This window comes from Nicotiana tomentosiformis, chromosome 12, assembly GCF_000390325.3.
Source record: "Nicotiana tomentosiformis chromosome 12, ASM39032v3, whole genome shotgun sequence".
NCBI lineage: Eukaryota > Viridiplantae > Streptophyta > Magnoliopsida > Solanales > Solanaceae > Nicotiana > Nicotiana tomentosiformis.
Window position 1 is genome coordinate 127,229,456 of NC_090823.1, and position 72,089 is coordinate 127,301,544.

The 72,089-nt window shown below is 38.3% G+C and overlaps 4 protein-coding genes across 5 annotated transcripts; 2 read left to right on the top strand and 2 right to left on the bottom strand.

The window, feature by feature from the left end:
- The first annotated feature begins 42,986 nt into the window (after positions 1–42,986).
- Positions 42,987–45,244, top strand: LOC104108070 (polygalacturonase-like). Its single transcript, XM_009617041.3, has 4 exons — positions 42,987–43,489; positions 44,082–44,371; positions 44,470–44,698; positions 44,797–45,244. The coding sequence occupies exons 1-4, from the start codon at positions 43,055–43,057 to the stop codon at positions 45,013–45,015; spliced, it is 1,173 nt and encodes a 390-aa protein (XP_009615336.2). The 5' UTR covers positions 42,987–43,054; the 3' UTR covers positions 45,016–45,244.
- A 2,962-nt stretch (positions 45,245–48,206) lies between these two features.
- On the top strand, positions 48,207–50,297 carry LOC117279596 (probably inactive leucine-rich repeat receptor-like protein kinase At5g48380). The gene is made up of 3 exons (XM_070191343.1): positions 48,207–48,850; positions 48,894–48,987; positions 49,073–50,297. Exons 1-3 carry the CDS (start codon positions 48,207–48,209, stop codon positions 49,997–49,999), a joined length of 1,665 nt encoding a protein of 554 aa, XP_070047444.1. The 3' UTR covers positions 50,000–50,297.
- A 645-nt stretch (positions 50,298–50,942) lies between these two features.
- On the bottom strand, positions 50,943–55,423 carry LOC104108071 (polygalacturonase-like). 2 transcript variants are annotated; one of them, XM_009617043.4, is made up of 5 exons: positions 54,739–55,423; positions 53,079–53,407; positions 52,104–52,393; positions 51,482–51,710; positions 50,943–51,386 (listed from the first exon to the last, which is right to left on the bottom strand). In XM_009617043.4, the coding sequence occupies exons 1-5, from the start codon at positions 54,818–54,820 to the stop codon at positions 51,165–51,167; spliced, it is 1,152 nt and encodes a 383-aa protein (XP_009615338.1). In that variant the 5' UTR covers positions 54,821–55,423; the 3' UTR covers positions 50,943–51,164. The 2 variants fall into 2 exon arrangements, with proteins under 2 accessions (XP_009615338.1, XP_070048298.1); XM_070192197.1 differs by lacking the exon at positions 54,739–55,423 and having other exon boundaries at positions 53,079–54,253.
- A 13,367-nt stretch (positions 55,424–68,790) lies between these two features.
- On the bottom strand, positions 68,791–70,931 carry LOC104090438 (polygalacturonase-like). The gene is made up of 4 exons (XM_070191847.1): positions 70,428–70,931; positions 69,686–69,975; positions 69,359–69,587; positions 68,791–69,260 (listed from the first exon to the last, which is right to left on the bottom strand). The coding sequence occupies exons 1-4, from the start codon at positions 70,860–70,862 to the stop codon at positions 69,042–69,044; spliced, it is 1,173 nt and encodes a 390-aa protein (XP_070047948.1). The 5' UTR covers positions 70,863–70,931; the 3' UTR covers positions 68,791–69,041.
- Positions 70,932–72,089: the final 1,158 nt, after the last annotated feature.

Sequence of the window (72,089 nt, forward strand, 5' to 3'; positions counted from 1 at the left end):
GAGACTGTTTCCAATAGACCTTCGGCATCCTTCCCTCCAAGAACTCCCCACCTTGCTCTTGGGGTGACTCGAACTCACAATCTCTTAGTTGGAAGTGGAGGCTGCTTACCATCATAGCAACCCCTCAAGGAAGGACCAATATTATACCTTTATATATTTAGTTAGGGATATATATATATATATATATATATATATATATATATATATATATATATATATAGTTAGATTTCCAGGTAGAAGTCATGTCATGTCACAATCTTTGAACATATATAAGGGTACGGCTGAAAATGATTGCTTTTATTTTTTATTGAACATGTTGAAGCATTTAACTACTTAAAGAAAAACTAATAAGAACCCTAACAAAGTCATGAGTACTTTGAGACCTAAACATGTTGTATAGAGAATATATACTTATAATTCTAATTACGGATTCAGCAGAATTAGAAATTTTGGGCAAAACCTTATATGTGTATTAACAAATTCATTTAATATTGTGTAAATAATTTATTCAAAATTCAATATATAAGGTACCTTTTTAAAAATTCAGAACTTATAGACTCAAAATTCTGGATACGCATCTGAGTTCGGCAGCTGATAATAGTAAAGTTGCACTGCTCATTCACATCATCCATGTATTGACTTTTTAGATATTAATAAAAGCCAACCGGAAACATGGAATCCCAAAAACAAGAATACGTGCATGCATGAAATATGCAGCAATTAACCCCTTTTTGACGTCTCCTTTTTCCTTTTTCTTCCTGCAACTATCATGAGTAGAGGCGGACCCAGAATTTGAGCACAACGGGGACATTATTGTATGCTAATCACTAGTGATAAATTAAATTTGGCGTGCAACTCTTTGAAAACTTAATATTATGATGACTTATCATTCAAATATAAATAAAAAGAAGTGCTAAAGAAACAGAAAGTACTGAACATAGAGAGATTCCTTCGCAAAATGGATGCTATGGAAAGGGAAGGTGTTTGATTAAGCATGTTTCACACTTTAAATTTCTAGTATTTTAATTAAAAAAAAGGGTATGTTTAAATTATCAAAATTTACTAAAGAAATCAAGATTATGGGTATGTTAATAGTCAAAGAACTGAAGAAGAGTTTCAAACTCTTAGTTGCCATTGCCGAGTCGGAGTCAAAGTGATTGTTGAAGAAGGATTTATATATTTCTATTTGTGGAGCGATAAGTTACATTTTGAGGCTTTTAATTTTAAGGTAGGGATTTGAAAGAGAATAAAACCAATTAAGTTGACTATTATGTATTAGTATTAAGCTATAGTTGAATTCAAAAAGAAGATAAAAGTTAAAATTAAAATAATTTGCTATTAAGTCTAAAAACTGTTGTATTCCAAGAACTAAAATAAAAAGAAGAAAAGGCTGAAGAGGGGTTTCGAACCCACGTCATCTAGACAATAAGCGAACTTAAATGCCCAACGCAACCACTTCTCCTTCTGTCTTTTTGTGTTTGGGGGCACATCTTAAATATTTAAGGGGTCCCATATATATGGACAAATATATATAACATATATATACAGTATTTTTGCCGAGGCTAACGGGGTCCCGTGACCCCCTCAACCCACAATGTAGGTCTGCCTCTGATCATGAGATATATTAACATGAGTCGATCGGTGGTGTCAGCCCATGGTTGAAGAGATTAAGAAATTTAATCTTAACATAAAATCCAGCATAAAATAATCCATTGTTTGGCTACAGGAAGGGGCAGATGCACATATATCGAAGCGGTGTCACGTGACACCGCTTCGTCGAATATTTTTACTAAATATATGTATTAATAGTGAGGAAGTAGATAAGTAGAAAATAAGGACACTACTTGACATAAATTATCTCTTGGTGCATTGGTTATGTGATTGATTTTGCTCTAAGAGGTCAAAAGTTCGAACCTCAACTAGCGCATTGTTTTTGCAAATATTTGAGAGAATCTATGTGGTTAAAAATTATGATGAAGTAGAATTTAATTTAGGACTTTTTCTAACTTAAGAATCAACAAAACTAATAGATTAAAGCTATTTTTTATCTAGAAATATGATAATTAATGTTATAATTCTTGTTCTTCTATAAATTTTGACACCGCTTACAAACATTCCTGCGTACGTGTCACGACCTGAAATCCCCATCGTCGGGACCGTGATGGCGCCTAACATTACACTTGCTAGGCAAGCCAACGTTAGAGATTTATTAGCCAATTCTCTTACATTTAGGTAATTATCAGTAAACAAACTATAATAAGTTGAAATAAACGCGGAAATATAAAAATAACAACTTTGAATACATGTTATTACTACCCAGAATTTGGAGTCACAATTCACGAACATACTAAGATTTTACTACAAGTATTTCCCCGAAAGAAAAATACAATTGTTTGCGAGATAAGGAAAACAGTAAAGTATGGGGGTATAGGAGTGGACGCCAGGGCCTGCGGATGCCAACAGGACTATCTTGGTTCTCCTAGCAGTGAAGCCTACAGCCAACCTCTCGATCAGCCCGAACCTGCTCCAAAATCTGCACAGGAAGTGCAGAATGTAGTATCAGTACAACCGACCACATGTACAGGTAAGTGCCGAGCCTAACCTCGACGAAGGAGTGACGAGGCTACGGTGGGACACTCATAATGCAATCTACATACGGTATATAATAAAAGCAAAAAAGAAGACAAAATAAAGTAAAGCAGTAATTTGCAAGAAGTAAATACAGTACTCAAAGTATTTCATCAGTGTTCAGCTATTACCAATCCTTAAGTGCAAATTAAGACTACCGTACAGCTAACACAGTCAAGGAAAAATATAAACATATAGATTGTTGCGGCGCGCGACCCGATCCCACCGTACATATCATATTCCTCCCGTATTTCCTCTTAATAACATAAACATCAGAATATAAATAAAAGTGTTGCAACGTACAACCCGATCCCACCATATCACAATAATCACAATCACAGTTCACCCTAATTTCACCACAATCCACCCTTATTACACATGTTGCGGCGTGCAACCCAATTCCACCATATCACAATAATCATAATCACAGTTCACCCTTATTTCACCACAATCCACCCTTATTATACCTATTGCGGCGTGCAACCCGATCCCACCGTACAATATCAATTCACCCTTATTTCACCTGTTGCGTCGCGCAACCCGATCCCACCATATCAGTATCAATTACTTAGTAAGTACATAAATTTCACAATTCAACACAAAACCCTTCACGATACTTAACTTCAAACCAAAGCAAATGGAAAGCTTGTACACTATGAACTCCACACAAGTAATACTACTCAGCGAGACTAATCCAGAATATATCATAAAAGCACCAATGAAACAACTTAAGCAAATAATAGGAGACAATGAAGCTACGAGATAACTAATACCTTCAACAAGGAGAAACAATGTCTAACAAGTAGCAATTAGGCATGAAAATACAAGTAAAGCATGTAACATTTAAGGCAGGGAAAGAAACAATATAAGAATAACGGAAAAGAAATAGGCAAAACAGATAACTTGGCGACTCATAACTACCCGTCACCTCACATATATGCCGCTCACATGAATTTCATATAGCAAATAGGTCGAGGGTTCCTAATCCATCAAGTCAAAGTTAGACACAACACTTACCTCGCTCCACAGGCCACTCAATGCTCAATTAGCGCTTTTCATCAAGTATCCACCTCTAAACCACTCATATCTTACCAAAATTAACTCAATAGCATCAATTATTGCTAAAGGAATCAATTACAATGCATAAATTTTGATTTCCCAAACTTTTCCCCAAAAAGTCAATAATCGACCCCGGGCACGCTTGGTCAAAACTCGAGGTTCGGACCAAAACCCATTCACCCATTCACTCCCGAGCCCGATTATGCAATTCGTTTTGAAATCCGACCTCAATTTGAGGTCTAAATCCCAATTTCCCAAAAATTCCTAAATTCTACCCAAACCAGCAAATTCTATGGAAATCCTATATTTTGGGTTGCAAATTCATGAAATGCGATGGAAAATTGAAAGAAAGTGGGTTAGGATCACTTACCAAAGTTTTGGGGGAAGAATTGGTCTTGGAAGAATTGCCTCTAGGGTTCTAGGATTTGAAAAGTTGAGAAATGAATCAAAATCCCGTCCAAAAATTATTTTGATCAGTTGCAGGTGTCGCATTTGCGACCTGGGGTTCGCAAATGCGAGCCTCGCATGTCACGACCCCAAATTCCCTCTGTAGCATGTCGTGATGGCACATAGTCTCTAAGACTAGGTAAGCCTATCAATGCGGAATAACAATTGAAATATGAAATAAATAAATCTGTAATTCACATAGTTACAACTCCCAAAACCCGGTAGAAATAAGTCACAGCTTCTAAGAATTTATCCTCAATGTATCTATATATATCAGGGTCTAAGGAAAATAAGGAAGCAACATAATAATGATAGAAGGGGACTCCGGAGTCTGCGGACGCTGGCAGATATACCTCGAAGTCCCGTATACAGGTAGCTCACTGATGTCTGGACTGGTAGGATATACCTGGATCTGCACAAAAAGATGTGCAGAAGCGTAGTATGAGTACACCACATCAGTACCCAGTAAGTGCCAAGCCTAACCTTGGTAAAGTAGTGACGAGGTCAGGTCAGGCCCTACTGGAATAATAAAAGACAAGGTGAAATGTCTAACAATGTAATAAAAATAAAATGACAATGAAAATGAATCAAGTAGTATGTTCTCACGACCCCAAATTCCCTCGGTAGGATGTCGTGATGGCATCTAGTCTCTAAGACTAGGTAATCCTATCCATGCGGAATATAACTGAATACAAAACTGAAATTTAATCCTTAACAGTCGAATAAATAAAAACTGCAATTTAACAATTTCAACTCCCAAAACCCGGTAGGAATAAGTCACAAGCTTCTAAGAATTTATTCTCTATATCTCTATACATCAGAGTCTAAAGCAAATAAGGAAGATAGCATAATAAGATAGAAGGGGACTCCGGAGTCTGCGGACGCTGGCAGATATACCTCGAAGTCTCCGTACACAGGTGGCTCACTAACATCTGGGCTGGTAAGAAGTACCTGGATCTGCACAAAAAGATGTGCAGAAACGTAGTATGAGTACACCACAGGGGTACCCAGTAAGTACCAAGCGTAACCTCGGTAGAGTAGTGACGAGGTCAGTTCAGGCCCTACTGAAATAATAAAAGACACGGTGACATGTTTAACAATATAATAACAATAAATGACAATGAAAATAAATCAAATAAGTAGTATGTCACCATCAAATTTCACAGAATAAGGGCAAGTAATACCTTGCAGCAGGAAAACAAAAATTTACAACTTTAAGAAAATCACGACATTAATCAAAGGCAAATGCAGCCATAAAGAAATATCAACAAGGGCACTTCCGAGGTACTGCCTCGTAGGCCCAAATCATAAATAAATTCACAATATCTCATTTTCTTATATCATCGCGGGAGCCTTCACATTTAATTTTAAAGAAAATATTTTTCCCGAAATAGCATCCCACGTTTTAGCCACCCTTATCACACCGCATGACTTCTAGTAGTTCCTCTACTAGCCACGCGTATCAAGTCACCCTTATCTCACCGAATGCGTTTCAACACCAAGACCTTATACCACCGCATGCGTATCAATATCATAATTTATCATAATTTGCACCTCAAGTGTCCAAATATTTCAACTTGCCAAAATAAATCAATATCAGATTATTTTTCCATAATAAGGAGCTTACGGCTTAGTCACAGTAAATACAAAAGTCTTAACAAAATATTCAGCAAAATAATATCCATTATTTTCACAATATGGAGCTCACGGCTTAATCACAATGAATACAAAAATCTTCACAAAATATTCAGCAGAAATAATATTTCCACAAATTTAATATCTTGACTTAACATCCAATTATTAAATGTAAAATACTTTATTTTTAATAATAGTTAATTTAAGGAAATTCAACCTTCAAATAATTCACAGAATAAAAGAAAGCAAAGTTTCAACTAAACAGGTAAAAATAATTAGTAGAAAAAATGTTAGGCAAATTTAGGAATATAAAATAGATTGATGATGATGAATATAATCGGATAAAATAATTTAATTAATGTGTGACAAAGATATACACAATTTAAAAATCAAAGTGTTTTACATTTAGCCCGTGTACACACTCGTCACCTCGTATACACGACTTTCAATACATTACAATTATCACATCAATACCAATCCTAGGGGGAATTTCTCCCACACAAAGTTAGACAAGTCACTTGCCCCAAACCACACTCAACCAGTTAAGTAGTATGCCTTTTCCTCGATTTTCCAACTCCGATAGGCTCAAATCTAGTCATAATTAGTTCGATACAGTCAACAAAAATTATAGAATCAATTCCATAAAAAAATACTATATTTTTTAATAAAAATCCGAAATTAACTCAAAAATTGCCCCTGGGGCCCACGTCTCGGAATCCGACGAAACTCATAAAATCCGATAACCCATTCAATTACGAGTCCAACCATCCGAAATCTCAAAAATTCGTTTCTTTGAGATTTTTAAAATTTCCCCCAAATTTCAATTTCAAAACACTAATTAAATGGTGAAAATAATGATATTCGTGTATATTGACCAAATCCGAGTTAGAATCACTTACCCCCAAGGTTTTTCCTTGAAAATCTCTCAAAAATCGCCTCTCCCCAAGCTCCAAATTGTCAAAAATGGAAAATGGGACGAAGCCCCCGTTTTATAACTTAAAGTCTCTGTCCAGGCACTGCCCTCGATTTTCCTGCCTTCGATTTCCTTCCTCGATTTCCATCCTCGATTTATAACTTCGATTTACAGCCTCGATTTACAACCTCGATTTATAGCCTCGATTTACAACCTCGATTTACAGCCTTTTTTTTACCTCGATTTGGACAGATGAAGGAAAAACCAGATCAGCCAAAAACCAGCAAACTCATCTTCACCCAGTCTCTGTAACGACCCGATTTATCATTTTAAGAATTAACGCCTCGTTCAGTGACTTAAGGTCTCGATCAGTTTCGCAATATGTATTATGACCCGCGGGTGTGGTCGAGTTTGATTTACTAAAGATTCAGAATTAAATTAAAAGAACAATCCTTATTTAGAAGCTTAAATGGAAAGAGTTGGCTGGAGAGTTGACTTTTGAGTAAACGATTCCGGAATGGAATTTTGATGATGTCAATAGCTCCATATAGTGATTTTGGACTTAGGAGCGTGTCCGAAAAATTATTTGGAGGTCCTTAGTGGAAGTAAGCTTGAAATGGCGAAAAAATTGAATTTTGGAAAGTTTGACTGGGGGGTTGACTTTTTGTTATCGAGGTCAAAATATTATTCTAAAAATTTGAATAGATTCGTTATGTCATTTATGACTTGTGTGCAAAATTTGAAGTCATTCCGGATTGATTTGATATGTTTGTCACCAGATATAGAATTTGAAAGTTCAAAGTTCATAGATTTGGATTTGAAGTGTGATTCGTCGTTTTGATGTTGTTTGATATGATTTGAGGCCTCGAGTAGGTCCGTGTTATGTTATGGAACTTGTTGATATGTTCGGACGGGGTCCCGAGGGCCTCGGGTGAGTTTCGGATGCTTAACGGATCAAATTTGGATTTTGAGGAGGAGCTGAAGCAGCTGGGTTGCTGGTGTGATCGCACCTGCACGAAAAAGGGCCGCAGGTGCGAGCTCGCGAATGCGAGGAATGATTCGCAGAAGCGAAAATGCATGGGATGTCCAGGCACCGCGGGTGCGAAGACCGCGGGTGAGAAAACAGTCATCGCGGGTGCGAAGACAGCGGGTGCGAAAACAGTCATCGCATGTGCGAAGACCGCAGGTGCGAAGAAATCACCGCGGATGCGAAGACCGCAGGTGCAAAGAAATCACCGTGGATGCGAAGACCGCGGGTGCGAAGAAATCACCGCGGATGTGAAAATCCTGGACAGAATGTTAAAAACAGAGGGGGTTCCGAATTTTGCCATTTTTGGACCTTCAAGCATGGTTTTGGGGCGATTTTGAGAGATAATTCAAGGAAAACTTGAGGTAAGTCACTTGTGATCATTTCTACTCCATAATATTGAATTATCATCGACTAATCCGACTAGATTACATGTTTTTGAGGTATAAATCGGGGGTTTGAACTTAGGGATTTGAAAATAAGATTTGAAGATTTGGAGGTCGAGTTGAGGTCGGATTTTGGTAAAAATGGTATGGTTAGACTCGTGGCTGAATGGGCTTTCGGATTTTATAACTTTTGTCGGGTTCCGAGATATGGGCCCCACGATCGATTTTTGAACTAATTTCGGATTTTTTGTTGGAAAATTAGTATTTTCTTATGGAATTAATTCCAATAAATTTTATTGACTGAATCGAATTATTTGTGGCTAGATTCGAGGTATTTGGAGGTCAAATTCAAGCAAGAAGGAGATTATGGAATATTGGCATAACTTCAAAAAGGTAAGTGTCTTGCTTAACCTCGAGTGGGGGAAATTCCCCTTAGGCATTGAGTCTTATGTGCAACTTGGGTACTTGAAAACCATGTACGCGAGGTGACGAATACGTGCTTGGTTTATATGTACAAATTTTATCGGGTTAAAGTCTTGAGCTTATTGTGTAGTAAATTGGATAATTGTTGGCATATATTTAATCATCTACTTGTCGTGCCTAAACCCTTGTTGTTGACTCTGTTGTTATATGACAATGTGATGTGATTGTTATTTAATTATTTATGAAATTTTGTGAATTTGCTGGTTGATAATTATTGGAATTTAATTTAATTTTAGATTTTTCCTCTGCAAATAATTAATTAAATGAGCTTAAGAAGAGGTATTTATATAATTATTGAAAATTTGAATTTAATGAAGACTTTGCTTTATGTCGAGTAATTTCTATCTCTATTGATTGTTTTTGGGTGTTGTGCACCTTATGGCCGAGCCATGGGCTCCTTATTGTGGAAAATAATGTATTGTTGATTTCTGTGGCAAGTTGTAATATTTGAGCACTTGATGTGCAATTTATGATGTGTTGTAAGATTTGAGCACCTGATGTGCAATTTGTAATATGTTATAAGATTTGAGCACTTGATGTGCAATCTGTGATATGTTGTAAGATTGAGTACTTGATGTGCAATCTGTGATATGTTATAAGATTTGAGCACTTGATGTACAATTTCTGAAATGCTGTAATATTTGGCACTTGAGGTACAAGTTATATTATGCGGTGATATTTGGGCACTTGAGGTGCGATTTGTGAAATATTGTGATATTGATACACATGCGGTGAGATAAGGGTGGCTTGAAACGCGTGGCTAGCAAAGGAACTACTAGAAGTCATGCGGTGATATAAGGTCAGGGTGTTGAAACGCATGCGGTCAGATAAGGGTGGCTTGAAACACGTGGCTAGTAGGGGAACTACTAGAAGCCATGTGGTGTGATAAAGGTGGCCAAAAATGCGGGATGCTATTTCGGAAAAAAAATAATTTCTTTAAAATTAAATGTGAAGGCTCCTGGGGTGATATAAGAAAATGAGATATTGTGAATTTATTTATAATTTGGGACTACGAGGTGGTACATCGGGAGTGCCCTTTTGTTGATATTTCTCTATGGCTGCACTTGCCTTTGGTTATTCTATTTTTTCAAAATTTGTAAATTCTTGTATTTTTCCTGATGTATTATTTCACTTAATATTAAGTGTTTTGTATTTCTTGAGGTATTGTGTTGACCTCGACTTTTTCGTATGAGACTTTGTATTTTTGGGTTATACTTGTTTTGATGATTGAGTTGTTTTTAAATAAAAGAAAAAATTCTAATGTGTTTTAAATTTAATAAATTTTTTATCCAAATCAGTAGTTTATCTGATGTTTCATTTTATTTGAAATGTTATTTTCTCCAACCAAATGATTCTAAAATAAATTCATTCATTTATTGATTTCTTACTTGATTTAAAGATTTTCTAACCTTACTTTATTGTAAAATAAATTAATCATGTGGATCTTATATACATTGAGGTTATTGGCACGTGAGTTGTCCATGCAGTTGAGATATGAAATGAGGGCATGAGGTGCCGGGGAAATATAATGATTTAATTATGGGCACGAAGTACCGTGGAGATATGAAAAATGGGCTGAGACCTGTATTTTTTTTATGATTTTGAAATGAGGTGTCACATGGTGACTTTTTTAATCGAAAGAATTATATTCAAAATATTTATTTGAAAGGATTTTTATTCGTAAGAATTATATGTGAAAGATAATTAATTGATGAACTTGATTTAACTGGGTGTAATTGTATTTATTAATTGTTGAACGATATTAAATGGTAATCTTATTGTCTTACTGTGCATATCATTGGTTGTTTTATGTTGCCTTGTTGTGATATCACTGGTTGAGTTGTTGTTATCATTGCTAGTTATTTTTCAGTACTATTATATACTACTATATTGCACAGGGTATTAGACTAGTGAGTGTCTTGACTGTACCTCGTCTGTACTCCATTGAGGTTAGTCTTGATACTTACTGGGCACCGTTGTGGTGTGCTCACTCTACACTTCTGCACATTTTGTGCAGAGCCAGGTATTGAAGATAACGGACTTGAGCAGAGTTAAAGCGAGATCGTAAGGATTCAAGGTAGAGCTGCTTGGTCGTCGCAGTCCCTTGGAGTCCTTTCATTCCATTGTACTGTTAACTTGTAATCAAACAGTATTGTATATTCGGTCCTCGTGATCATTCTATGTATTCAGTTAGAGTTCGTGACTCAATACTACCAGTCTTGGGAGGTTGTATATTATAATTATTTCCGATGTTAGTTTTGATTATTTATTTAATTCAAAAAAAATGGCTTCAAAAATGCAATGAAAATCGGCTTACCTAGTCTTAGAGACTAGGTGCCATCACGACTCCTGTGGTGGGATTTTGGGTCGTGATAGTCTCCCAACTTCAATTCTTGATTCGTTAACCATCCGAAACTCACCCGAGACCCTCGGGACCTCAACCAAATATACTAACAAGTCCTAAAATATCATACGAACTTATTTGAAACCTCAAATCACATAAAATAGCGCTAAAACCACGAATAATACCCCAATTCAAGCTTAATGAAACTTAAATAATTTCCAACTTCTACATTCGATGCCGGAACCTATCAAATCAAGTCCAATTGACCTCAAAGTTTGAACACAAGTCATAAATGACATAACAGAGCTATGAAAATTTTCCGAACTGGATTCCAACCCCGATATCAAAAAGTCAACTCCCCGGTTAAACTTCCAAACTTAAATTCCTATTTTAGCCATTTCAAGCATAATTTAACTACGGACTTCCAAATATAATTTCGGACACACTCCTAAGTTCAAAATCACCATACGGAGCTGTTGGAATCATCAAATTTCTATTCCAAGGTCGTTTACACATAAGTGGACATCCGGTCACTATTTGAACTTAAGCTTTAGTGTTCCAATTCATTCCAAAACCTCACCGGACTCGAACCAATTACCCCGGCAAGTCACACAGCAACTGTAAAGCACAAATTGAGCAGTAAATGGGGGGGGGTTGTAATACTCAAAATGACCGGACGGGTCGTTACATTCTCCCCCTCTTAAACAAACGTTCGTCCTCGAACGGGTTTAGAATTATACTTGGAGTCTCAAATAGGTGTGGATATTTGCTCTACATCTCCCGCTCAAACTCCTAAGTAGCTTCTCCGTCTGGATGGCCTCTCCACTGCACCTTCACTGAAGCTATGTTCTTTGATCTTAGCTTTCTAACCTGTCTGTCCAAAATGGCCACTGGTTCCTCGACATAAGATAGATCCTTGTCCAACTGGACAGAGCTGAAGTCTAGCACATGAGATGGATCGTCGTGATACTTCTGGAGCATGGAACACTGGATGAACTGCAGAGAGGCTAGGTGGTAGTGCAAGTTTGTACGCCACCTATCCAACTCTCTCAAGAATTTCAAAAGGCCCAATATACCTAACTTGCCCTTCTTCCCGAACCTCATAACACCCTTCATAGGCAAAACCCGGAGCAAGACCCGCTCACCAACCATGAATGCAACATCACGAACCTTCCGATCCGCATAACTCTTCTGTCTATATTGGGATGTACAAAGTCGATCCTGAATTAATTTAACATTTTCCAGTGTATCCTGAACCAAGTCTGTACCAAATAGCCTAGCCTCGCCCGGTTCGAACCAACCCACTGGAGACCGGCACCGCCTACCATACAAGGCCTCATACGGAGCCATCTGAATGCTCGACCGGTAGTTGTTGTTGTAAGCAAACTCCGCAAGTGGCAAGAATCGATCCCAAGAACCCCCAAAATCTATCACACACGCACGAAGCATTCCTCCAGTATCTGGATAGTGCGCTCGGATTGTCCGTCCATCTGAGGGTGAAATGTTGTACTCAACTCAACACGAGTACCCAACTCTCATTGTACAACCCTCCAGAACCATGATGTAAAATGCGTACCCCGGTCAGAGATGATAGATATCGGTACGCCATAAAGTCTGACAATCTCGCGAATATAGACCTGAGCCAGCTATTCCGAAGAGTAAGTAGTAATTATAGGAATGAAATGGGCTGACTTGGTCAACCTATGCACAATAACCCAAGCTGCATCGAACTTCCTCTGAGTCCGTGGGAGCCCAACAATGAAATCCATAGTGATCTGCTCCCATTTCCATTCTGGAATCTCTAACTTCTGAAGCAATCCACCCTGTTGTTGATGCTCATACTTCACCTGCTGGCAATTTAGGCACCGAGCTACATATTCCACTATGTCTTTCTTCATCCACTTCCACCAATAGTGCTGTCTCAAGTCCTGATACATCTTTACAGCACCCGGATGAATGGAGTACCGCGAACTGTGAGCCTCATGGAGAATCAACTCACGCAAGCCATATACATTGGGTACACATAGCCTGCCATGCATCCATAATACACTGTCATCTCTAATAGTGAATTCTTTGGCATCAGCATGCTGAACTGTATCCTTAAGGACAAGCAGATGGGGTCATCATACTGACGCTCCCTGATACGATCATAAAGAGAAGACTGAGAAACCACACAGGCCAAAACTCGGCTCGGCTCGACTCAACACGGAAACATCCAGTCTAACAAACTGGTTGGCCAAGGCCTGAACATCCAAGGCTAAAGGCCTCTCTGCTACTGGTAAATATGTTAAGCTGCCCAAACTCTTCGCCTTACGACACAAGGCATCGGCTACTACATTGGCCTTCCCGGGATGATAGAGAATGGTGATATCATAATCCTTAAGCAACTCCAACCATCTCCGCTGCCGCAAATTAAGATCCTTCTATTTAAACAGATGTTGTAGACTCCAGTGATCGGTGTAGACCTCACAATGGACACCATACAAAAATGCCGCCAAATCTTCAAGGCATAAACAATGGCTGCTAACTCAAGGCCGTGGACCGGATAATTCTTCTCATATACCTTTAACTGTCTGGATGTGTAGGCAATCACCTTACCGTATTGCATCAACACTACGCCGAGACCAGTACGCGACGCATCACAATACACAGTATAAGACCCTGAACCTGTAGGTAATACCTATACTGGGGCTGTAGTCAAAGTTGTCTTGAGCTTTTGGAAGCTCTCCTCACATTCCTCGCTCCACTTGAACGGAGCACCCTTCTGGGTCAATTTGGTCATTGGTGCAGCAATAAAAGAGAAACCCTCTACAAATCGGCGATAATACCATGCCAAACCAAGAAAACTCTAAATCTCAGTAGCTGATGATGGTCTGGGCCAACTCTGCACTGCTTCAATCTTCTTCGGATCTACCTTGATCTCTTTGCACGAAACTATATGACCCAAAAATCCCACTGAATCAAGCCAGAATTCACACTTTGAAAATTATGCATATAACTTCTTTTCTCTCAAAGTCTGAAGCACAGTCCTTAGGTGCTGCTCATGATCTTCCCGACTCCGAGAATACACCAAAATGTCGTCAATAAACACAATGACGAAAGAATCAAGATAGGGCTGAAATATACTATTCATTAAGTGCATAAATGCTTCTATGGCATTGGTTAGCCTAAATGACATTACAAGGAACTCATAATGACCATACCGAGTCCTAAAAGCAGTCTTCGGGATATCGGATTCCTGAATTGTCAACTGATGATAGCCTGAACGTAAGTCAATTTTAAGAATACCTTGGCACTCTGAAGCTGATCAAATAGGTCATCAATACATGGCAATGGATACCTGTTCTTTACTGTAACCTTATTAATACACACGATCCATAATAATAGATTCACCCACGGGTGTAGATACATAAATAGAAGAACTCAAAGAATCATGGGATACGCCCAAATACGGGGCAAAATAAGATGACACATAAGAATAAGTGGAGCCTGGATCAAACAAGACTGATGCATCTCTATGACAGACCGGAATAATACATGTGATAACAGAATCGGATGCAACGGCCTATGTCCTAGCAGGAAGGGCATAATATAAGGCCTGGCCTTCTCCTCTAGGGTGACATCTACTTGTCCGACCTCCACCTCTACTGGCTGTGCAGGTGGAGTAGCAACTGGTGCAGTGATCATGGCCTGAGAAGCCTGAGGGCCCTGTGGAATAGGTGGGGCCTGAGAAATCTGTAGAGGTGCACCCCTCCTAAGTCTGGGGCAATCCCTCATGATATGACGAGTGTCGCCACACTCAAAACAAGCCCTCGGAGGACATGGCTGCAAGGACTGGCTCGGGCCTGATCGACTAGACTGTCCGCTGAAGGCACCCCATACAGGAGGTACAGAAGACACTGGCGGTGAATAATATGGAACCTGAGGTCTGGGAGTAGCCGGAATACCACTAGAAGCTGGAAGTGCTGAATGAATGGGATGACTCACATAACCTCTACCATGACGGGCTGTAGCTGGGGCACGAGAAATATTATATGTGCCAGAATCTTGGGGTCTCTTAGATTCCCTCTCTTCTCTCTCCCGAGTCCGCATACCTACCAATCTCCTAGCAATTGACACCACATGTTGGTATGTGATGTCCATCTCCAGTTCTCAGGCCATACTGAATCTGATACTAAGGTAGAGCCCCTCAATAAATCAGTAAACCCGCTCTCGAACAGTAGCAACTAAGGCTGGTGCATGTCTAGCCAAATCACTGAATCAAACCGCATATTCCAACACGGTCATAGAACCATGGCGCAGCTGCTCAAACTCTATGTGCCATGCATCTCTAAGACTCTGAGGAACATACTCCCTTAAGAACATATCTGAAAATTGAGTCCAAATGAGTGAAGCTGCCTCAACCGAACTATCCAACTCATATGCCAGCCACCACTGGTAGGCGGCTCCTCTAAGTTGAAATGCCGTGAAAGAAACCCCACTTGAATCCACAATACCCATATTACGGAGGATACAGTGACATTCCTCCAGAAAACCCTAAGCATCCTCTGAAGCTAAACCGCTGAATGTGAGAGGGTGATACTTTTTGTACCTCTCGAGCCTGAGCTGCTCCCCCTCTGAAACTGCTGCCCCAACCTCGGGCCGAACGGGAATAACTGGTTGCACTGGTATAACCTCTGGGGCATGGTCAACCCTGGCCTGTGGCTCTAGGGTATGGGCGGCGGGAGTTTGTGCTCCTCCCCCAGCCTGAGATGTGGCAGGATCAAGTGGAATTAACGATGCCTGAGCTAGAGTGCCAAACATGCTCAAAAGCTGGGCAAGAGTCTCCTGAAGTGCAGGAGTGGTAACAGGTGTCTCAGGTGCCTGTTCTCCAACTAGAGCTACTGGTGGTTCCTCTGCAGCAGCTCGTGCGGGTTCTCTGGCTATACCACATGGTCTTCCTCGGCCTCTGGCTCGGCCTCTGCCTGACCCCGGCCTCTTGCGGCTCCAACAGGGGGCACGGGTGTCTGATCATCGGATCCAGTTGTGCGTGTACTCACCATCTGTGAGAGAATAGAAAGACAATAGTTTCAAATTTTAAAGTCAACAAATGCGCACGATAAGGAATCAAAGATGTGAAACTTTTCCTAACAATTCCATAGCCTCCCGAAGATAAGTACAGACGTCTTCGTACCAGTCCGCGAGACTCATACTAAACCTGCTTGTGACTCATAACACCTATGAACCTAGAGCTCTAATACAAACTTGTCACGACCCCAAATTTCCTTTGTAGGATGTCGTGATGGCACCTAGTCTCTAAGACTAGGTAAGCCTATCAATCCGGAATATAACTGAATACAAAACAAAAATTTAATCCTTAACAGTCGAATAAATAAAAACTGCAATTTAACAATTTCAACTCCCAAAACCCTGTAGGAATAAGTCACAAGCTTCTAAGAATTTATTATCTATGTCTCTATACATTAGAGTTTAAAGCAAATAAGGAAGACATCATAATAAGATAGAAGGGGACTCCAGAGTCTGCGGACGCTGGCAGATATACCTCGAAGTATCCGTACACATGTGGCTCACTGACATCTGGGCTGGTAAGAAGTACCTGGATCAGCACAAAAAGATGTGTAGAAATATAGTATGAGTACACCACAGCGGTACCCAGTAAGTGCCAAGCCTAATCTCGGTAGAGTAGTGATGAGGTCAGGTCAGGCCGTACTGGAATAATAAAAGACACGGTGTCAAGTTTAACAATATAATAACAATAAATGACAATGAAAATGAATCAAATAAGTAGTATTCCACCATCAAATTTCACAGAATAAGGGCAAGTAATACCTTGCGGCAGGAAAACAGAAATTTACAACTTTAAGAAAATCACGACATCAATCAAAGGCAAATGCAGCCATAAAGAAATATCAACAAGGGCACTTCCGAGGTACCTCCTCGTAGTCCCAAATCATAAATAAATTCATAATATCTCATTTTCTTATATCACCACGGGAGCCTTCACATTTAATTTAAAAGAACATATTTTTCCCGAAATAGCATCCCGCGTTTGTAACGACCCGGCCGGTCGTTTCGAGAGTTATAGCCCCGTTTTCCCCATTTCTACTTCTTTTTATGTTATTCAGCTATATTATATTATATCGGGTTAGTTGGTTCGGGTCCGGAAGGAACTCGGAGTGAATTGAGACACTTAGTCTCTTAAGTAGAAACTTAAGTTGAAAAAGTCAACCGGATGTTGACATATGTGTAAACGATCTCGGATTTGAATTCTGATGATTCTGTTAGCTCCGTTAGGTGATTTTGGACTTAAGAGTGCATCCGAAATGTGATTTGAAGGTCCGTGGTAGAATTAGGCTTGAATTGGCGAAATTAGAAATTTAACGATTTCAGTCGGCAGTGGAAAATTTGATATCAGGGTCGAAATGGAATTCTAGAAGTTGGAGTAGGTTCGTATTGTCATTTATGATGTGTGTGCAAAATTTGAAGTCATTCGGACGTGGTTTGGTTGGTTTTGGCATCGGTTGCTGAATTTGGAAATTTAGAAGTTCTTAGGCTTGAATCCGATGGTAATTTGATGATTTGATGTTGTTTTGAGTGATTCGAAGGTTCGACTAAGTTGGTATGTTGATATATGACTTGTTGGTATTTTTGGATGAGGTCCCGAGGGCCTCGGGGTGATTCCGGGTGGTTAACGGATATGTTGAAGTTGGAAATTGCAGCTGGAGCTGCTGCTTCTGCTATTTCCGCACCTGCGGAAAAAAAAGGTCGCAGGTGCGAGGCCGCTGGTGCGCGTAGGGAATGCGCAGGTGTGGGAGATGCTGGGCCAAGGCTGGGAATGCGGGTGCGAAGAATTGGCCGCATCTGCGAGCCCGCAGGTGCGAGGCTTTGAGCGCAGATGTGGAGATGAGAAGTTTGGACTGGTTTCGCAGATGCGCACCTGGGACGGCAGATGCGAGTCCGCAGGTGCGAGGAAGGGGTCCGCAGGTGCAGAATCTGGGTGATTAACTGAGTTGCGCAGGTGCAGCTTCTTAGACCGCAGGTGCGGTCGTGCGGGTGCGAGAAAATGGCCGCAGGTGCGAAAAACCTGGGCAAAAACCATAAATAGAATCCTTCGCGAATTTTGGTCATTATTCACAATTTCAACTCGGTTTTTGGAGCTTTTGGGAGAGGTTTGAAGAGGGAATCAAGGGGATTTCATTGAGGTAAGTTACTTGAGCCCTAATACTTGTATATATGGTGATTTTCCGTTGTTTTAATCATGGTAATTTGTGGAAATGAGGGGTTAGGGCTTGGAATTTTTGGAGAGTAATTTAAGGATTTAAAGGACCAAACGATGTCGGATTTTGATGAATTTGGTATGGTTAGGCTCGTGAGTGAATGAGCTTTCTAGTTTTGTAAATTTATCGGATTTCGCGACATGGGCCCGGGGGCCGGGTTTGAGCCAATTTCAGGTTTAGGTCTAATTTTGTAGTTTTTCTTGTTGAATTCATTCCATTAGCGCGTATTGATGGTATTGTACTGATTGTGAATAGATTCGGAGCATTTGGAGGCCGAGTCCAGAGGCAAGATCATTGCGGATTAGAGATTTGATCGGTTTGAGGTAAGTAACGATTGTAAATCTGGTCCTGAGGGTATGAAACCCCAGATTTCGTATCATTCTACTATTTTTAGTGACGCACATGCTAGGTGACGGGCGTGTGGGCGTGCACTGTTGGAGAATTATTACTTGGTCCGTCCCGTAGCAACTGTAAAGTTGCATACTTTGTTGAAACCATTTGATACTTATATGTTTTGGAAAGAATTTCTGTAAATTGGGCTGAATGCCATCTTTGGGCCTTGCGCCAATGCTGTTTGGACCCTTAGGGGCTGTTTCTTACCATCCTCTCATTGTTTTCGATTGAAAATATATACTCAATCATGTTTATACTTGTTTACTGCATAACTCAGTTTTATGACTCTATTTTGATGCACATAAATGTTTTGGGTCGAATGCCCTATTTTACTGAAATGCCCGAGAGGCTTGAGATACTTATGACTGAGTGAGGCCGAGGGCCTAATTTGTGAGGATGAGTGTGGATCGGGGCTGCCCGCCTGCAGCATACTTATGACTGAGTGAGGCCGAGGGCCTGATTTGTGAGGATGAGTGTGGATCGAGGCTGCCCTCCTGCAGCATACTTTATTATTATCGCGCACGTGAGTTGTCCGTGCAGATTATAGCACTTGGGATGAAGGAGCCCCTCCGGAGTCTGTACACACCCCCAGTGAGCGCAGGTACCTACTGAGTGCGAGTGCCGAGTACTGAGTGACTGGGAGGCATGAGTGATTGTGAGGTATGCCCGAGTGTCACGAGTGACTGTGAGGTTTGCCCGAGGGGATGTATATGAGTGATGTTTTTCCCGAGGGGCTGTTTATGATTTCATTATTTTTGCTCACTTTTGCATTGAGCCTTCGTTTGAAAAACTGTTGGAAAAATATCTTTAAATGATTTTTACTGGAACTGGGTTTAAACGAGATGTTTGATTCAAATCCTGATTTTAAAAGCATATGGTATTTTACTGAGATTTCCTTATATGAACGTTATATGCTTTATTGCTCGTCACTACTGCTCAGTCTTTATTTATTGTTGTTACTTACTGAGTTGGCGTACTCACGTTACTCCCTGCACCTTATGTGCAGATTTAGGTATAGCTGGACACGGTAGCGGTTATTGAGTGTTCTGGTTGTAAATTTTCGTAGAGATAGCAAGGTAGTTGTTTAGTGATCGCAGCCCCTTCTCTTCTCCCTCTTATCTTCCTCTAGTTGTATTTAGCTATTTTCTAGGCTGAGTTAGCCTTGATATTGTTAGACAGATTGTAGCAGATGCTCATGACTAGTGACACCCCGAAGTCGGGCTTTTCTTTTCCACACTTCTGTTTTTCTTTGATTTGAACTCTTTAAATGGAGGTTTTATGTTAAATAACCTTGAAATTATCTTTAAAATAAAAATATCGGTTTGTTTTGGAAATGAGTCGGCTTGCCTAGTTCCACGATAGGTGCCATCATGACAGAGGTTAGTTTTGGGTCGTGACAGATTGGTATCAGAGCCTAGGTTACATAGGTCTCACGAGTCATGAGCGGGTTTAGTAGAGTCTTGCGGATCGGTACGGAGTCATCTGTACTTATCTTCGAGAGGCTGCAGAACCTTTAGGAAACTCCATATTCTTGAATTCTTGCCGTGCGAATCTATTGATTCTAGTAACTAAACATCTGTTGTTTCATTCTCTCACAGATGGTGAGGACTCGTACTACCGGTCAGGAGGGCCAGCCACCAGTACCACCAGTGAGGGCCGCGAGAGGTCGAGGCTGCGATAGATGCCGTGGTAGGGGCATAGGTGCAGCCCGTACAGCAGTTGGGGCAGTACCTACAGATCCACCGGTTGTCCCAGATCAGGACCAAGTTCCAGTTGTTGATGCACCAGCTCAGGCACCACCTGTGCCTATTGTGATTCCAGGCCTTCAGGAGGCCCTAGCTCAGATTCTGACAGCGTGTACTGGCCTTGCTCAGGCGGTCTCTATTTCGACGGCCGCAACCACTTCTCAGGCCAGGGGAGGCACTCAGACTCCCGTTGCACGCACACCTGAGCAGGTTATTCAGGGACTTCAGACACCGGAGGCACCACAAGCCCAGCCGGTTGCTGTTGCTCAGGATTATGTGGTTCCTGCTATGCCTGAGGATGATTAGCGTAGGTTGGAGAGGTTTGGGAGACTTCAGCCACCACCTTTCAGTGGTACAGAGAGAGAGGATGCTCAGGACTTTTTGGGCAGGTGTCAGAGGATACTCCATACTGCTAGTATTTTGGAGACTTGTGGGGTCACATTCACTACCTTTCAGTTTTCTGGGGCTGTACTCAGATGGTGGGAGACTTACGAGAGGCGTAGGCCTGTTGGTGCAGCACCCCTTACTTGGCAGCAGTTCTCCGTGGTCTATTTGGAGAAGTTCGTGCCTCGATCTCGCAGAGAGGATCTGCGCAGACAGTTTGAGTGGCTTCGCTAGGGTGATATGTCTGTGATGCAGTATGAGATGCGGTTCTCTGAGTTGGCCTGTCATGCTATCTGGTTGGTTCCCACAGACAGAGAGAGGATCATGAGGTATATTGATGGCCTCACTTATCAGCTACAGTTGCTCATGACCAGGGAATGGGTTTCGAGTGCTACCTTTGATGAGGTTGTCGACATTGCTCAGCAGATTGAGATGGTTCACGGTCAGGAGAGGGTTGAGTAGGAGGCCAAGAGGCCTCGTGGTCAGGGTGGATTCAGCGGTGCTCCTTTTGGGGGTCAGTTCCAGCACGGTAGAGGTCGTCATTTCAGACAGGCTCAATCAGCTCGGCCATTTCATCGGGGTGCATCATCTGGCCATGGTTCTCACAGTTCTCATCAGGGCCACTCATCACTTAGTTCCCTTCCAGTTCAGAGTTCATCCCGTGCTCCACCTGTTCAGGGATCTTCCATGCCAGGTTCTTCTACCAGTCATCCCGGTGCTAGGGGTTCCCTTCAGTTTCCTTCGCCAGCAGCAGGGAGTTGTTTTGAGTGTAGGGAGCTTGGGCATGTGTGGAGGCAGTGTCCTCGTCGTCATGGAGGTCCATCTCAGCAGAGGAGTCAGCCTCCGACTACAGCACCAGCTACCTCACCACCCGCCTAGTCAGCTCGGTGTGGAGGTCAGTCAGCTAAGGGTCGCCCTAGAGGGGGAGGCAGATCAGGGGGTGGTCAGGCTCGTTTCTATATTCTCTCTGCCAGACCAGATGCTATTGCTTCAGATCCTGTGATTACAGGTATTGTCTCAATTTGCCACAGAGATGCCTCAGTATTATTTGACCCTGGTTCCATGTATTCATATGTTTTCTCGTATTTTGCCCATTTTTTGGATATGCCCCGTGAGTCCTTAGTTTCATCTGTACATGTATCTATTCCTGTGGGCGATACTATTATTGTGGACCGCGTATATCGGTCATGTGTGGTGACTATTGGGGGTCTAGAGACCCGAGTAGATCTATTGTTGCTCAGTATGGTTGACTTTGATGTGATATTGGGTATGGATTGGTTATCTCCATGTCATGTTGTTCTAGATTTTCATGCTAAGACGGTGACGTTGGCTATGCTGGGAATTCCGAGGGTTGAGTGGAGCAGTTCTGTAGATTATGTACCAAGTAGGGTGATTTCATATTTGAAGGCTCAGCGAATGGTTGAGAAGGGTTGCCTATCTTATTTGGCTTTTGTGAGGGATGTTAGTGCAGATACTCCTGTCATTGATTCTGTTCCGGTGGTTCGTGATTTTTCGGATGTTTTTTCTTGCAGACCTATCAGGCATGCTACCTGACAGGGATATTGACTTTGGTAATGATTTGGTGCCAGGCACTCAGCCCATTTCTATTCCACCGTATCATATGGAACCGGCGAAGTTGAAGGAATTGAAAAAACAGCTTCAGGTACTCCTCGATAAGGGGTTTATTCGGCCTAGTGTGTCACCTTGGGGTGCACCCATTCTGTTTGTGAAGAAGAAGGATGGTTCCATGAGAATGTGTATTGATTACAAGCAGTTGAACAAGGTCACAGTCAAGAACAAGTATCCTTTGCCTCGTATTGATGATTTATTCGACCAGCTTCAGGGAGCGAGGGTGTTCTCCAAGATCGATTTGAGGTCCGGTTATCACCAGCTGAAGATTCGGGATTCAGATATTCTTAAAACAGCTTTCAGGACCCGATATGGCCATTATGAGTTCTTGGTGATGTCTTTTGGGCTGACCAATGCCCCAGCAGCATTCATGCATTTGATGAACAGTGTATTCCAGCCCTATGTGGACTCATTCGTCGTTGTATTCATTAATGACATCCTGGTGTACTCTCGTAGCCAGGAGGAGCACGTTCAGCATTTGAATATTGCATTTCAGAGATTGAGGGAGGAGAAACTTTATGCAAAGTTCTCCAAATGTGAGTTTTGGCTCAGTTCAGTAGCATTCTTGGGGCACGTGGTGTCCAGCGAGGGTATTCAAGTGGATCCGAAGAAGATAGAGGCGGTGCAGAGTTAGCCTAGACCGTCCTCAGCCACGGAGATTAGGATCTTTCTTGGTTTGGCGGGATATTACTGTCGCTTTGTGGAGGGATTTTCATCTATTGCATCGCCCTTGACCAAATTGACCCAAACGGGTGCTCCATTCAGGTGGTCGGATGAATGTGAGGAGAGCTTTCAGAAGCTCAAGACTGCTTTGACCACAGCTCCAGTGTTAGTTCTGCCATCAGCTTCAGGTTCTTACACCGTGTATTGTGATGCCTCGAGGATAGGCATTGGTTGTGTTTTGATGCAGGAGGGTAGGGTGATTGCCTATGCCTCGCGCCAGTTGAAGACCCATGAGAAGAACTATCTTGTCCATGATCTTGAGTTAGCAGCCATTGTTCATGCCTTGAAGATTTGGCGTCATTATTTGTATGGGGTTTGTTGTGAGATCTATATTGATCACCAGAGTCTGCAGTATCTGTTAAAGCAGAAGGATCTTAATTTGCATCAGCGGAGATGGTTGGAGCTTCTCAAGGACTATGATATCACTATTTTGTACCATCCGGGGAAGGCCAATGTGGTGGCCGATGCTTTGAGTCGCCGGGCAGAGAGTTTGGGGAGTTTAGCATATCTTCCAGCAATAGAGAGACCTTTGGCATTAGATGTTCAGACCTTAGCGGGCTAGCTTGTCAGATTAGATATTTCGGAGCCTAGCCGGGTATTGGCTTGTGTGGTCTCCAGGTCTTCTCTTTATGACCGTATCAGGGAGCGTCAGTATGATGACCCCCACTTGCTCGTTCTTCAGGACAGGGTTCGGAGAGGTGATGCTAGGGATGTGACTGTTGGTGATGACGGGGTGCTGAGAATGCAGGGCCGGATATGTGTGCCTAATGTAGATGGGCTTCGAGAGCTGATTCTTGAGGAGGCCCACATCTCGCGGTATTCCATCCATCCGGGTGCCGCGAAGATGTACCAGGATTTGAGGCAGCACTATTGGTGGAGGCGTATGAAGAAGGATATAGTTGGGTTTGTGGCTCGGTGTCTAAATGTTACAACCCAAATTCGCATACCATAGATCACGCCGTAAGTTAGTCGACGTAAATCCAAGAAGAGATTATCTTTGAGATGATAAGAAGTTAATCCTATTGGTCTTAAACGATACAAGGGTGTATAAGAGTGGTTAACAAGTATTAGAAGTTAAACGAATCAAGGATGTTGTAACCCATATTTTCGGGTAACACTAGAGGTGATTAACTGTCCCAAGAGGTCTTTTTTTAATGTATTTGAATCATATAATATCTGCATCATAAGTCTTGAAGTCAAGCGAGTTATGAAACAAAAGTCGATAAAAGTTGTTGCAACTTAGGTTTATAATTTTACTTAAACTTTAGGTCAAATGTTACTGCATTTTTCTCCCAATGTGCTTGGAATTATGGGGTGATCTACCTATCAAATTGAAGATCTATGAGTCTAGTTTCCAACGCATTAAACCGTTCGTCGATACGATCTCGGAATAGAGAGATATTCGGGTTTTCGCGAGAGTGCGCCAAGCTGCTCTCTATGGGGCCCACAAAGGCGGTTTAAGACGTATGGACATATATAAGATACCTCAACCCCTTTTTAAGTCATTATTTTTCAGTATATTCAGACCTTATAACCCTAAAAACAGTCTCTCAAGGTTCTCTCATGATCCAAGACCCAAACAAAGGGCAAACAACACAAATCAAATGTCGGGAATCCCGTGGCGCTAGTAAGTTTCTTGTTCTTCTTGTTGTTGCTGATTTTTGTGTTGTTCCAGCTCGTGTGGGAGGTTGTTTTAAGTGTTTTATGTCCTGTAAATACACCTTCAAGTTTTTAATATCAACCCTAGGTGATTTCAAGTCTTCTAAAGTAATTCTAGTGCCGAAAAACCCGAATTAATTGCTAGTTTCGCTTCCTTGTTCTTGTGGCAGAATTGAAGGGATATTTCGTGGAAAATTAAGGTCAAATTGGAGTTGTTCTTTCTGTTTAAAGGTAAGGAACCTCTTACTCTATATATATTTAAGATTATCCAAGTTGCAGCTAAGTCGTTGAAGCTAGAACTTGTGAAATATATATCGAAAGGCTTGGTAGTAATGTTGTTGGTTGGTGGACTATTTTGGAGGCTCAATATGATTATTAATGATGTTGTTTGGGCTGTTTGGTGATTGTATTTACTTGTGGGAAGTCATATAAATAGGGGAGGTGCTGTCCGTTTCATCGTAAAATAGGTTGCGGTCGATACATAATAGTTACGACGCTTAAACGATAATGATAGTGTCATTTGTCTTATTGTAGACTAAGGAGTCGTGACATTTGCATAGCTTGAGGTTGGGCAGTATATACAAGGTATGTGAGGCTATCCCATTCATTCTTTTGCACGACTCCGATTGTACATAATGTATTGAACGAGCTCCCAAAGATACTCTACTCTTGGAAGCTAGCAGTACTTACATTGCTACCCTTCTTATGAAACGATTGAGATTGATGTTACTTCTCTTATTCTTATATTATCAATGTTGTTGGTAGTTCCTGATTCTTATAAGATTCTTGATGAAGAGTTAATCCTAATAACGTGTACGAAGGATACCGACTTTATGTCACTCCGAAAGGTTCAAAATGTGATTCCAATGAGTCCAGCATGCATCATATATATGTATCTATTTTACTCTACCGAGCTGCGCTATAGTCAGCCGGGTATGGCACCTATTGTGCAACCACTGATCAGTTGGGTTTTACCGAGCTCCACGTGGCCGGGTACGATTATACCGAGCCCTATGATGGCCAGGTACATTTTACCGAGCCTATTACGGCCGGGTACGATATGATGATGGTGATGCCCACAAAGGCGTATGTTTCAAAAGTTTATGTATATATATGTATGTATCATGTATTTCATGTCAGTAGCCCTCAGAGGTACCCAGATGTCACAGGTTGTATATTCTCTATCCATGTTTACATTACTGTTCTCAATTATGCTTTCCTGCCTCACATACTCAGTACTTTATTCGTACTGATGTCTTTTTTATTTATGGACGCTGCATGTCGTGCTGCAGGTCCTGATAGATAGGTAGACGCAGCTCCCCCACCACAGTAGGCTGTCCAGTTCAGCGGTTATTGGCGAGATCCCTTCTCCGGATTTTCCATGGTCTTGGTATGCATTTTTGTTATAGACATTATGGGTATGTCGGGGCCCTGTTCCGGCAATGTTGTAGCACTTATGTTCCTTTAGAGGCTCATAGACAGGTGTCGACTCATGTATGGTTTGGAATGTCTTGTCGGCTGATTTTTGTTGTATAGTCTTTCATGACACCATAGTAGCTCATACCTTATATATAGTTTCTTGACAGTCTTGTCGTCCTATGTTACGTATGTTCATGACATTATCTTTCATTGTTGTATGTTCATGATCCATGTCTACCATTTATATTGGTCTTGTCGGCCCTTAAAGATAATAAGGAAGGTTAGATAAAATGTACGTTGGTGCTCGGCAAGTATGGCCCGGGTGCTAGTCATGACCCTCCAGTTGGGTCATGACACTAAACTATCAGCAGGCTAAGTATGAGCATCAGAGACCGGGTGGCTTGCTTTAGAGGTTAGAGATCCCAGAGTAGAAGTGGGAGCAGATCACTATGGACTTTGTAGTTGGGCTTCCACGGACTTCGAGGAAGTTTGACGCTATTTGGGTTATTGTGGATCGGCTGACCAAGTCCGCGCACTTTATTCCAGTTGGTACTACTTACTCTTCTGAGCGGTTGGCTGAGATTTACATTCGAGAGGTCGTTCGCCTGCATGGTGTCCCAGTTTCCATCATTTCAGATAGGGGTACCCAGTTCACATCACAGTTTTGGAGGGCCGTGCAGCGAAAGTTGGGTACTCAGGTTGAGTTAAGCACGGTTTTTCACCCTTAGATGGACGGGCAGTCCGAGCGCACTATTCAGATATTAGAGGACATGTTGCGTGCTTGTGTCATTGACTTTGGGGGTTCATGGGACCAGTTTCTGCCACTCGCGGAGTTTGTATATAACAACAGTTATCAATCGAGTATTCAGATGGCTCCGTACGAGGCTTTGTATGGGAGGAGGTGTAGATCTCCGGTTGGATGGTTTGAGCCGGGTGAGGCTAGGCTCTTAGGTACAGACTTGGTTCAGGACGCATTAGATAAGGTGAAATTAATTCAGGAGCGGCTTCGCACGGTGTAGTCTAGGCAGAAGAGCTACGCGGATAGGAAGGTCTATGATGTGTCTTTTATGGTTAGGGAGAAGGTTTTGCTAAAGGTATCACCCATGAAGGGTGTTATGAGGTTTGGGAAGAGAGGCAAGTTGAGCCCCCGGTTCATTGGGACTTTTGAGGTGCTTCAGAGAATAGGGGATGTGGCTTATAAGCTTGCCTTGCCACCCAGCTTGTCGAGTGTGCATCCAGTGTTTCATGTTTCCATGCTCCGGAAGTATATTGGAGATCCGTCCCATGTTTTGGATTTCAGCACGGTTCAGTTGGAGGGTGATATGACTTATGATGTGGAGCCGGTGGCTATTTTGGATCGGCAGGTACGAAGGTTGAGGTCAAAGGATATAGCTTCAGTGAAGGTGCAATGGAGAGGTCAGCCTGTGGAGGAGGCCACTTGGGAGACCGAACGGGAGATGTGGAGAAGATATCCACGCCTATTCGAGACTCCAGGTATGTTTCTAGACCCGTTCGAGGACGAACAGATGTTTAAGAGAGGGAGGATGTAACGACCCGGTCGTTTCGAGAGTTATAGCCCGTTTTTCCCATTTCTACTTTTTTTTGTGTTATTCAGCTATATTATGTTATATCGGGTTAGTTGGTTCGGGTCCAGAAGGAACTCGGAGTGAATTGAGACACTTAGTCTCTTAAGTAGAAACTTAAGTTGGAAAAGTTAACCGGATGTTGACATATGTGTAAACGATCTCAAATTTGAATTCGGATGGTTCCGTTAGCTCCGTTAGGTGATTTTGGACTTAGGAGTGCGTCAGGAATGTGATTTGGAGGTCCGTGGTAGAATTAGGCTTGAATTGGCGAAATTAGAAATTTGATGATTTCAGTCGGCAGTGGAAAATTTGATATCGGGGTCGGAATGGAATTCCAAAAGTTGGAGTAGGTTCGTAGTGTCATTTTTGACGTGTGTGCAAAATTTGAGGTCATTCGGACGTGGTTTGGTTGGTTTTGGCATCGGTTGACGAAATTAAAAATTTAGAAGTTCTTAGACTTGAATCCGACGGTAATTTGATGATTTGATGTTGTTTTGAGTGATTCGAAGGTTCGAATAAGTTGGTATGTTGATATATGAATTGTTGGTATTTTTGGTTGGGGTCCCGAGGGCCTCGGGGTGATTCCGGGTGGTTAACGGATTTGTTGAAGTTGGAAATTGCAGCTGGAGCTGCTGCTTCTGCTATTTCCGCACCTGCGAAAGAAAGGGTCGCAGGTGCGAGGCCGCTGGTACGCGTGGGGAATGCGCAGGTGCGGGAGACGCTGGGCCAAGGCTGGGAACGCAGGTGCGAAGAATTGGCCGCATCTGCGAGCCCGCAGGTGCGAGGCTTTGAGCACAGATGCGGAGATGAGAAGTTTGGACTGGTTTCGCAGATGCACACCTGGGACCGCAGATGCGAGTCCGTAGGTGTGAGGAAGGGGTCCGTAGGTACGGAATCTAGGTGATTGAGTGAGTTACGTAGGTGCGGCTTCTTAGACCACAGGTGCGGTCGCGCGGGTGCGAGAAAATGGCCGCAGGTGCAAAAAATCTGGGAAGAAACCATAAATAGAACCCTTCGCGAATTTTGGTCATTCTTCATAATTTCAACTCGGTTTTTGGAGCTTTTGGGAGAGGTTTGAAGAGGGAATCAAGGGGATTTCATTGAGGTAAGTTACTTGAGCCCTAATACTTGTATATATGGTGATTTCCCATTGTTTTAATCATGGTAATTTGTGGAAATGAGGGGTTAGGGCTTGGAATTTTTGGAGAGTAATTTAAGGATTTGAAGGACCAAACGATGTCGGATTTTGATGAATTTGTTATGGTTAGGCTCGTGAGTGAATGAGCTTTCTAGTTTTGTAAATTTTGTCGGATTTCGAGACGTGGTCCCGGGGGCCGGGTTTGAGCCAATTTCGGATTTTGGTTTAATTTTGTAGTTTTTCTTGTTAAATTCATTCCATTAGCGCGTATTGATGGTATTGTACTGATTGTGAATAGATTCGGAGCATTTGGAGGCCGAGTCTAGAGGCAAGATCATTGCGGGTTAGAGATTTGATCGGTTTGAGGTAAGTAACGATTGTAAATCTGGTCCTGAGGGTATGAAACCCCAGATTTCGTATCATTCTACTATTTTTAGTGACGCACATACTAGGTGACGGGCGTGTGGGCGTGCACTGTTGGGGAATTATTACTTGGTCCGTCCCATAGCAACTGTAAAGTTGCATACTTTGTTGAAACCATTTGATACTTATATGTTTTAGAAAGAATTTCTTTAAATTTGGCTGAATGGGTTTGGGCCTTGCGCCAATGCTGTTTGGACCCTTAGGGGCTGTTTCTTACCATCCTCTCATTGTTTTCGATTGAAAATATATACTCAGTCATGTTTATACTTGTTTACCGCATAACTCGATTTTATGACTCTATTTTGATGCACATAAATGTTTTGGGCCGAATGCCCTATTTTACTGAAATTCCTGAGAGGCTTGAGATACTTATGACTGAGTGAGGCTGAGGGCCTGATTTGTGAGGATGAGTGTGGATCGGGGCTGCCCGCCTGCAGCATACTTATGACTGAGTGAGGCCGAGGGCCTGATTTGTGAGGATGAGTGTGGATCGAGGCTGCCCTCCTGCAGCATACTTTATTATTATCGCATGTGAGTTGTCCGTGCAGATTATAGCGCTTGGGCTGAAGGAGCCCCTCCGGAGTCTGTACACACCCCCAGTGAGCGCAGGTACCTACTGAGTGCGTGTGCCGAGTGCTGAGTGATTAGGAGGCATGAGTGATTGTGAGGTATGCCCGAGTGTCACGAGTGACTGTGAGGTTTGCCCGAGGGGCTGTATATGAGTGATGTTTTTCCCGAGGGGCTATTTATGATTTCATTATTTTTGCTCACTTTTGCATTGAGCCTTCGTTTGAAAAACTGTTGGAAAAATATCTTTAAATGATTTTTACTGGAACTGGGTTTAAACGAGATATTTGATTCAAATCCTGATTTTAAAAGCATGTGGTATTTTACTGAGATTTCCTTATATGAACGTTATATGCTTTATTGCTCGTCATTACTGCTTAGTCTTTATTTATTCTTGTTACTTACTGAGTTGGCGTACTCACGTTACTCCCTGCACCTTGTGTGCAGATTCAGGTATAGCTGGACACGGTAGCGGTTATTGAGTGTTTTGGTTGCAAATTTTCTTGGAGATAGCAAGGTAGCTGTTTGGCGATCGCAGCCCCTGCTCTTCTCCCTCTTATCTTCCTCTAGTTGTATTTAGCTATTTTCCAGGCTGAGTTAGCCTTGATATTGTTAGACAGATTGTAGCAGATGCTCATGAGTAGTGACACCCCGATGTCGGGCTTTTCTTTTCTGCACTTCTGTTTTTCTTTGATTTGAACTCTTTAAATGGAGGTTTTATATTAAATAACCTTGAAATTATCTTTAAAATGAAAATATCGGTTTGTTTTGGAAATGAGTCAGCTTGCCTAGTTCCATGATAGGCGCCGTCACGACAGGGGTTAGTTTTGGGTCGTGACAGCGTTTTAGCCACCCTTATCACACCGCATGACTTCTAGTAGTTCCCCTACTAGCCACGCGTATCAAGCCACCCTTATCTTATCGCATGCGTTTCAACACTGAGACCTTATACCACCGCATGCGTATCAATATCACAATTTATCACAATTTGCACCTCAAGTGCCCAAATAATTTAACTTGCCAAAATAAATCAAAATCAGAATATTTTTCGACAATAAGGAGCTCACGGCTCATTCTACATTCGATGTCGAAACCTATCAAATCAAGTCTGATTGGCCTCAAATTTTGCACACAAGTCATAAATGACATAACGGAGCTATGAAAATTTTCGGAACTGAATTCTGACCCCGATATCAAAAAGTTAACTCCCCAGTCAAACTTCCAAACTTAAATTTCTATTTTAGCCATTTCAAGACTAATTTAACTACGGACTTCCAAATAAAATTCCGGACACGCTCCTAAGTCCAAAATCACCATACGGATCTATTGGAATTATCAAAATTCTATTCCGGGGTTGTTTGCACATAGGTCGACATCCAGCCAACCTTTTCAACTTAAGTTTTAAACTTTGGAACTAAGTGTTCTAATTCATTCTAAAATCTCTCCGGACCTAAACCAATTACTCCGGCAAATCATATATAAGTTATAAACTATAGAATGAGCAGTAATTAGGAAAACAGGGCTACCACTTTTAAAATGACTGGCCGGGTCGTTACATCCTCCCCCTCTTAAACAAACGGTCGTCCTTGAACGGGTTTAGAATTATACCTGGAGTCTCAAATAGGTGTGGATATTTATTCTGCCTCTTCCGCTCAGTCTCCCAAGTAGCTTCTCCTTCTGGCTGGCCTCTCCACTGCACCTTCACGGAAGCAATGTTCTTTGACCTCAGCTTTCGAACCTGCCTGTCCAAAATAGCCACTGGTTCATCAACATAAGATAGATACCTAGGGCTCAACTTACCCTTCTTACCGAACCTCATCACACCCTTCATAGGCGAAACCCGGAGCAAGACCTGCTCACCAACCATGAATGCAACATCACGAACCTTCCGATCCACATAACTCTTCTGTCTAGATTGAGCTATATGAAGTCGATCCTGAATTAATTTAACCTTTTCCAAGGCATCCTGAACCAAGTTTGTACCCAATAGTCTAGCTTAGCTCGGTTCGAACCAACCCACTGGATACCGGCACCGCCTACCATATAAGGCCTCATACGGAGCCATCTGAATGCTCGACTGGTAATTGTTGTTGTAAGCAAACTCCACAAGTGGTAAGAACTGATCCCAAGCACCCCCAAAATATATCAGTGGTAAGAACTAATCCTCCAATATCTAAATAGTGCGTTCGGACTGCCCGTCTGTCTGAGGGTGAAATGTTGTACTCAACTCTACACGAGTACCCAACTCTCACTATACAGCCCTCCAAAACCGTGAGGTAAACTATATACCCCGGTCAGAGATGATAGATACCGGTACGCCATGAAGTTTGACAATCTCGCGAATATAGACTTGAGCCAACTTCTCGGAAGAATAGGTAGTCATCACAGGAATGAAATGAGTTGACTTGGTCAATCTATCCACAATCAACCAAACTACATCAAACTTCCACTGAGTTCGTGGAAGCCCAACAATGAAATCCATAGTGACCCGCTCCCATTTCCACTCCAGAATTTCTAACTTCTGAAGCAATCCACCTAGCCGTTGATGCTCATATTTTACCTACTGACAATTGTAACAACCGAGCTGCAAACTCTACTATATCTTTCTTTATTCGCCTTCACTAATAGTGCTGCCTCAAATCCTGATACATCTTCGCGGCACCTAGATGAATAGAGTACCGCGAACTGTGAGCTTCCTGGAGAATCAGCTCACGCAAACCATCTACATTAGGCATACATAGCCTGCCCTGCATCCGTAATACACCGTCATCTCTAATAGTGACTTCCTTGGCATCACAATGCTGAACTGTGTCCTTAAGGACAAGCAGACGGGGGTCATCGTACTGACGCTCTCTATTACGATCATAAAGAGAAGACTGAGAAACTACACAAGCCAAAACTCGGCTCGGCTCGGAAATATCCAACCTGATAAACTGGTTGGCTAAGGCCTGAACATCCAAGGCTAAAGGCATCTCTGCTACCGGTAAATGTGCTAAGCTGCCCAAACTCTCTGCCTTATGACTCAAGGCATCGGCCACTGCATTGGCCTTCCCGGGATGATAGAGAATGGTGATATCATAATCCTTAAGCAACTCCAACCATCTCCGCTGTCGCAAATTAAGATCCTTCTGTTTAAACAGATGTTATAGACTCGGGTGATCGGTGTAGACCTCACAATGGACATCGTACAAATAATGCCGCCAAATCTTCAAGGTATGAACAATATCTGTTAACTCAAGGTCATGGATCAGATAATTCTTCTCATGTACCTTTAACTGTCTGGACGCATAGGCAATCACCCTACCGTCTTGCATCAACACTGTGCCGAGACCAATACGCGACGCATCACAATACATAGTATAAGACCCTAAACCTGTAGGTAATACCAACACTGGAGCTGCAGTCAAAGTTGTCTTGAGCTTTTGGAAGCCCTCCTCACATTCCTCGGTCCACCTGAACGGAGCACCCTTCTAGGTCAATTTGGTCATAGGTGCAGCAATAGAAGAAAAACCATCTACAAATCGGCGATTATACCATACCAAACCCAGGAAACTCCGGACCTCCGTTGCTGAGGACGGTCTAGACCAACTCTACACTGCCTCAATCTTTTTCGGATCTACCTTGATCCCCTCGCATGAAACTATATGGCCCAAAATTCTCACTGAATCAAGCAAGAATTCACACTTTGAAAATTTAGCATATAACTTGTTTTCTCTTAAAATCTGAAGCACAGTTCTCAAGTGCTGCTCATGATCCTCCTGACTCCGGAAAAACACCAAAATGTCGTCAATAAATACAACGATGAAGGAGTCAAGATAGGGTTGAAATACATTGTTCATTAACTGCATAAATGTTGTTGGGGCATTGGTTAGCCCAAATGACATTACAAAGAACTCATAATGACCATACCAAGTCCTAAAAGCAGTCTTCAGGATATCTGGATCCCGAATCTTCAACTGATGATAGCCTGAACGCAAGTCAATTTTAGAGAATACCCTAGCACCCTGAAGCTGATCAAATAGGTCATCAATACGTGGCAATGGATACCTGTTCTTCACTGTAACCTTGTTCAGCTGGCGGTAATCAATACACATCCGCATAGAACCATCCTTCTTCTTCACAAATAAGACAGGAGCACCCCAAGGCGATATATTGGGCCGAATGAAACCCTTATCAAGCAACTCCTGTAACTGCTCTTTTAATTCTTTCAACTCTGTTGGGGCCATACGATATGGTGGAATAGAAATAGGCTGAGTGCCCGGTAACAAGTCAATGCCAAAGTCAATATCCCTATCGGGTGGCATACCCGGAAGATCCGCTGAAAAAACATCAGGAAAATCCCTTACTATAATAACTGACTCCACGGTACGAGTATCAATAATAACATCTCTCACATAGGCCAGATATGCATCACACCCCTTCTCAACCATTCGTTGAGCTTTAAGAAATGAAACAACCCTGCTAGGAAGATGATCCGAGGTACCTCTCCACTCTAACTGCAGTAGTCCTGGCATAGCCAACGTCACCGTCTTGGCGTAACAATCAAGAATAGTGTGATAGGGAGACAACCAGTCCATGCCCAAAATAATATCGAAATCCACCATACTGAGCAATAATAAATCAGCTCTGGTCTCAAAACCACTGATAATAATTAAACACGACCGATACACGCGGTCCACAATAATAGATTCACCCACGGGTGTAGATACATAAACATAAGAACTCAAGGAATCACGGGATATGCCCAAATACAGGGCAAAATAAGATGACACATAAGAATAAGTGGAGCTCGGATCAAATAAGACTCATGCATCTCTCTGACAGACCAGAATAATACATGTGATAACAGAATCGGATGCAACAACCTTTGTCCTAGCAGGAAGGGCATAATATATGGCCTGGCCTCCCCCTCTAGGGCGACCTCTACCTGTCCGACCTCCACCTCTAGCTGGCTGTGCAAGTGGAGTGGCAACTGGTGCAGTAATCATGGCCTAAGAAACGTGAGGGCCCTGTGGAATGGGTGGGGCCTGAGAAATCTGTGGAGGTGCACCCCTCCTAAGTTTGGGGCAATCCCTCATGATGTGATGAGTGTCACCACACTCAAAATAAGCCATCGGAGGACGTGGTTGCTGGGACTGGCTCGGGCTTGATCGACTAGACTGCTCGCTGAAGGCACCCCATACAGGAGGTACAGAAGACACTGGCGATGCATAATATGGAATCTGAGGTCTGGGAGTAGCCGGAATACCACTGGAAGTTAGACGTGCTGAATGAATAGGACGACTCACATAACCTCTACCATAACAGGCTGCAGCTGGGGCACGAGAATTATTATATGTGCCAGAATCTCGGGGTCTCTTAGCTTCCCTCTCTTCCCTCTCCCGGATCCGTATACATTCAAATATCCTAGCAATTGACACCACCTGTTGGTATGTGATGTCCATCTCTAGCTATCGGGCTATACTGAATCTGATACTAGGGTGGAGACCCTCAATAAATCTGCGAACACGCTCTCGAACAGTAGCAACTAAGGCTGGTGCATGCCTAGCCAAATCACTGAATCGAACCGTATATTCCGACACGGTCATAGAACCCTGGCGTAGCTGCTCAAACTCTGTGCGCCATGTATCTCTAAGACTCTGAGGAACCTACTCCCTTAAGAACATATCTGAAAATTAAGTCCAAGTAAGTGAAGCTGCCTCAGCCGGACTATCCAACTCATATGCCAGCCACCACTGGTAGGCTGCTCCTCTAAGCTGGAATGCCGTGAAAGAAACCCCACTGGAATCCACAATACCCATAGTACGGAGGATACGGTGACATTCCTCCAGAAAACCCTGAGCATCCTCTGAAGCTAAACCGCTGAATGTGGGAGGGTGGTACTTTTTGTACCTCTCAAGCATGAGCTGCTCCCCCTCTGAAACTGTTGTCCTATCCTCGGGCCAAACTGGGATAACTGGTTGCACTGGTATAACCTCTGGGGCATGGTTAACTTGGGCCCGTGGCTCTGGGGTACAGGCGGCAGGAGTCTGCGCTCCTCCCCCGGCCTGAGATGTGGCAGGAGCAAGTGGAATCAACCCTGCATGAGCTAGAGTGCCAAACATGCTCAAAATCTAGGAAAGGGTCTCCTGAAGTGCTGTAGTAGTAACAGGCGTCTCAGGTGACTGTTCTCCAACTGGAGCTACTGGTGGCTCTACTGCAGCAGCTCTGCAGGTGCTCTGGCTAGACCACGTGGTCTTCTTCGGCCTCTGGCACGACCTCTGCCCCGTCCCCGGCCTCTTGCGGCTCCAACAGGGGGCGCGAGTGTTTGATCATCCGATCCAATTGTGTGTGTCCTTACCATCTGTGAGAGAATAGAAAGACAATGGTTTAGAACTTTGAAGTCAATAGTGCGCATGATAAGGAATCAAAGAAGTGAATATTTTCCTAACAGTTACATAGCCTCCCGAAGATAAGTACAGACGTCTCTGTACCGATCCACAAGACTCTACTAAACCTGCTTGTAACTCATAACACCTATGAACCTAGAGCTCTGATACCAACTTGTCACGACCCCAAATTCCCTCTGTAGGATGTCATGATGGCACCTAGTCTCTAAGACTAGGTAAGCCTATCAATGCGGAATAACAATTGAAATATGAAATAAATAAATCTGCACTTCACATAGTTACAACTCTCAAAACCCGGTAGAAATAAGTCACAAGCTTCTAAAAATTTATCCTCAATGTATCTATATATATCAGGGTCTAAGAAAAATAAGGAAGCAACATAATAATGATAGAAGGGGACTCCGGAGTCTGCGGACGCTGGCAGATATACCTCGAAGTCTCCGTACACAGGTAGCTCACTGATGTCTGGACTAGTAGGATGTACCTGGATCTGCACAAAAAGATGTGCAGAAGCATAGTATGAGTACACCACAGCGGTACCCAGTAAGTGTCAAGCTTAACCTCGGCAGAGTAGTGATGAGGTCAGGTCAGGCCCTACTGGAATAATAAATGATAAGGTGAAATGTCTAACAATATAATAAAAATGAAATAACAATGGAAATGAATCAAGTAAGTAGTATGTCACCAATTAACTACAAAATAATGACAAATAATACCTCGTGGAAACAAAACAGAATTCTTTTCAACTTTAAGAAAATCACAACAATAATCAAAGGCATCTGCGGCCATAAATCAATATCAACAAGGACACTCCCGAGGTACCGCCTCGTAGTCCCAAATCATAAATAAATGACAATATCTTATTTTCTTATATCACCATGGGAGCCTTCACAATTTATTTTAAAGAAAATATTTTTTCCGAAATAGCATCCCGCGTTTTAGCCGCCCTTATCACACCGCATGACTTCTAGTAGTTCCCCTACTAGCCACGCGTATCAAGCCTCCCTTATCTCACCGCATGCGTTTCAACACCCAGACCTTATATCACCCCATGCGTATCAATATAACAATATATCACAATTTGCACCTCAAGTGCCCAAATAATTCAATTTGTCAAAATAAACAACATCAACAATACTTTCCACAACAGGGAACTCACAGCTCAATCACAATGAGTACAAAATCTCACAAAATATTCGAGAATAAATAACTCAGGAAAAAAAATATTTAAATTTTTTTAATACATTGCCTCAGTTCCAAATTTAAAATATCAAATACTTCATATTCATAATATTTAAATTAAAGAAATTCCACCTTCAAATAATGCACATAATAAAAGAAACCAAGTTTCAGCTAAACAGGTAAAAACAATTAGCAGGAGAAAGTCAAGCAAATTTAAAGTATATAAATCAGATCAATGATGGAGAATATAATAATATTTAATAATTTAATTAATATGCAACAGTGATCTACACAATTTAAAAATATAATCTTTCACATTTAGCCCGTGTACACACTCATCACCTCGTATACACGACTTTCATTACATTACAATTATCACATCAATACCAATCTTAGGGAAAATTTTCCCCACACAAGGTAAGATAAGTCACTTACCTCGACTTGCTCCAATTTAATCAAGTAGTATGCATTTTCCTCGATTTTCCAACTCCGATCATTTTGAATCTAGTCATAATAACTTGATACAGTCAACAAAAATTATAGGAATCAATTTCATAAGAAAATATTACATTTTTCAATAAAAATCCGAAATTAACTCAAAAATCGCCCGCAGGGCCCACGTCTCGGAATCCGGTAAAAGTTAAAAAATCCGACAACCCATTCAATTACGAGTCCAACCATACCAGTTTTACTCAAATTCGACTCCGAATCGACACCGAAATCTCAAAAATTTGTTTCTATGAGATTTCTAAAATTTTCCCAAATTTCCATCTCAATACACTAATTAAATGGTGAAAACAATGACATATTCGTGTATATTGACCAAATCCGAATTAGAATCACTTACCCAAATATTTTTCCTTGAAAATATGTCAAAAATCGCTTCTGCTCAAGCTCAAATTCGTCAAAAATGGCAAATAGGACGAAATTCCCAGTTTTATAAAACTGTCGAGGCAGCCATCGATCCTGGGCATCGATCATGGCTTCGATCTTTATGGCCCTCGATCCTGGCCTCGATCATAGCCCTCGATTCTATGCCTTCGATCACTGGCCTCGGTCATAGCCCTCGATCCTTGCCTTCGATCATGGCCCTCGAGCTTTCCTTCGATCATGGCCCTCGAGCCTGCCTTCGATTATGGCCCTCGAGCCTTGCCTTCGATCATGGCCCTCCAGCCTGGCCTTCGATCCTCGGTTCGATTTCCAGCAGAAAAAGATTTGCAGCGGCCTTTTTTTTTTTGCAGCAGCTGTTTAAGTCCCACTTTTGATCCGTTAACCAATCGAAACTCACCCGAGGTCCTCGGGACCTCAACCAAATACACCAACAAGTCCTAAAATATCATACGAACTTATTTGAATCCTCAAATCACATCAAACAACGCTAAAATCGCAATTCATACCCCAATTCAAGTTTAATGAAACTTAAGAATTTCCAACTTCTACATTCGATGCCGAAACCTATCAAATCAAGTCCGATTTGCCTCAAATTTTGCACACAAGTCATAAATGACATAACGGAGCTATAAAAATTTTCGGAACTGAATTCCGACCCCGATATTAGAAAGTCAACTCCCCGGTCAAACTTCTAAACTTAAATTCCTAGTTTAGCCATTTCAAGCCTAATTTAACTACGGACTTCCAAATAAAATTTCGGACACGCTCCTAAGTCCAAAATCACCATACGAAACTATTGAAATTATCAAAATTCTATTACGGGGTTGTTTGCATATAGGTCGACATCCAGCCAACCTTTTCAACTTAAGTTTTAAACTTTGGAACTAAGTGTTTCAATTCATTCTAAAATCTTTCCGGACCTAAACCAATTACTCCGGCAAATCATATATTAGTTATAAAGTATAGAATGAGCAGTAATTAGAGAAACGAGGCTACTACTTTTAAAATGACTGGTCGGGTCGTTACACCGCAAATGCGAAGAACATATCGCAAATGCGAAGGTCTCCCATTCCTGCTACCTTCGCAATTGCGAAGAAAATCTCGCAAATGCGAGCCTGATCATTTCGTAAATGCGACCATTTGATCGCAAATACGATTACTGCTTCCCCATTTCCCAGTTCGCAAATGCGAAAACTATGAGGCCAGCCATTCTTCACAAATGCGATGCCTGATCTCGCAAATGCGAGATGAGAGGCCTATACCAGATATTGCAACACCAGCTATGTTCTAAGTCCAAATTTCACTCTATAGCCTATCCGAAACTAACTCGAACCCTTGGGGATCCAAACCAAACATGCACACGAAATCACATGAAATTTTCAAGAAAACTTTGAATTCCTATTTTCACAACCGGACGTCCGAATCACGTCAAATCAACTCCGTTTTTCACCAAATCTCACAGACAAGTCATAATTATAGTATTTGACCTATACCGGGTTCCAAAATCAAAATACGGACCCGTTATCCAAAAATTCAAACTTTGGTCAAACACTTCAATTTTATTAAGCTTTCAACTTTCAAATTCCGACATAGTCCGATATCTCGAGCGCCCAAGTCTCAAATCACGATACGGACCTACCGGGACCGTCAAAACACGAATCTGGGTCCGTTTACTAAAAATATTGACCGAAGTCAACTCAAATGAAGTTTTTAGGTAAAATTTCTTATTTTTATCAGTTTTTAATATAAAAGCTTTCCGGAAAGACGCCCGGACTGCACACACAAATCGAGAAAGGCTAAAATATAACTTTTATAGGTTTCGGATCACAGAATTAGGTTTAAATCATAAGATGACCTATCTGGTCATCACAGTTTGCCCCTGGCTATAGGGATTAAAAAATCGCCGCATATATAACTTATGCATCGTTGAGTTGGCCATATAAGTAAATATTATCAATTTTTATATTACTAATATTGTTTGCCCGCAAAATGGTACCGTTGAATTTATAACGTGGTTTATAGACAAGCGAATCGATTTGATCCAAAAATAATAAATAAATGAGAACAAAAATAAGATTATCAAATGAAATTAAAGAAGATAACAAGTCTGACTAAGATAATGTAATTTTTGACAAAGAGGATTCAACCGAACCCTTTCCGCCAACCTAGCTCCGCCCTTGATTGCAGCAACGGCCATTAGTATCTTGTCCAAAAAATTGTATCATGCACGCATGCATAAAGGAGACGTGAGAAAGGGATTACTACAGTCTAGATATTTCATGCAGGCACGTATCCTTTTTTTTGGGATTCCATGTTTGCTTTTGTTAAAGTATATAAAAAGTCAGTGTAATTGAATTTATAGTACAACTTTACTATTTCCAAGCCACTAGCTAGCTACACAGGGTAATAAGAGTCGGTTGCTAGTACCATCCACTTTCAATTAAGAGGTTGTGAGTTCGAGTCACCCCAAAAACAAGGCGGAGAATTCTTGGAGGGAGGGAGCCGAGGTTTTGTCGGAAATAGCCTCTCTACCCTAGGATAGGGGTAAAGTCTGCGTGTACACTACCCTCCCCAGACTCCACTAGTAAAATTATACTGGGTTATTATTATTGTTGTCGTTGTTGTAGCTACGTTGGGTTAGGACAATTGCCATCAGATCCTAAAGTCCACTTTTGTTTTGGTTCTGAGTTTTCAACAAGTTAGTAAATACTTCAACATGCTTAATTTGGAGTATTAACGCAATCATTTCAAACTTCAAACTTTATATTCAAAGATCGTGATATGACTTCTACCTGGAAGATAAAATGCATATATCTTTCTAAATATAAAGTTTAATTGATCATTTTAATATTGGAGCCAGAATTTTTATTAAGGAGATTTAAAATATAAAAAAGTAAATACATGAAAAAATTAAAAATCCAATATCTACTATGTATACATAAAAAATAATCTTAATCTTATATATACGATGTAATTTTCCCACGAACAAAGGTTCAGATGAACCTACTTGCACCCCTAGCTCCGCGCATGGGTCCTTCCAAGATTTTTACATATAGAAGTTATGTCAATTAACCATGTGTGTTTTTGCTTACGGCTGTTTTGGATTGTTGTTACATATTATTTCATAATGTATCGTATTATATTGTACTGCATTGTACTGTATTATTTGATAAATACAACGTTTAGATAGAATGTATCATTTGTTGTCGTTTCATGATGTCACGCACCAACAATATGAAAAATAAACTTGCAACATTACTAAGGAATAAAAATAGGATACTGAGTATAATTATTATATAAAAAGTAGAGTAAAGGATAAAATATAATTATTAATAATAAGGAAGGGCAAGATGTGAGAAAAAAGTGAGGTAACAACTAACAACGCCACCACATCAAATCCGTCGTTCCATAAAGTGACACTTTTTGTGGTTACATAACGACAAATTTAATAATATAATACAATAAAATTTTAGTAACAATCAAAACAAACATTATATTCAAGTAACAATATGATACAATACAATACAATAGGTAACAACCACCCAAACAAGTTGTTAAGCTCAACTATTGCTCCCAAATATACCTAATAGGCTATGTAGTATGTACTTCTCATAGACCAAAATAATCCATGAACAACAAGGAATCTCCTTATCCATAAACAACAGTCAACTTAGGATAAATCCACCTAATTATCTCTTTGACCCTATTCCTTTACGTAGTTCCTAATTCAACAGTAATTAATTACATGCATGTGATGTTGGAGCCGCACTTATAATCACCGCTAATGCAATGCCAAAATTTGGGTAAAAGCTTCAATATATCATATGGAAGCATCAATAGATTAAAATATTCTTCTGATCTATATTTAACGTATAAATGCATTTTAGAAACATCACACTAAATAATGTCTTTTTTTTAATTCTATGTTTCCCTCTTAAATCGAGTACTCTGTTGGAGAAGTACGGAGTATGAATTTTAAATGGAAAGTTGAAGGCTACAAAGCGGTATGGGTGTTATTTTTCTGTTTTTTTAATGTTTATAGGAGTATATAACAGAATATAACTACATCGCTAACATTACAAGACATGTAATTAATATTCAAATGTATAAGAAACATAATCTGGTCATCTGTTTGAACTTTTTTCTCTTCAGTTTTCTCCTTCAAATAAGGTGCCAAATGCAACAACGAGTTTAAATGATATACACCCGTGTGTAAGAAATTTTCAGTTAATCGTTCTTATTTACAAGATTTTAAATTCCACATTTTAAGGAAGCTTCCCTCCATATCCAAAAAAAAAAGCTTCACTAAAATATTATTTAGGTGCCGGTGTATATAAATTAATAATTTTTGCTATATGGCGTGAACCTGATAGTAAAATAATTTTTAAAATTGACGACGTATATAAATTAATGTTGTCAACAATTGGTAGATTTTCCCATGTGATTGCATATGTAGGATAGTAATCAAAGTCTTCTTTTTCCAACATGACCAAATAGGGAGAAAAACCCACTAGTACTCTGCCCCAAAACCTAACTTTCTTTGAAGTCTAAAAGCATCTATTAAAAATTTACGTTTTTTTTTTATTTATTCACTAAAGTACAACAGTGATAATATTGACATACAAACCACCCAAAGCCTATAAATATCCCTCTAAACTACTCCAATTCCTCATCACCCTCCATTTAATCAGTTTCTTGCATCCCTTAACAATTTTCCCTTTAGCAAAATGAGTTCTTTAGCAATTTTCTCACTTCTCTTTATCTTCCTTTTCCACTTATCATCAGCAGCAAATACTATGTACAATATCCAAACATTTGGAGCAAAATCCAATGGAAAAACTGATTCATCAAAAGCATTTCTAAGTGCATGGGCTGCAGCCTGTGCATCCACTAGCCCGGCCACTATTTACGTGCCACGTGGAAGTTACTTGATTCGTAATGCATACTTTTATGGCCAAACATGCAAAAGCAAGGCTATTACTATACGAATTGATGGAACTCTCTTAGCTCCCTCTGATTATAATGTAATTGGCAATGCTGGAAATTGGATAAAATTCGAAAAAGTTAACGGAGTTTCCATCTATGGTGGAATCTTTGATGGACAAGGTGATGGTCTTTGGGATTGCAAAACCTCTGGCAAGAATTGTCCTGAAGGCACTACGGTATGTTTAGTTACTCTTTTGTTGTTTCATTTTATATGACTTTTTTTTACCATGATTTTCTGAAGGTATTTCGAATAATTTAAATTATTAATTATTGTGACTTATGTTACTTTTATTTAGTTTCTGAATTTGTAAACTTTATTTTAAAAAAATTGAAAAATCTGTGTCGGATTTATAACAAAATTGAATTGGAGGGAATACTTTATTCCAGTTCAAGCTATTAAGTAGGCGTTTGGATATAAAAATTATAATTTTTGAAAAATAGTAATATTTAGAGTTAAGTTGAAAATGACATTTGAAATTTGAAACTATATTTGGACATGCATTTCACTTGAAAAAATGTTGCAGTTTTGTGAGTGGGGAAAAGTTTTTTGAAAATTTTGATTTGTAAAACTCATTTTCGAAATTTTTTCAAAATCTTGCAAAATTTCACGGACACGCTTTTGAAAAATAAAATTATGGACAAACTGGGCCTAAGAATGTTCTAAAAGAGAGGAAAACCCCTAGAAATTTGCAATTTACTAGAGAGTTTGATGATTTGTTTCATCAGACAATCATCTTTGTTTCAATTTGACATTAAATTTTGATGCAGGCACTGGCCTTTTACAACTCAAACAACATCATAATCAGTGGAGTAACTGCACAAAATAGCCAAATGTTTCACATTTTGGTAGATGGATGCAAAAACGTAAAGCTACAAGGAGTGAAGGTCTCAGCTCCAGGAAATAGCCCTAACACCGATGGAATTCACGTACAATTATCGACTGAAGTCAGTATTATGAACTGTCATATTGGTACTGGAGATGATTGTATTTCAATTGGCCCTGGAAATTCCAACTTATGGATCGAAGGCATTGCTTGTGGCCCTGGCCACGGAATCAGGTTTGAAACATAATATCAAATGCCTATTTAATTAATTAGTAAGTTTGTTGACAATGATTTTTGATTGCTTATATTCAAATTAATTGATATTGGTGCAGCATTGGAAGCTTAGGTTGGAAATTACAAGAGCCTGGAGTCCAAAATGTAACAGTAAAGAGTGTTACCTTCACTGGAACAGAAAATGGTGTAAGAGTAAAAACTTGGGCAAGGCCTAGCAATGGCTTTGTAAGAGGTGTTCGCTTTCAACATATAGTTATGACTGATGTTCAAAATCCTATTATCATAGACCAAAATTACTGCCCTAATCATGAAAGTTGTCCTCATCAGGTAATAATTAAACATTTAAACTTAGTATAATGACGAATAAGATTACTGATAAAATTAGATCATGTTACCTTAATCTAATATTACTCATTTTGTTTTAGGGATCGGGCGTAAAAATAAGTGATATAACGTATCAAGACATACATGGAACATCAGCTACAGAAGTTGGAGTAAAATTTGATTGTAGCAAAGTGAATCCATGCAGTGGAATAACACTTGAAAATGTGAATCTAAGTTACAAAAATCATCCAGCTGAAGCTTCATGTGTTAATGCTGGTGGAAGAGCTTCTGGTTTAGAACAACCTACAAGCTGCTTATAAGAAAAGAGTACCTGTTTGTATAATATTATACTAAATGAAAATAAAGTTGTGATTATTTTATAAAGAACATTCAATATGTTAAAAATTCATGCAATATGTACCTAGAAAAAGAAAAGAGAATGTATCTTGAAATTTTTTATTATACTTTTTTCAGTTTTTTATCTTTATACCTCATGTAACAATGCTGTACCTACGATTTATGAAATGTACAACACTTAGCATGTGTCTACTCTAAGAATGTTTTATTTCATGCCTAATAAGTTGATGTTAGCTTCAAGTTATAAAATTCTTGGAGTTAAGGGTTGTTTTTTATTGGTGTATAAAAAGGGTACGTTGTTTACAAATTATATATATAGTGCAGTACTAGTTCTCTTATGCATAATTTAAATTCACTCCATAGCAGTTAGCACATTAAAAAGATGTTAACGCCAAGAGTTATTTGTTTCAGTAAAACTTAAGGATGATATGATGGAAATTAAAAAGGTTGATTATTTATTCTATTTTTGTTCTCATTTCTACCTCCTTTAGTTTCTCTTAAATACCTCATGGCATGATTCATTCAACGACCATAGCAAAATTATGGGAGTTTTATAAAAATAGCCAACTGAATTCACTATTTACTTTTATAGTTGGTATAATAAATTATACATGGTTATATATATATATATATATCGATTATTTTTAGTTTAATTGATTGGATGGATGACTTTTTTGATTAATTATTCAAATTATATATTTTGCTCGATGGAACATAGAGGATTGGATTGTGCTGGTCTAATGGCTTATAGAGAGGCATTTGCATCTATACCTAATTTTGTGGTCACAATTGAACTTATACACACTTTGCACAAAATATTACAAGCGTACCCACTTTAGGATCAATTTCAGACTTATCGGATCTGAAGTTAAAAAAAAATAGTCTGAAGTGAAATGCACTTAGGGCCAATTAAGTCTAAAGTGCAAAAATTGCACTTAAGATGCACTTTAGGCCAAATAGGTCTGAAATGCAATAAATATTTTCATGCAGTTAAGATCAAATAGGTATGAATTGAAAAAATTGTACTTCAGATGCACTTAAGGCCAAATAGGTCTGAAATGCAACCAATGTTTTCATGCACTTAAGGTCAAATAGGTCTGAAGTGAAAAAATTGCACTGCAGAGGAACTTAAGGTCAAATAGGTGTAAAGTGCAATCAATGTTTTTATGCACTTAAGGCCATATAGCTCTGAAGCGAAAAACTTACACTTCAGATGTACTTAAGGCCAAATAGGTTTGAAGTGCAACCAATGTTTTCATGCACTTAAGGCTACGTGGGTCTGAAGTGCAAATTACCATAAACAAAAAATAATTCTTCGAATTTCAACAATCCAATGCACGTTTTAACACTTAAATCTACTCCAAATGAGCTCAAATTTAAAACATAAATCTCCAAATATCATCAAGAACAAACTCAATTATTATTTTTGCCAAAAACAACAATAAATCTAACAAACCCATTTTGCAATAAAGGAGAAGAAGAAGAAACCTAAACAGTAGTAAAAAAAATAAAGCGCCACAGCAGCTTACCACTGTAAAATACCCTAAACTACCTTAAAATATGCTCACAAATACCATATGAATTCACTGTCACCATTATTTTCATAGGGAAGAAGAAGAAGAAGAAGAAGAAGAAGAAGGAGGAGGAGAAGGAGGAGGAGAAAAAGGCCTGAAGTTATCTAAAATTTAGGTACTAGATAAAAAAAAAATTAAAAAGCGGGTACAGATTATTTTATAAAATATTAAAAATTAAAAAGTGGGTACAGAAAAAGGCCCGTGTAATTTTTACGCTTACAAATACTATTTTATGCTAGTGGAATAAAATTTGGGCCCTAAAAGTAGGCCTAATATTTAGAAGAAGAATTTTCAGAAACCACTATTGTTTAGTGGCTATTAATTTCCTATAGCTACCATATACATAATTACTTCTATAGCTACTATTCAGTTATTACGGTAGTGTATTCACATGTATTCGCGTTGTTGTATTCATGAATACAGCAGCAAAAAATACCTAAAATCAGGGCAGTTCAGCTGTACGCGCATATATTCACATGTATTTGCGCTATGTATTCATGAATACAACAATAAAAAACGCCTAAAATCAGGGCAATCCTGCTGTACGCACATGTATTCACATGTATTCGCGTTACTGTATTCATGAATACAATAACAAAAAGTGCCTAAAATCAAGGCAGTCCAGCTGTACGCACATGTATTCTACATGTATTCGCGTTGTTGTATTCATGAATATAGTTGTACGTGCATGTGTTCCCATGTATTCGCACCATGTATTCATGAATACAGTAACGACAATCCCTTAAAAATAGGTATGTCTGACTGTCTAAGAGAGAGAGAAAATATAAATAGCGTATTTCATGCCTCAATGATAGTATATACCATAAAAAACTTATTTTTCTATAAAATATAAAAGGTTGTTATAGAAAATAATATTTTAAAATAATTTTGGTTTATAATAAATAGGGTGTATACCTTTGCTATAGGAGGTATAAAATTTCCTTAGAAGAATTAACCTAGTAGTCGTCCACTCAATCACTTAAACTTAAAATAGCCGATAAATGTATAATATATGTATAATCCATTTATATATGTGTATAGATATGTATAATCAGTGTATAATCCATGTATATCGATTAGAAAAAGTAAATAATGAATATAACCGGCTATTTGTGTAAAAAAGGTAAAATTACATGTAAAAAATAATAGCCGGCAAAATGCTTGTTTTTGTATATTAGTGTATAATATACAAAATTTATACATAATCAATGTATATTTTTATAAATTTAACTATCGTATATAATTATTTTTGACTAATCGATCAAATATATAACTTGCCCTTTATAATTTCCAAACCCAAGAGTGCCATTTCCATATTCACTTATCCCAATTTCCACATGTTTGAAACTTTGCTCTGAAAACGTCAAACTATGAAGTCAAGAATCATTAATAAATAGTAGTTGTAAAGACCAAAATTGTACACTTTTTTTGCTTCAGTAAACTACAACGAAGTTGAGTGCTTGACCTGAATAGTTTGACCCCATTGCATCATTAAGTAAAAAATTTGAAGTATAAATCATTCTCCAGAGAGATTTACAGTGCTAATATTCCCTTTTTTGGTTCAAGATTTTGCTCAAATCATGGAGATTTCAAATTTCACAACAAAATCTTTCTTTCTTGTCAGCAATATTCTTGGCTTCCTCTTATTTGGCAGAATTTATCTCTGTAGTGCTACAGAGACTGATATTCATTGCTTGAAATCAATAAAAGATTCATTACAAGACCCTTTCAATTCTTTGGACTCTTGGGATTTCAGCAATTCTACTGAAGGTTTCATCTGCCGTTTTATAGGAATTGAATGCTGGCATCCTGATGAGAATAAGGTACTGAACATCATGCTTTCCAAAATGGGATTAATAGGTGAATTTCCACGTGGCATTCAAAATTGCACAAGCTTGACTGGTTTAAATATATCAAATAACAACTTGTATGGAACTATCCCTTCTGATATATCAGTGATACTTGAACATGTCACAACACTTGATCTCTCAAACAACACATTTTCTGGCAATATACCACCTGATATAGCTAATTGTGCCTACCTTAACATTCTAAAGTTGGAAAACAATAATCTAGAAGGTGAAATTCCAAGCAGAATAGGCGATTTGGTTCGCCTTAAGACGTTCAGTGTAGCCAACAATCCAGGGATTTGTGGGGAGCCCTTGAATAAATGTGAGGATATTTCAGAGGATAAGTGGAAAGATACTTGTTCATTCATCCAAGGGTTTGTGATTGGTTGTAGTCTTTCTCTTTTTTCAATTTCCTAGAAAGACTATCAACAAGATAATATTCTCAGTGAACAAATGGAAGCTGAGGTCAAAGCAACATGTAACTTCAGCTAAATTGAGCAGCAACCACAAGGTAAAAATTCTGCAAAGTTTTTAGCTTTTTCCTGCATTGTTAGGCTGCATTCCAAATACCATGCATAGTTCATTGGCTGCTTTAGTTCTACTTTCTTGAATATTTTTTGTTGTTGTTGTTTCCGGTGATTCAATACGTTTTTCTACAGATACTAAAACTGGAGAAGTTTGTTAGTAGAATGAGTTTCATGGAGCTGGAAAAAGCAACTTCTGGTTTTAGTGAAGACTATTTAGTAGGAAATGGAATGTTGGGCAAAGTGTACAAAGCAATTCTACCAAATGACTGGACACTTGCTATCAAGAAGTTCAATGATTGGGAAAATTTGGAGGAAGAGTTTGTCTCTGAGATTACAACTCTTGGTGGTCTGAGGCATCAGAACTTATTGCCTCTTATAGGTTTCTGCGCTGAAAAGGAAAAAAGACTTCTTGTTTACAAATACATGCATAATGGAAATCTTCATGAATGGCTGCACTCGACCGAAGATAATGCCAAGATTTTGGACTTCCATTTGAGGGCTAAGATTGCGCTTGGGGTAGCAAAAGGCCTGGCTTGGCTTCATCATGGGCACGAATTACACGTTACACACGGGAGCATAAGCACACGGTGTATATTGCTAGATCAATATTTTGAACCTAAAATATCCAACTTTTGGGAAGCCAAATTTTGGAGTAAGAATGACACTGCATTAAGTTGGAGTCTTTTTCCAGTAGCTGAATATTCAGGTTTAGGTTCTTACAAGCAAGACATCTACTGTTTTGGTGTTGTGCTTCTTGAGCTGGTAACTGGGAAGGAACCATATGAATTGACCAGCTCGAGAAATCTATTTGATCACTCGCCTTGTCTACTTGATGCAGATAGACATTTGCTTGGAAAAGGAGTCGACGATTTAACCCTCCAGTTTCTTGAATTAGCTTGTAACTGTGTGAAGTTCTTTCCTAATAAAAGGCCAACAGTGTTGGAAGTGTATGACACACTGAGGTTAATTTCTCAGGGTCGAACGGACTTGGTATGAAAAATACCCTTATCAACTGAGATTTCAAGTCTATATGACTAGTGCTGTAGTTTATCTGGTTACTCAGAAGACAAAGCATGAGCAGACCAAATTAAAGTTTGAAAGCCATATTTTGAGTCTGTATGCTGATAGATTTTGTTGCAATTGTCATAGCTATGAATCTGTATATATTCTACAACATTGGAAAGCCTTATTTATTGCATTTGCAGTTTCTAAAAAGAGTTCACAAAAGACTGATGCTGAATTTATTTAGTTTGAAAAATTATAGGCAATTTCTGAGAGTGTGATATCTCACACCGTGTAAATCCTTAACACTTCTCCCTCTTACTTGACTACAGAATGTTCTTGTACATTATGGCCAATACCAGGTATATAAGCAGTGATTTCAAATCCACAGGTTAATCCTACTCTTGCAACTTTATGCAAGGCGGAGTTTGGTTTTTCTGGGGTGATAGTGGAAAGTTGACAGCTAAGTCACCCTTACTGCCACTCTACAGAACCGTACATGAGATTATCACCTCATACGGCCTCCTTCCGGGAGCCCGAGCCATCAGTGAGATACTACTCAGGAAGTGCTAGAATTCTAACCTTGTGTTAGGACCTATGGGCCAAGGGACAGTCTCAGGTAGACAGTTTATATGGGGTGTAGGCCTCCCAAAAGGTAACCGAGGCTTGCAAAGTTTTCCTCGGGCCGGACGAAGATTGGCCCAAGAGTGCAAAGGCAGAAGGGAGCTTAGCTGCAAGATCCACCCGTCTAGCAGGGATGTAAGTTGGCCTTAGTGATCCGACGGTGCCAGTCGCTGAAAATAGCCTTGAGCAGACAGAACTACATGCTTTTACAGAACTAATAAGATTACTGAAACCTATAGAAAGTTCAGACATTAATATTGAACATTTTAGTTTGCTAGCTGTGACAATTAAAGCATTTAATTGACACTTCTAATGGAGCAAAGGAGAGATATTCTATTACATTGAATAATGGGGATAACATTTTCTGTCTTTAATTAGCATTGCTAGGCCAGGCGATTCCAGTCACACCACAGGCTCAAGCAAGCACTTAGTCTGAGCAATTAAATTCAACCACTGGCTCTCTTGTCTAAATTAAGAGCTAAATATACATAAAAGAAAATAAAAAGGAAAAGAACCCTTTTTCTTGAATTTTCCTTTATAAACAACTAGTTGGCTGAATTATGCCAGAAGTTGTTCCTGCAGCATTAGCACAAGAAGCTTGAGCAGCTGGTTGATTCTTATAAGTGAGATGAACATCTTCTAATGTTATTCCTCGGCATGGATTTCTTTTACTGCAATCAAATTTCATAGCGACTCGTGTTGCTGAACTTCCATGTATATCTTGATATGTAACATCACTAATCGTCACACCTGACACCTATGAATCAAGAAAATCAGGAAATATCTGGCGAATGTAGTGCTAACTTAATTGAATTTTACACCAAAGGGTAATGGTTACATTAAAATTCATACCTGGCCAGGACAATTTTTGTTGTATGGGCAGTAATTCTGATCAATAACAATTGGGTTTTGAACGTTTATCATTGTAGCATGTTGGAAAAGAACATTCTTTACAAAGCCAGTACTTGGTCTGCCCCATGTTTTGATCCTAACACCATTTTGTGTGTTCCTAAATATAACTGATCTGACTGTCACATTTTGCACCCCTGCTTCTTGAAAATCCTTGCCTAAACTCCCAATGCTGCAACAAAATTCACCACCATATCATTGTATTAGGGATTTAACTTATTCACCGACAAAGTCAATATTTTTACACTATCAGTGTATTTTATCTGTTGTAATACAACAATAAATACGCTCCAGTCCCAACTAGTGGGGGTCGGCTTTCATCTATTATAATACACCTGCCTTAATTTTCCAAGTTACTAAAGGACAACCCGGTGCAGTAAGCTTCCGCTATGCTCGGAGTCCGGAAGAGGGCCGGACCACAAGGGTCTATTGTACGCAGCCTTTCCCGCATTTCTGCAAGAGGTTGTTTCCACGACTCAAACCCCTGACCACCTGGTCACATGGCAAGGCTCCCCTTCAATATTTTCAAAGTTACTGATCCCACTTATTACATAATTATTATTACCTGACTCCATGGCCAGGGCCACAAGCCATGTTTTGGATCCACAAGTTAGTAGTTCCAGGGCCAATGGAGATGCAATCATCTCCGGTACTGATTTTCGAGTTCAAGATCGAGATGTCAGACGATAATTGAACGTGAATACCATCAGTATTCGGGCTTTTGCCAGAGGCAAAAACTCTGACAGCCTGCAACTTCACATTTTTGCACCCATTGAAGACAATGTGAAACATTTGGCTGTTCAATGAAGTTAGTCCTGTTATTGCTATATTGTTTGAGTTAGAAAATCCCAGAGTCTGCAATAACAAGAATTTAAGTCAGCATTTGAACATTATGAAGCAAGAAATTGGGTTATTGATTTCAGTTCAAAAGCAGCATTTAAAATTCTTATAGTCTAAGGTCAAAACTCCTTATTATCACAAGAGAATTTAATCCTACATTTGAAAAAATTAAATAAACCATAATACCAGGGTTGAAAATACTTGGACAGTTACTTACATATATCCTTATTTAAAGGAAACGTTACACTCATCTAGAAAATTGCTAATTCTGAGAAATGAACAAGTTTTGGATTTGTTTTCCCAATGTGACCAGAATACTTAACCTTCTATTGACCACACCAAGTCATTAATGAAATTTTTAACAATGTGTACAAGTAAAACACTTAATTATACAAAAATTCAACTTCTATACACTGACGACAGTGAAATTTCACACATTCTCTGGTTATCTAAAAGCTAAACTACAGATAATTACAACAAGTTAAAGTACACTAAAAAGGGAAGCCCGGTGCACTAAACTCCCGCGATGCACAGAGTCCGGGGAAGGGCCGGATGACAAGGGTCTGTTGTACGCAATCTTACCCTGCATTTCTGCAAGAGGTTGTTTCCACATACCTCCTGGTCACATGGCAGCAAGTTACGCCAAGGCTCCTTTCAAAAAGTTAAAATACACTGATAGCATAAAAATTTTACGACTTACAGTAGCACCGCTCGGGCAGTTCTTGCCGGAGGCTTTGCAACTCCACAAAGTAGTCCCTTGGCCATCAAGAATCCCACCATGAATAGAAACTCCATCAACACCTTGAAACATAATCCAATTTTTGGAATTTCCAATCACATTATAATCAGAGGGTGCAATAAGTGTGCCATCAATTTTGAATGCTATGGCTCTATTCTTGCATTTTCCTTTAAAATGTGCTTGTTTAACCAAATACTTTCCTTGTGGGACAAATATAGTGGCTGGTTTTAAAGAGCCACAAGCTGCTGCCCAAGCAGTTAACAAAGCCCTTGTTGAGTCAGTTTGTCCATCTGGTTTTGCACCCAAATTTAGAACATTTAATGTCACAACATCAGCTATGGCTTCAGTCAAGAAAATGGAGAGAAGTGAAATAAGAAGAAGAGAAAAAATGGGGTTCTCCATTTTCATATTTTGATGAGATATGAAGTGATCAAAGACTAAAACAGAGAATATTATTAGAGTTGAGATGATGAGTGGTTGAGCAGTTTGAGTTGAGATATTTATAATAGAGCTCTACAACTTGTTTCTTTCTTTTTACTATTCAGTTTTACACTTCATGAAAGAGTGGTGTTTTGTGAAATACAAGTGGAATAAAAAGAAAGAAAACTGAAAAATGCAACTTACTTTACTTCAAGATCGAAAATTTTTGAGAAAGAAGAGAAACATTAGCATATCTTGGTCACATGTTAAAGACTTTAGACACAAAAAGACAGATTAAAACAATTACTACTAACTGAAAGTTTTTGCAAGAAACTAAAGGAAGCACTTTGAGCTTATGTTGATTGGAAGTCTTTTGGTTTTCCTTTTTTCTTTCTTTTTTCGGTTCATTAAACAGAAAAAAATAATACTGAAAACAGAGTATTTTTGAGATGAGAGAAACCGAAAGTCAGTTATTAAAGACTCCATATAAACTTCTTCAACCCACGACCCACGAGAAAGAAGAAGAAAAAAACAGATGTTTTATGAGTTTACTTCTATACAATATTAATAATGTAAAAGAAGTTCTACACTATTACATCCGCCTAAAATATAATTATAGTAACTGTGCATAATAATTAAACTCTATAACCAAAAGACTAAGAAATTCAACCAACTATAACAGATTAAATAACACTGCTAGTAGGAGTGTACAAAGGAAATCAGGCAAACCGCACCAAACTGATAATCCGAGTCAAATCGAGAAAAAAAATCCAACTATGGTTTAGTTTGAATTGGGAAAAAAATCCGACCATAATTGGTTTGGTTTTAACTAAAAAAAAGTCAAACTGAAACCAAATCAACTACATATATAGAAGTAGAAATTTTAAATATATTCAATACATTAAAATATTTATTCTATTGTAATCTATATAAATATATAAAAGAGGGACAAGAGATGATGGCGTGACACCTCTCTAAAGTTAGGATTATCTGTTCTCTCATTTTTTTGGACTGTTTTCCTGAATTTCTCCTTATTTTCTCTTATTCTTTAGTTAAGTGGAATATTTTGTTTCCACCGTGACAACTAATCGAGTAGTTTTTCCAAGCGTTTTGCTTTCCACCGTTTTCAAACTGTTACAACTTCTCCAAACTTTTTTTTATCTAATAAAGTTTTCATAAAATTAATAAGGAATAATTGTACCCAAACAGTGGAGGCCGTCCAATTTGGGCGTGACATGGCCTGATCTTCTGTTATTGGGGCGACAATGATTTTGTGGATGCATCTCCAGCCTTCTTCATGCCAACAGTTGTAGAAGTAGACGGTGAAGGAACACCAGATTTGCAATCTGAAACAAGAAACCCAACCTTGCTTCTATTGTTTGCCGTTTGTATTGGGTGCCTAATGAAGGCTCGCTTTCTGGCCAAAATGATCAACAAAGTAAGCATCAAAGGGACTGATTATTGGCATCAACACAGTTGGGCTTTATTAAAATTTAACTTTGGGTAAAAATTTAAGACAATGACGGGGTACTTCGCTATTAAACATTGAATATGTCTTGCCCTTCCTTTTGATCCATTTTGATAATCTGATAAAATTCTAATAATTTTCTTATGTTGTAGGCATCAGCAGCGTTGCCTTTGTTTTATTCTGTTCAAAATTTTGTTCCATTATTTGGTTTGCACTTTTTTTCTGCCTGTTGTAATACGCATAATGATATCTGATCTGCAATACAAAATTTTTGTGGATCTACTCTTTCCATCGGGATTTATTTATTACTATGACACAAAGGCAAAGAAACGCAATGGAAAAAGGGATTCATATTGCGCGTTCATGTCGGAAAGGCCGGCTCTCTCGAAGTATTTTTTCCCTTTTTCCTCTTTTCGAGTTGGGTCACCACTCATTTAACGTTGGTTGGAATTTTGCTGCTGATTTTCTTGCAACTTATTGAAAAGAAGGCACTTTGTTTTCTAGATTTGACGTTTAGTGTTGAGTAGTAATTTAAGATTATGTTTATTTTCATTATGACTTATTAATAATATTTATTTTATACGATTTTATTATATTTATTGTTGAAAATTTTAGTACAATGCCATGACTCATCTCATATTTTATGTTAGTTTCTTGAAAATATCTTATATAGTTATGTCTTATTAGGATTAAAGAAATATTTGGAACACAAATTCTGTGTTTTGTGCTATGAAGACTTTTGAATAAAAACCCGAAAAAATCCGAAAATCCGACTTTTATTGGTTTGGTTTGGTCTTTAGATTTAATAACCCGATATAACTGATTTGGTTTGGTAATTGAAAAACTCGAACGAACCCGACCTATGTATACTCTAACTGCTAGTGTAAAAAATTACACTATAGTATATTAAATCGAGTAACTTTTTTCTTCCTCAAATAGTGAACTTATTTTGTTATGTTTTCGGTATTTGTGATTCTAGGTTCATGTTCAATACAATGAATAAACTAAATTAATAAAGTAAAAAAAAAATTACACCATCATTGTTTACCCGAAAAACGGATAGCAATTGAATTTATATGTAGTTCTAAGGATACGTGGTATAACTTGGTACAAATCGAAAAAAATAAGTAAATGAATATCGAAATTAGCTGTAAAAGAAATAAATTCAAACCGAATGAATTAGTTAGCATATGCCTTCAAGTTTTATCACCCTCAAATTGAATGGAGAGTGATTGATAGAAGAACAATATGATTCAATATCAAAGCCCAAAAAAGGATAGTATTTGCTTGATGTTCTATAAATCTTAATGAATCTGATCCTCCCTCTACGGGTGATAACAACCCTTAATATAGTGGGGAAATCCTTTTTTGGATATAATTAAAAATACATAGTTGGGATCCCATGATAGATTAATTAATTAATCTCTCCTTGATTTGCGCCGTGATTTCGCCGAGATTCTCCCCCTAATTGCGGCTATAACGACTTTTTTGTTTCTTGGCTCGATCTCAATCTTGGCCAATCTCGATCTTGATCGATCTCTAGGTCTCGAGCTCGACAACCTATACTTCGCACCATGGCTCGATATTACAATGATGACCCTCAGACCATCATGTTCCAATCTCGATTAATCATACTGTAACGACCCGACCGTTCAATTTGAACATTTGCACTTCGCTCGGTTGTTTGAGGGCATGAGTAGTTCCGTATGATGTACTTTGACTTGTGTGAATCGTCGGTTTTGGTTTGCAGGTATTTCGGCATCGAATGTAGAATGTTCCGACGTCGTTTCTTCGAGAATAAGTGGTATCACATTAAGAAAATAAGTTCCAAATTAATATTTGATTGAATAATTAGATCCATATTGAAATTTTGGATCCATGCCAAAAAGAATCGTCGAATTCGGACATCGTATGAGAGAGTTATGCCCATTTCCGTATCGGAAAAGATTTTTCGTCGCCGCGAGCGCCCAGGGTAGCGTGGGGCGCTAGCCCTGGATGTTCATGTAACGATAAAGAACAAGGAAACACATTCATCAAAGAAGACTAATTCATAAAGACCAAGTTCGCTATGGTAAGAGCCTAAATATTTCCCTAGCAGAGTTGCCATGCTGTCGCGCCCCTTTCTTTCTCGCGAAATCGGGCTTCGACACGTGACAACTTCTTTTAAAGGAAGGGGTGTTAAAAGAGAGAGAGTCGCCACCTAACGGATTTAAGGTGCGTTAGGGCACCTATTTGCAGATAACTCTGGTTTAACCAGTTGCGTCACCAAAGATCGGGTAAGGTCTCAAATTACCTTGAGGAGAAGGTATTAGGCACTCCTCGAGGTCCACAACGGTGGGTCCCGGCCGAACTCGAATTATATGAATTAGTCTAAGCAAGAAGAAGAGACAAAATTGGGCAAATAAAATAGAATGATTGACTTTAAAACAAAGGCGGGGGGTCCTAAGTTTTTATAGCCTTAAGGATCACCCCGTGCAACATAAATAATACTTCGTAACTCCCTCAAGATGGGATGTTATGCATGTATTTGTAAACAAGAAGTCTTTTTTCCTTTTCAGCGCAGAAACCTATAAGAGGCATAAATAGACCTCAGCTCAAGGAGTGCTATTGAATCACCGGAAAATATACATATATAGACCAGCACATAAATTTCTGAAGTTCATTGCTCTCACGTTTATTCCTCAATCCTCAATCAAGAATTTGATACCTCCATATCTTTTTCCAGTCAAGAATACATAACAAGCAATGTTTTAAAAGGCCAGGGCGGGCGTCAAGCGAGGCGTTATATGTCTCGAGGCTCTAGGAGTATGTCCCACAGATCTTTAATTTTTGATATTTTATAAATTAATATAACAAAATAAATATTAAAAGATAGAATTTCATAAAGATTATAAAATTTTCAAGAAAATATAAAATATATAAGTGAAAGTGTTTATAGAACAATTTCATCTTAAACACTAATCAAAATCAGCAATTGACTATAACATAATAAAATCAGACATTGTAACAAATATGCTTCATCTAATAAAAACTCATCAGACTTTGAAATAAAGTATTGAGTAACAATTTATAAACTAACTTGAAAGAGCAAAAGAACTTGAAAAGCAAATCAGAGCAAGTGATTAAGAATGACACGTTTTTGCTTTATATTTTACAAACTAATCATTTTTCATAGAGAAAGAATAAAAATTTGGCCTAAGAATAAATAAAAAATTTACTTTTAAATTTTTTTTAACAAGCTAATTTTTGTGCTTTTGGATATTAAATTAAGAACTTGCTTAGCAATTGTAATTCTAATTTGAAGAGGTTTTTTGTGCTTATGCCTCAAATAAAAACTCGTCCAACGCCTAGGCATACGCCCAAAACAATGGGGCTTACACCTCACCAGCCTTTCATCCCCCAAAGCCTTTTAAAACACTGATAACAATATGGATTTGTAAGGATTAATACAAAGTAGAACTAAAGCAGAACTATGCATGGTATTTGGAATGCAGCCTAACAATGCAGGAAAAAGCTAAAAACTTTGCAGAATTTTTACCTTGTGGTTGCTGCTCAATTTAGCTGAAGTTACATGTTGCTTTGACCTCAGCTTCCATTTTTTCACTGAGAATATTATCTTGTTGATAGTCTTTCTAGGAAATTGAAAAAAGAGAAAGACTACAACCAATGTAAACAAAAGTAGCCAACCAATCACAAACCCTTGGATGAATGAACAAGTATCTTTCCACTTATCCTCTGAAATATCCTCACATTTATTCAAGGGCACCCCACAAAGCCCTGGATTGTTGGCTACACTGAACGTCTTAAGGCGAACCAAATCGCCTATTCTGCTTGGAATTTCACCTTCTAGATTATTGTTTTCCAACTTTAGAATGTTAAGGTAGGCACAATTAGCTATATCAGGCGGTATATTGCCAGAAAATGTGTTGTTTGAGAGATCAAGTGTTGTGACATGTTCAAGTATCACTGATATATCAGAAGGGATTGTTCCATACAAGTTATTATTTGATATATTTAAACCAATAATTATATACGATAGTTAAATTTATAAAAATATACATTGATTATGTATATTATACACTAATATTCAAAAACAAGCATTTTGCCGGCTATTATTTTTTACATGTAATTTTACTTTTTTTTTTTACACAAATAGCCGGCTATATTCATTATTTACTTTTTCTAGCCGATATACATGATTATACATATATTATATATTTATGATTTTAAGTTTAAGTGATTGAGTGAACGACTATTTAGGTTAATTCTTCTAAGGAAATTTTACCTCCTATAGCAAAGGTATACACCCTATTTATTATAAACCAAAATCATTATAAAATATTATTTTTTATAGCTACCTTTTATATTTTATAGAAAAATAAGTATTTTATGGTATATACTACCATTGAGGCATGAAATACGCTATTTATGTTTTTCCTCTCTCTTAGACAGCCGGACACACCCATTTTTAAGGGATTGTCGTTACTGTATTCATGAATACATGGCGCGAATACATATGAATGCATGCACGTACAACTGTATTCATGAATATAGCAACGCGAATACATATGAATACACGTGCGTACAGCTGGACTGCCATGATTTTAGGCACTTTTTGCTGCTGTATTCATGAATACATGGTGCGAATACATGTGAATACATGCGCGTACAGCCAGACTGCCCTGATTTTAGGCGCTTTTTACTGTTGTATTCATGAATACAGCAACGCGAATACATGTGAATACATGCGCGTACAGTTGGACTGCCCTGATTTTAGGCGCTTTTTACTGTTGTATTCATGAATACATGGCGCAAATATATGTGAATGCATGCGCGTACAGCTGGACTGCCCTGATTTTTTAGGCGCTTTTTGTTGTTGTATTCATGAATACAACAGCACGAATACATGTTAATACACTACCGTAACAACTGAATAGTAGCTATAGAAAGTAATTATGTATATTGTAGTTATAGGAAGTTAATATTCATTAAACAATAGTGGTTTCTGAAAATTCCGCTTCTTCTAAATATTAGGCCAACTTTTAGGGCCCAAATTTGAGTCCACTCGCATCAAATAGTATTTGTAAGCGTAAAAATTATACGGGGTACCCTATTTAGCCCCCCCATTTAATCTGTACTCACTTTTTAATTTTTTTTTTTTATCTAGTACCCAAATTTTAGATAACTTCAGGCCTTTTTCTCCTCCTCTTCCTCCTCCTCCTCCTCCTCCTCCTCCTCCTCCTCCTCCTCCTCCTTCTCTTTCCTTGTGAAAATAAAGGTGACTGTGAATTCGTATGGTATTTGTGAGCATATTTTAAGGTAGTTTAGGGTATTTTACAGTTGTAAGCTGTTGTGGCGCTTTATTCTTTTTTACTACTTTTTAGGTGTTTTCTTCTTCTTCTTCTTCTTCTCCTCTATTGCAAAATGGATTTATTAGATTTATTGTTGTTTTGACAAAATTAATGATTGAGTTTGTTTTTGATGATATTTGGAAGCTTATGTTTTAAATTTGAGCTCATTTGGAGTAGATTTAAGTGTTAAAACGTGCATTGGATTGTTGAAATTTGAAGAAATATTTTTTGTTTATGGTAATTTGCATCTCAGACCCACGTAGCCTTAAGTGCATGAAAACATTGGTTGTATTTTAAACCTATTTGACCTTAAGTGCATCTGAAGTGCAATTTTTTCGCCTCAAACCTATTTGACCTTAAGTGCATGAAAACATTGATTGCACTTCAGACCTATTTAACCTTAAGTTCCTTTGCAGTGCAATTTTTTCACTTCAGACCTATTTGGCCTTAAGTGCATGAAAACATTGGTTGCATTTCACACCTATTTGTCCTTAAGTGCATCTGAAGTATAATTTTTTCAATTCAGACCTATTTGACCTTAACTGCATGAAAATATTTAGGGAAAATGTCCAAATTTGCCCATAAACTATGGTATATAGTTTACATTTGTCCCTCGTTATACTTTTCTTCCAAATATACCCCTACTGTTAACAAAGTTTATAAAATTACCCCAAGCCCTAATGTAACGACCCGACTTGTCCTTTTAAGAATTAACGCCCCGTTCAGTGACTTAAGGTCTCGAGCAGCTTCGTAATATGTATTATGACCCGCGGGTGTGGTCGAGTTGGATTTACTGAAGATTCAAAATTTAACTAAAAGAACAAATCTTATTTAGAAGCTTAAATGGAAAGAGTTGATCGGAGAGTTGACTTTTGAGCAAAACGACCCCGAAATAGAATTTTAATGATGTCAATAGTTTTGTATGATGATTTTGGACTTAGGCGTATGTTCGGATTTAGATTTGGAAGTCCGTAGGTCAATTCGACGCATTTTGGCAAAAGTTGGAAAATAGAAGATTTTTAGAAAGTCCTACCGAATATTGAATTTTCGATAACGAGGTCGGATTTCGATTCCGGAAATTGGAATAGCTTCATTACGTCAATTATGACTTGTGTGCAAAATTTGAAGTCATTCTGGATTGATTTGATACGTTTCGGCGCAAAATATAGAAGTTGGAAGATTTGAAGACTTATAATTCGATTCGATGCGTGATTCATAAATTAGGCATTGTTTGACGTGGTTTGAAGCCTTGAGTAAGTTCGTATTGTATTTTGGGACATGCTGGTATAATTGGTTGAGGTTCCGGGGGCCTCGGGCGAGTTTCAGATGGTTAAACGGACCAAAATTGAGCTTGAAGGAATTCTGGAATTTTTTCAGTTTTGGTACCATCGCACCTGTGATGGAAATGGTCGCAGGTGCGAGACCGCAAAAGCGATAAAATAGTCGCAGATGCAGCCTGGAGTGAGAAGGGAAAAGGTCACATGTGCGATGCATTTTTCGCACCTGCATGAGCGCAGAAGCGGAAGCTCTTCCGCAGGTGCGAGGGCAGTGCCACTGGACGTCGCAGAAGCGAGAAAATTCTCGCAAAAGCGAGCTCGCATGTGCGACTAAAATGTCCGCAGGTGCGAAACTGGGCAGAAACATAAGGATGAACTTAGCCATTTTCGGCATTTTGTTTTGGAATTTTTGGAGCTCGGATTTGGGCGATTCTGGAGGGATTCTTCACAATCTTGGTTGGGGTAAGTGTTCTATATCCTAAAGTGATTATATTTCATGAATCTATAATTATATTCATCGTTTAATTCGGATTTAAATGGAAGATGTAAAAATCTTTCAAAAATAAAAATTTAAGATTTGGAGGTTGAGTTATTATTGGAATTCAATAAAATTGGTATGGTTGAACTCGTATCGGAATGGGTGTTCGAATTTCATGAAAATTATGTCGGTTTCCAAGGGGCGGGCCCCGCGTTGAATTTTGTTGACTTTTTGGAATAAAGTTTTAAGTCGACGTATTATTATCCAGAATTGTTTCCGATGAATTTTAATAAAGTTATGCAATTAATTTGGATAGATTTGAGGTATCCGGAGGTCAATTCAAGTAAGAAGGCTATTTTGGAATATCGGCCTAACGTCAAAAAGGTAAGTGTCTTGCTTAACCTCGAGTGGGGGAATTACCCATTAGGCATTGAGTCGTATATGCAATTTGTATAATTGAAAATCAAGTACGCGAGGTGACGATTACGTACTTGGGTTATTTGTGCAAATTACATTGGTTAAAATTCTTAGACGTCTTATGTATTAAATTAAAATTTTTTGGCATTTATTAAATCCTCTACTTGTCATACCTAGATCCTTGTTTGTTGAAATTATTTTCACATGATGATTTGGTGGGATTGCCACCTTAATATTTATGTAAAATATTATATTGTTGAGTTGTTCACTTTCGGATATTTTGTAAAGATTTTTGTGCACATTATGGTCGAGCCATGGGCTCCTTATTATGGAAAATAAGGTATTGTTGATTTTTATGGCAAGTTGTGATATTTGAGCACTTGATGTGCAATTTGTGATAGTTTGTAATATTTGATAACTTGATGTGCAATTTGTGATAATTTGTAATATTTGAGCACTTGGTATGCAATTTATGATAAAGTTATAATATTTGAGCACTTGATGTGCAGTTTTTGATAAGTTGTAATAATTGAGCATTTAATGTGCAATTTGTGATATGTTATAATATTTGAGCACTTGAGGTGCAGTTTATGAGATGTGATATTGGCACGTTATTTTGTTGAGAAGTTTTGTTCGGGTGTTTGCACGAGGTTTCTACCGTGCTATTATTACTATTGATTTATGCACATGCGGCGTGACAGGGTGAGCTATATATATATATATATATATATATATATATATATATATATATATATGTGCGCGTGTGGCGAGATAAGGCGGGCATTCACTTTACTATTGCACATGTGGCGAGACAAGGTGGGAATATTATTGTGCGCGTGTGGCGAGACAAGGCGGGCATTCACTTTACTATTGCACACGTGGCGAGACAAGGTGGGCTATGCCGGGGATTGAATTGTGATGACTTGTGATGGCCTAGGGGCATTGTTGTTGTTGCATATTTACTTTTGGGACTACGAGACGCTATCTCGTGAGTGCCTTTGTTGACATTCTCTGTGGTTGCACTTGTCTTTGGTTATTTTTGTATTTTTGTGATACGTAAATTGTTGTGTTCTTCTATGATGTAATATTTGATTTTATTATGTGTTTGTATCCCTTGATGTAATGTGTTGGATTTGGCTCTTGTACGATACTGACAGGATTTGTGGTTCTAGTCTTTATTAGTTTTCAAAGTTAAGTTGTTTTGAATAAAAGAAATTGTTGTGTGCTTTAGTCCCTATAAGTTTTACATCCAAATCAGCAACTATCGGGTTTTTCATTTAAATTGAAATGTTATTTTCTTCACCCAAATAATTTCTAAAATAAATTTATTTTTTTGTATATTTTCTTACTTGATTTAAAAATTTTAAACTTACTTTATCGGAAATAAATTGATCGTGTAGATCTTATATGCATTGATAATGATACTTGGCACGTGAATTATTCGTGCAGTTGTGATATAAAATGAGGGCACGAGGTGCCGGAAAAATATGATGATTTAATTATAGGCACGAGGTGCCGTGAAAATATAAAAATGGGTTGAAACCCGTGTTTACGAAAAATATGAAAATGGGCTGAGACCCATATTTTTATGATTATGAAATGAGATGTCACATGGTGACTTTTTAATTGAAATAATTATATTCAAAATATTTATTTGGAAGGATTCTTATTTAGAAAGTATTATATGGAAGAATTATATGTGAAAGACATTTATTTGAAAGGACTTGATTTAATTGAGTGTAATTGTAGTTATTAATGGTGTTCTTGTTGTCTTGCCGTGCATATCACTGGTTGTTTTATGTTTTCCTTATTGTTATCTGTTTACTATCATTTTGTATATTATATTGCACAGGTTATTAGACTAGTGAGTGTCTTGACTGTACCTCGTCTCTACTCCACTGAGGTTAGTCTTGATACTTACTGGGTACCGACCGTGGTGTACTCATACTACACTTCTGCATATTTTTGTGCTGAACCAAGTATTGGTGATATCGGACTTGAGCAGAGTTTAAGCGGGACCGTAAAGATTCAAGGTAGAGCTGCTTGGTCGTTGCAATCCCTTAGAGTCTTTTCATTTTATTGTACTGTTAATTTTTAATCAAACAGTATTGTATATTCAGTCCTCGTGATCATACCATGTATTCAGTTAGAGTTTGTGACTCAGTACTACTGGTTTTGGGAGGTTGTATATTTTTTATTGTTCCGCTGTTAGTTTTGATTACTTATTTAATTAAAAAAAATGGCTTCAAAATGGAATTGAAATCGGCTTACCTAGTCTTAGAGACTAGGTACCATCACGATGCCTGTGGTGGAATTTTGAGTCGTGACACCTAACGGATCTCCACTGTGGCAGCCAACCCCTCTATTAATTTGTCCACCTCAACATCCAAGTCAGCACCTAATATCTTATTTATTGCCTTTACTAAATTAGAAAATTAAAAAAGTAATTCTTCCCCATTTAACCTAGTTTTATTTTATAACCCACTCCACCTCTCTCCTTTAGCAGTTGCCGACGCCGGAAACTAGATTCGTCATGCCACCATTTTTAATCAAAACTCTTAACAATTTATTTTTCTATTTCTGATATATTAATACATCTTTACCATTCTTACTAAAGTCAATGAAGATTTATCGAGAACCATTGCCATTCGAAGACATCGATTTACCATCATCAACATTTACTATCATCAGTAACGGAGAAGAATCTATTACAATTTCCTTTTCAATTTCAAGCAGTTTCCGTTAACTTCAATGATATTACTGTTGCAACTGAGCTAGGGTTTATGATCAATTCTCATATAAAAAATTAACTTCGAAAATATATTAGGATATGGATTTGAACAGGCAAGAAAGATAAATCATGGTCAAAGAATTTTTTGGTGGCTTCCGACGGTGTTCGGACGGATCTAGTTTCTAGTGGTGGGTGTATTTTCCGATAGGTCACAAATACAAGAGGAGTAAGAGAGAGATGTATGTGGATCTAATCAGCTTCTGGGATGATTTGAATCTTAGAGAAAAAGACATATCCTTCCTTGCTGCTTCTCAGGCTATGAGTAAAAGGCGAGTTTATCCTCGTCGGCTTGTCGGAAATTTTGAACCTTTTGAAAAATATCAAAGAAGATGATGGTGGGGTGGGACTAGGGGTAGTAGAGGGGGTGGCTGGGTAGTCAGCTGAGAAGGTGGTGGTTGACGGCAGACCAAATGTTGTAAATGAATATAAAAGGCAACTGAAGAAATTGATTTCATTCAAAAAGGTGGCTGCTCCAACCTCCATTTTTCTACCAAGGAAGGCATTTTTCTCTCTCCTCGTCCCAATTATTTTGGTCAATAAAACCTAATGAGAATTATATTTAGGTGCTGACTTGGCTGCTGATGTGGACAAATTAATAAAGGGGTTGCTTGCCACAGTGGAGATTCGTTAGGGCTCGGGGCAATTTTATAAACTTTGTTAATGGTATGGGTGGATTTGGACAAAAAGTATAACGGAGGACAAATGTAAACTATATACCATAGTATAGGGATATATTCGGACCTTTTCCCAAACATTTATTGCATTTCAGGCCTATTTGGTCTAAAGTGCATTTAAGTGTAATTTTTGCACTTTAGACTTAATTGGCCCTAAGTGCATTGCTCTTCAAACTATTTTTTTTTAACTTCAGATCCGATAAGTCTGAAGTTGATCCTAAAGTGGGTACACTTATAATATTTTGTGCAAAGTGGGTATAAGTTCAATTGTGACCACAAAATTGGGTATAGATGCAAATGCCCCTCTATAAACCATTAGACCAGCACAATCCAATCGTTTATGTTCCATCGAGGAAAATATATAATTTGAATAATTAATCAAAAAAGCCATCCACCCAATCAATTAAACTAAAAATAATCGATAAATATAATATATATATATATATATATATATATATATATATATATATATATATATATATATATATATATAAAATATGTGCATAACCATGTATAATTTATCATACCAACTATAAAAGTAAATAGTGAATTCGGTTGGCTATTTTTATAAAACTCCCATAATTTTGCTATGGTCGTTGAATGAATCATGCCATGAGGTATTTAAGAGAAACTAAAGGAGGTAGAAATGAGTACAAAAATAGAATAAATAATCAGCCTTTTTAATTTCCATCATATCATCCTTAAGTTTTACTGAATCAAATAACTCTTGGCGTTAACATCTTTTTAATGTGCTAACTGCTATGGAGTGAATTTAAATTATGCACAGGAGAACTAGTACTGCAATATATATATATATATATAACTAGTAAATCACTCGCGCTTCGCGCTATACATCAACGTATTTACAAAGAGATCAGCAGACTAATAATGAACTTATATCATCCTTTTCTTTTTGTGAGAAAGAAAATAATTTTAAACAATACATATTTGGGTTAATTCACTTGTTAGTTCATAAATTTATTTATTTATTTAGAGCAAATACTTATATGCAATGATATATATAGTTTATAATACATTACCAAGAAAATTATTTATATAATTAACAAAGATTTAAGGAGATTCAAGAAATTTAAAAATCAAATTATAATTAAAACTGCATAAAATTCATTTTAAAGCTACTGATTACACAAATAAAAACATTAAAATTTATTAGTTCTATATTAGAAGATCATATAAATGAAATACAAAGCTTTTTGTTAGCATCAAATAATCATTAGGAAAGACTACCGCATCTTGTCATTGCAACATAATTTGGAAACCTTTGTGTTGTATTCATGTTCTTGGAGAGGGTACATAGATTTCTAGTATATAAGATAACTATAAAATTGAGATCATAGAATATTATGATTGAGAAAACCAAGAGGCCAAACTCTTATATTCTCTCTTGTAAACGATATTGTACAAATAACTATAATTGTAAATGGAATTAAAATTTGAATCAAATCATCAATATATTTATTGAGGGACAAAAAATGAAGAAGTGGTCAAATATTCTCTCTCTCCTTATTTTTCTTCTTTTTGAACGTGAAAGTGAACCTTTAATTTTGTTATATACTAATAGTCTAATTTTCATATTATCGATAAATTTTCTTTCAATCAGAAATTAGAAAATAATACTGTATTATTTTCAAATATATATATTAATTATTTGTTAATTGAACCTTTGTTTATGAACTCAAATTAAAGTTAAAGAATAAATACTGTATTATTCTAAACATGCATTCATTGAGATGCTTATCTTATTGAGTAACTACAACATTATATTAAAGAAAACGTCACACAATTAAGGAATAATTAAAAACCAGAAAGTATTTACATACCACTCAAGTTGATAAAAAATTAGTTACAAACTTAAAAAAAGAAAAAGAATCAAAACTAATCTTGTGTATATACTATAATTAAAAAAATGATTGTTGCCTCATAGTAGTTGCTCATGCATTTCACTAATTCTCAAAGAAGAACATTATAATAGAAAAATTAAACAAAAAATCAGTTAACAAAATATACTTTAAGAAAAGAAGGAAACAAAACTAATTGTATTAAATCCTAAAATTTAAAATAATTAAATACTATTACAGTAAACTGTTATATTTTCTCTCTTTTCCTCATACGAAGATGAGACTTGTACTCAAGATTCAAAGTACATCTGAACTCTATAAAATGACCGATTTCAATTATCTACAACACAAACAAAACTCTAGTGCATAAATTATAATTGTCAATGAATGGAATAAAATATTGTTAATTACCTTCAAAATGGATTGGGTTGATGCTTGACTTTCTTGGGAGCATCTTCAGAATGATGGCTGCAAGTTTACAATTTAATCAGCGGATAGAAAAGAAGTAAAATGAAGAATTGGCACCGGAAAAGGAGGAGAAAGCCAAGTTGGGTTCACATTTGGTAGTCTTCAATTTATTAAGAGACACTTGAACGGACACATTCTTTCACTTCCACATAGGCAACTGCTCTTAATTAAAATGCATGTAGATGATTTAACTTTGAAAGGACACACTCGTTCATTTTCCGGAAGGCATATAGCACCTAAACTTAAACGGCGAAAATATGAAAGAAAGTCAAAAATTCGAGAAATTAAGAAAATGTGTATTCTGGTTAAAGCGGCTGCCACATCACCGGGTCAATGATCCTCAATTATATAGATATATATATAGATTTGTAAACAACGTACCTTTTTTATACACCAAAAAAATCAACCCTCAACTCCAAGAATCTTATAACTTGAAGCGAACATCAACTTATTAGGCATGAAATAGAACATTCTTAGAGAAGGCACATGCTAAGTGTTGTACATTTCATAAATCGTTAGTACAGCATTGTTACATGAGGTATAAAGATAAGAAACTGAAAAAAGTATAATAAAAAATTTCAAGATACATTCTCTTTTCTTTTTCTAGGTACATATTGCATGAATTTTTAACATATTGAATGTTCTTTATAAAACAATCACAACTTTATTTTCATCTTGTAAGAATATATAGTATAATATTATACAAACAAGTACTCTTTTCTTATAAGCAGCTTGTAGGTTGTTCTAAACCAGAAGCTCTTCCACCAGCATTAACACATGAAGCTTCAGCTGGATGATTTTTGTAACTTATATTCACATTTTCAAGTGTTATTCCACTGCATGGATTCACTTTGCTACAATCAAATTTTACTCCAACTTCTGTAGCTGATGTTCCATGTATGTCTTGATACGTTATATCACTTATTTTTACGCCCGATCCCTAAAACAAAATGAGTAATATTAGATTAAGGTAACATGATCTTATTTTATCAGTAATCTTATTCGTCATTATACTAAGTTTAAATGTTTAATTATTACCTGATGAGGACAACTTTCATGATTAGGGCAATAATTTTGGTCTATGATAATAGGATTTTGAACATCAGTCATAACTATATGTTGAAAGCGAACACCTCTTACAAAGCCATTGCTAGGCCTTGCCCAAGTTTTTACTCTTACACCATTTTCTGTTCCAGTGAAGGTAACACTCTTTACTGTTACATTTTGGACTCCAGGCTCTTGTAATTTCCAACCTAAGCTTCCAATGCTGCACCAATATCAATTAATTTGAATATAAGCAATCAAAAATCATTGTCAACAAACTTACTAATTAATTAAATAGGCATTTGATATTATGTTTCAAACCTGATTCCGTGGCCAGGGCCACAAGCAATGCCTTCGATCCATAAGTTGGAATTTCCAGGGCCAATTGAAATACAATCATCTCCAGTACCAATATGACAGTTCATAATACTGACTTCAGTCGATAATTGTACGTGAATTCCATCGGTGTTAGGGCTATTTCCTGGAGCTGAGACCTTCACTCCTTGTAGCTTTACGTTTTTGCATCCATCTACCAAAATGTGAAACATTTGGCTATTTTGTGCAGTTACTCCACTGATTATGATGTTGTTTGAGTTGTAAAAGGCCAGTGCCTGCATCAAAATTTAATGTCAAATTGAAACAAAGATGATTGTCTGATGAAACAATCATCAAACTCTCTAGTAAATTGCAAATTTCTAGGGGTTTTCCTCTCTTTTAGAACATTCTTAGGCCCAGTTTGTCCATAATTTTTTTTTTCAAAAATGTGTGTCCGTGAAATTTTGCAAGATTTTTCAAAAATTACAATTTTTATATCCAAATGCCTACTTAATAGCTTGAACTGGAATAAAGTATTCCCTCCGATTCAATTTTGTTATAAATCCGACACAGAATTTTCAATTGTTTAAAAATAAAGTTTACAAATTTAGAAACTAAATAAAAGTAACATAAGTCACAATAATTAGTAATTTAAATTATTCGAAATACCTTGAGAAAATCATGGTAAAAAAAAGTTTTTTTACTGGACCGATAATAATAACTTCAACAAAAGAGTAACTAAACATACCGTAGTGCCTTTTGGACAATTCTTGTCGGAGGTTTTGCAATCCCAAAGACCATCACCTTGTCCATCAAAGATTCCACCATAGATGGAAACTCCGTTAACTTTTTCGAATTTTATCCAATTTCCGTTATTGCCAATTACATTATAATCAGAGGGAGCTAAGAGAGTTCCATCAATTCGTATAGTAATAGCCTTGCTTTTGCATGTTTGGCCATAAAAGTATGCATTACGAATCAAGTAACTTCCACGTGGCACGTAAATAGTGGCCGGGCTAGTGGATGCACAGGCTGCAGCCCATGCACTTAGAAATGCTTTTGATGAATCAGTTTTTCCATTGGATTTTGCTCCAAATGTTTGGATATTGTACATAGTATTTGCTGCTGATGATAAGTGGAAAAGGAAGATAAAGAGAAGTGAGAAAATTGCTAAAGAACTCATTTTGCTAAAGGGAAAATTGTTAAGGGATGCAAGAAACTGATTAAATGGAGGGTGATGAGGAATTGGAGTAGTTTAGAGGGATATTTATAGGCTTTGGGTGGTTTGTATGTCAATATTATCACTGTTGTACTTTAGTGAATAAATAAATAAATAAAAACGTAAATTTTTAATAGATGCTTTTAGACTTCAAAGAAAGTTAGGTTTTGGGGCGGATTACTAGTGGGTTTTTCTCCCTATTTGGTCATGTTGGAAAAAGAAGACTTTGATTACTATCCTACATATGCAATCACATGGGAAAATCTACCATTGTTGACAACATTAATTTATATACATCGTCAATTTTAAAAATTATTTTACTATCAGGTTCACGCCATATAGCAAAAATTATTAATTTATATACACCGGCACCTAAATAATATTTTAGGGAAGCTTTTTCTTTTTTTTATATATGGAGGGAAGCTTCCTTAAAATGTGGAATTTAAAATCTTGTAAATAAGAACGATTAACTGAAAATTTCTTACACACGGGTGTATATCATTTAAACTCGTTGTTGGATTTGGCACCTTATTTTAAGGAGAAAACTGAAGAGAAAAAAGTTCAAACAGATGACCAGATTATGTTTCTTATACATTTGAATATTAATTACATGTCTTGTAATGTTAGCGATGTAGTTATATTCTGTTATATACTCCTATAAACATTAAAAAGACAGAAAAATAACACCCATACCGCTTTGTAGCCTTCAACTTTCCATTTAAAATTCATACTCCGTACTTCTCTAACAGAGTACTCGATTTAAGAGGGAAACATAGAATTAAAAAAGAGACATTATTTAGTGTGATGTTTCTAAAATGCATTTATACGTTAAATATAGATCAGAAGAATATATTAATCTATTGATGCTTCCATATGATATATTGAAGCTTTTACCCAAATTTTGGCATTGCATTAGCGGTGATTATAAGTGCGGCTCCAACATCACATGCATGTAATTAATTACTGTTGAATTAGGAACTACTTAAGGGAATAGGGTCAAAGAGATAATTAGGTGGATTTATCCTAAGTTGACTGTTGTTTATGGAAAAGGAGATTCCTTGTTGTTCATGGATTATTTTGGTCTATGAGAAGTACATACCACATAGCCTATTAGGTATATTTGGGAGCAATAGTTGAGCTTAACAGCTTGTTTGGATGGTTGTTACCTATTGTATTGTATCGTATTGTTAC

Coding starts and splice junctions, on each gene's coding strand:
- LOC104090438 (XM_070191847.1), bottom strand. CDS start 70,862: ATGAGTTCTTTAGCAATTTTCTCACTTCTCTTTATCTTCCTTTTCCAC. Junction 69,976..70,427: donor ATTGTCCAAAAGGCACTACG/GTATGTTTAGTT, acceptor ATTTTGATGCAG/GCACTGGCCTTTTACAACTC. Junction 69,261..69,358: donor ATGAAAGTTGTCCTCATCAG/GTAATAATTAAA, acceptor ATTTTGTTTTAG/GGATCGGGCGTAAAAATAAG.
- LOC117279596 (XM_070191343.1), top strand. CDS start 48,207: ATGGAGATTTCAAATTTCACAACAAAATCTTTCTTTCTTGTCAGCAAT. Junction 48,851..48,893: donor ACTTGTTCATTCATCCAAGG/GTTTGTGATTGG, acceptor TCAATTTCCTAG/AAAGACTATCAACAAGATAA. Junction 48,988..49,072: donor AATTGAGCAGCAACCACAAG/GTAAAAATTCTG, acceptor TGGCTGCTTTAG/TTCTACTTTCTTGAATATTT.
- LOC104108070 (XM_009617041.3), top strand. CDS start 43,055: ATGAGTTCTTTAGCAATTTTCTCACTTCTCTTTATCTTCCTTTTCCAC. Junction 43,490..44,081: donor ATTGTCCTGAAGGCACTACG/GTATGTTTAGTT, acceptor ATTTTGATGCAG/GCACTGGCCTTTTACAACTC. Junction 44,372..44,469: donor GGCCCTGGCCACGGAATCAG/GTTTGAAACATA, acceptor ATATTGGTGCAG/CATTGGAAGCTTAGGTTGGA.
- LOC104108071 (XM_070192197.1), bottom strand. CDS start 53,525: ATGAAAATGGAGAACCCCATTTTTTCTCTTCTTCTTATTTCACTTCTC. Junction 52,394..53,078: donor ACTGCCCGAGCGGTGCTACT/GTAAGTCGTAAA, acceptor TTGTTATTGCAG/ACTCTGGGATTTTCTAACTC. Junction 51,387..51,481: donor ACAAAAATTGTCCTGGCCAG/GTATGAATTTTA, acceptor CTTGATTCATAG/GTGTCAGGTGTGACGATTAG.